The sequence below is a fragment of the Cheilinus undulatus genome, linkage group 4, assembly GCF_018320785.1.
Source record: "Cheilinus undulatus linkage group 4, ASM1832078v1, whole genome shotgun sequence".
Lineage (NCBI taxonomy): Eukaryota > Metazoa > Chordata > Actinopteri > Labriformes > Labridae > Cheilinus > Cheilinus undulatus.
In genome coordinates, this window is record NC_054868.1 from 28,288,331 (window position 1) to 28,360,419 (window position 72,089).

A 72,089-nucleotide genomic window follows, 5' to 3' on the forward strand; every position below is an offset into this window, starting at 1 on the left:
AAATCTTTAAATCAGTTGTAGTCCGATCAAAACCACTAAATATTCAGTTATGTTTAATGCCAGTTTGATTACATGATATCACTATTTTCACTTTATCTCACAGTGTGCTAGGCCTGAGTCTTGTTGCCAATATGGCTTATTTCAAACAAGATTTAACAAAATCAACACAAATTCAAAGTTCTCATTTGTAATAACTCCATCTGACAGCTTTACTTTATTTGGTCTATGATAGATAAAAAAAACAACCTCTACTAGTGTGAGCTCACTTTTCCTCTACTTGATTTTATCTGTTAACTGAACCCCTTTTTTGGGAATATACTCATGCAGAACCCAGGCTGAATATTTCTTCAAATGTATGAAGGTAGCAAACTTAGTCAGACAACTCGTGTTTATTATGGTTTAAAATGTTTATTGTAGCAGCAGAACATAGTTTGTGCTTGGCATCTATAGTTTCACAGATGTATTTTACACGCAGACTTTGAGGAGAGATGACCTGAAACCCCCAAGACAGAGCTTACAGGTGGATGCTTGGATGGTGGCAAGGTTAAAAGCAAGAGAGCAGTACTGATGCAGACAGAACATCACACAACAGTCTTCATCTTTAACGGCTGTGAACATTTCATTCTTTACTTTCTGGATGTATTGATTGCAGAATATGTGGTGGAGTCTGAACTCTGGCTTCTCTTCTTCGTTGGTCTCTGTGATGTCTGCCGGATTTCCAGAGCAGCATAACACACACCTTCATCCTAAGAATTGGCAATCATAAGTTTATTATTTATCATCATAATAAACCTGTTCTGCAGTAAAATGAGACACTGAAATGCGCTCAAGTTCTATAATTGAAAAAGTAATGAATTTAAACTGTTCTATCCCGATGAAGGTGAACAAAACACACTGAAGAAATTTCTCATGGTGTCTGCAACAGTTGCTACAGAAAAGAACGCATAATGATAGGATAATAATAACAGGTAATAATAACATTTAGGCTACTGTGACTCAGTAATGGTCAATTAAATTGTGATGTTAAGCTAGGATAATGAAACCATAGGCCTAATAAAACATTCCTACTAGAGATGTAAAGGTATTGTTAATATCACAGTATCACGGTAACAGAAGCATCCCAATACCATCATGGAACTGTAACCTTTTCAAAATGATAGGTCAAAAAGTGTGAGTTTTTTTAGTTGAGCAGAACGAACAGGGTTGGGAACTACTGTTACCATTGGCACCCACATACCCATCATTCTTTGCACTCCACTCTGTGGCTTGATCTGATTAGCGCTGACATGGTGGATGCCATGAATGGTGGGGGAGAACCGAGTGACTAAGTGTTTAAGATTCTAGAGGCTTCACTGACTTTTAAATCTGATATGTGGAAGTTTTTTGGTGTCCCAGTGTCAAGAAATGAGAAAGGAGAAAAGGTGACAGGCAGAAAAAAAATAATAAATCAGACATTGCCAGACTGCAGTGACACACTTGGCAAATTATCACCCCAAAAAGATTTACAAAGAAAGAGCAGAATCCGAGCAGGCCAGAAGACTCTTAAAGAAGTGTTCACACAGTCCTACTTCTCCACATCAGCACCAGAGCTCAGCAGATCACAAAGCGTATTGGCAAATATATCACCAAAGACCTGCAGCTATTTTCAGTGGTGGACAATGTGGACAGTGTTTGGTGTGGGGCATTTACATTGGATAAGTGAAGTCTGTAATGTACCAAGTTTAGCTCATACTGTATTTCTGAGGGAAAACAAAGAGAAGCTGCATCACAGCAGCAATGAAAACTCGGGTTGATTTCAAACGGTAATGCAATGTGGTGAACATTGAGTGCTGCAGGTGATGTTGTCCTAATGAGTTCTTTACATACTCTTAACCAGAGTTTCTAATTGACAACATGTACAAAGGGTTTTTTTATAGATATATTTTTCAAACTATTTTTAGTTCTGTAGCAAAAAGTCCATGAGAAATAGACTTGGGAACAATTGCCCATAGCCCCTCCATTAGGCATCGTGGTTACATGAGTTACCTGTGCATATCTGCAGCTGATCGAACAGAGAAGATGAGAGAAAAAGTGGAGCACTCCTACCGTTAATGTATGAGAGAAACATGTCTCATGTTAAATATGAACATCTCCTATCATTTTCAAAAGTTTTAATGCAGATGATGCTCTGGATGTTATTCTGTTATATTAATTTGGGATCTTTACTCATGGACAACCCTCCTTTTAATAACCTGTATGGTTATTAAAAGTGTTTGTTTTGTCAAAACTCTGTTAATAAAGTCCTAAGCGGCCATTATGAATTTTTTCTAATCAGAAAGAAAAAGTGAATGGACTGTAAAAAAGCATAATTAGTGAACTAAAAAGAGAAGCCGATTGGCACAGGATTAGTTTTCCCCGCTGCCCTCTGTGTGCGCTAAAATGTAGTTGGTAATTTGTCCTGGAATTCTAAGTCCCCAAATGACAGACATGGTTGATTTGCACAGGATTAAAAACACAGATATTCTGTGCGATTATTACAAATTACCTGAGGCCCCTATGTAATTCTAATTCCATGTGAAAAGGGCTTAAGACATTTTTTTCAAATAGTAATTGTTGCTTAAATAAATGCTAACATCACTTTTTTCCAAGTCATCATTTGTTTTGTTGTTGTTGTTGTTATTTTTATACTGCAGTATTATTGTACTGTTTTAATACTGTTACATCACTAATTTCGATCCCTGTAAAACCAAAAATAACGTAGGAACTAGAAAAGCTCTCAGAGAGTGCAGACCTCTGCCATTAGCCCTATCTCTCAATAGTACAGAATCCTTGGTCCATGAAAATCTGTCCATAACTTTTTGAGTTATGTTACTAACAAACAAACAAACTAACTAACAAACCCTGCCGATCACATAACCTCCTTGGCGGAGGTAATTAAACAATTATTGTTTGCAATATATGACATTTTGATAAGAGAATTAAAAATGAAAAAGTATGACATTTGAGAAAACTTCATTACCTCATCCTCTCTTCTTTTCTCTTCCCTGTCTGGTCTTTTCCCATTCGTTTTAGGTTCCCCGGCTTAAGACATGGATAAAGCATCAGTACAACACAAAAACCACTATTATAACAATAAGCACTGGATAAATGTTGAGCACAAAAAGGGGGAACTGAACCAGAGGACTCTTGTCACCAAAGAATTGTGTCAAACTAAAGGAAAAAGGAGTGAGTAGGTAAGTATCAAATAGACAGGTACCTGTTTTTTTACAGAGGTGATAGACCAGAACAGACGATAAAAACGAGGAGAGAGCAGCGAGAGCTGGGCAGATGGAGAACAGCAACATCCAGCAAACACTGCAGTCCTGTGTGACAGGGCTGTATGGCTCAGTGGATTCTAGGCAAAAGAAAAAGTTATGACAAACTATTACTCTATACAAATTTGTTGCTCTGATGGCAGATAGGTAACATTTGCTGTATTCATGATGGTCAAAAGAGACAGAGACAGTTCAGAATACTTGCCACAATGGACCCTTGTTGTCATGTTGCTGTATCTGTAAACCGTTGTTGCTTTGATTTTTTCATCTTCTTGCACCTTTTTCTCTTTTGTTCCACAGTAGTAGAGACCTTCATCAGAATCAGTGATATTCTCAATCAGCAGGTCGTAGGATCCAGAGGACTGGTTCTTCACAAAGTGGAAGCGAGGGAGAGGACTGAGATAATCCCAGGCATCAATGCTTTGTGTCCGTTTATCAGGCACTAGTTCCAGGACAAGAGGAGGCTGGTTCTCATGAGAACAGTTCCTGTACCACATTATATATACTCCAGTTGGTATTTTGCAGTCACAATAAAGAGTGATGTTATCTCCTGGTTTGACTGTCACCTCCAATGTTGACCCAGAAATCCCACCATGATTCAAAGAAACAACTCCTGGAAAACAAACAGCCACAAAATAGACAAAAATGTCACTGTATTTCATAAATGCAAAAATAAAAAATAAAATCAGCTATTAAGGACATTACATGTTGGCAGGTAAACACACCTTGGAGAATGACCAGAAAAACACTCAGTCCGCCCATGTTTGATGATGATCTGATGTTGAAAGACAAAGTAACAGGTTATATAACCGGATGTCTTAACCCTCATAGAGTTTTCCATTAAAAGAAATGCAAGATATGATTGGCTAGATGAATGGAACATTTTCTCCTGTGGTTGGTTTCTATTGGTGTGCTGAAAAATGAAGTTAACACGGTTCAATTCATGTGTTGCTCAAATAATCGCAAATGCAAAAGAATATTCAAGTGCACATGGTAGAGAATGACGTCTCATGACAGACATCTCTCATGAATTTGCTATTTTGAAAGATAGAAGAGGACTGCAACAGTTTGTGTTCGAAACAGAAAAAAGTTAAAGAGGAGCTCTGCATATTAAGACAGGCTGACAACTATTAGACATCAGTACCCACAGTGCATTGCACAACAGTCAATATTCCTTATTTTGCAGGGCTTCCTTTAACACTGATGGCACTTTACATTATAACCTCCACCATCAACGTGTGAATGGGTGTGACCTGCAATGTTCAAAGTGCTTTGAGTCATACAACAAGTGCAATACAAGTTCAGGTACACTAGCCCTTCCATTTATTTTGTTGCTGATGCAAGGCACTTGGTCATTAGTGGATAATTTCTGTGTTTTTTTCTAACAATGTAAACTCCCCTCTAAAAGTATTGGAGCAGTGAGGCCAATTCCTTTATTTTTGCTGTAGACTGAAAATATTTGGGTTTGACATTGAAAGATGAATATGAGACACGAGATCAACATTTCAGCTTTTATTTCCAGGTATTTACATCTAGATCTAAAACACAACTTAGAAGATAAAATTATTTGTAATGGAACACCAAATTTTTAGGTGAACAAAGTATTGGAACAGATAGACTTAAAACAGATTAAAGTGAACAAGACTTAATTTTTAGTTTCAAATCATTTGCTTGCTATAACTGCATCAAGCCTGTGACCCACTGACATCACCAAACTTTTGCCTTCTTCTTTTGTGATGCTTTTCCAGACTTTCATCAATGCCTCTTTAAGTTGTTTGTTTTGTTTCAGTGTCCTCTTTAGCAGGTAAAAGGCATGCTCTGTAGCGTTTAGGTATGGAAATTGACTTGGCCAGTCTAAAACCTTCCTGATGACCTCCTTTGTGTCAGTATTGTCAAGAGAGATGCAAAATAGATTCAGAGATACAAATGTTAAAGACAAATATGAAGACCAAGACAATGGTGAAGAAGACAGAGAAACCAACACCCACTGACTGCCATACAGAGAATATGCTGACATTAACACAAGCCAAAACCAAAGACAAGACAAAACTAAGAACGGATGTAAAGATATCATTCTAAAGGATGAATTCATAGTAAGCTAGGATGGTGCATGGCTAGCATGGTTTAGTTTCTGGTGCACATCACAAACTCACTTTCCAGTCCTTGTCCCCTTAGAGACTTCTTAGAAACCATGATGAAATTAAGACCTCCATGTTATATTGTAAACCATGACTAAAAAAGCTAACCATTCTAGAAAACTCTAAGTGGTTAACATGATAACAAGAACATTTACTGTAAATAGGACCTCAAAGGTGTCAATTGTGATTTAATCAGAATTCTACATCTCTCTGCTAATGTGTCACTCACTGATTTGTTTCCCTGATAAGAAGTCAACACTGTGTGTTTGTGTACCAGCGCCTTTATCTCCTTTAATCTGCAGTCTGCGTCTTTGGTCTGCGACACGCGATCGGTAGTGAGGGTCTGTTTGTCAGTGTGGGTTTCCCCTTCAAGCTCACTGATCGCATAGACTACAGGATGGTGTGAACTTTGATGCTGACATCTTTGAATATATGTGCTGGAGCGGTCTGTGAATGATATACTAAAGAAAAACTTTAACTTTTTTTCAGATTATTTAAAGTATGTTACAAACAGCTTAAATGAAACTAGTACAGGATTTAAAACAAGTATTAGGTTATCAAAAATACAAAGTTTGGAAAAATTGAAATAACTAGGCCTGTTTTTGGATTTCATAATATAAAAAGCATATAATGCTTTTAATTAGTCCAGTATCCATAGACAGATGTTGTGTTGGAGTTTTAGGTCAGACATCTTGTGAAACAGTCTGCTGGGAAGGATAGTGTTAAAGGCAGAACTGTAGTCCACAAACAACAACCTTGCGTACAATCCCAGCTTTTCCAGATGGTCTAGGACAGAGTGGAGGGCAGTGGAGATGCCCTCATCTGTTGATTTATTTGATGTATGCATATTGGTGGAGGTCCAGAGTAGTTAGAAGAGCAGACTTGATATGTTTAAGCACTAGCCTCTCCAGGAACTTCATGATTATAGGTGTTAAAGCCACTGGCCTGTAGTCATTCAGGCTTGTTATTACAGTCTGTTTGGGTAGTGGAACAATTGTGGATGTTTTAAGGCAGGTGGGCACGGAGCACTGGGACAGAGATTTGTTGAATTTGTCTGTGAAGACCTCAGCCAGCTCTTCAGCACAGTCTCTGTGGCAGCGGACCGAGCGGGTCTCTTCAGACAACATCCAGGCCCGCTGCCTTCCTAATGTTGATATGACTGAGTGTGTGTTGTACCTCAGCAGTCTGCAGAATGAGTCCCTTGTTATTGAACGGCTCCAGCATGAGCCATCTTTATGGTGTTCCTCTCAGACTGAAGAAGTGGTTGAGCTCCTCATCCAATGCAGCGCTGTTGTTGGTGGGTGGAATGATGCTATTGTTTTGGTTTGTGATGTGCCGAATCCCTTGACACACATGTCTTGTGTCTAAGTTGTTAGAGTGGCCCTCGATCCTTAGGCTGCCTTGGGGTCTCTGATGTCCCTCTTCAGATCTGACCTGCTAACACTATACTTTTGTGTGTTACCAGGCTTTTGAGCAAGAATCGTACCTCTTTGGTCATCCATAGCAGGTTGTTGGGAAAGAGCCAGATTTGTTAATTGGTGGTGACAGTGTCCATGCAACTTTTTATGTAAAACAGCATAATGTAAGTATAAGTGTTGGTGCCATCATCTTTGAAAATGGACCAGTAAGTGCTGTCAAAACAATCCTGGAGCTGTTTTGATGCTCCCTCTGGCCACATTCTAGTCACTCTGGTAACTGGTTTTACTGATTTGATAAGTTGTCTATAAGCGGGGTATAAAAACAGAGAGATATTATCTGACTGGCCCAGATGCGGGAGAGTTACTGCATTAAAACCATGCTTGACGTTGCTGTAGACATGATTGAGGGTGTTTCCTCCACTTGTGGGACACTGGACATGCTGATAAAGTTTAGGAAGCACAGTCTTCAGGTTTGCTTGATTAAAGTCACCAGAAATGACAAACTCCACATTTGGATGGGCACTCTGTTGCTTGCTAATGGCAGCAAGCCGCTCAAGGCTGTAGCAGAATTAGTTTGAGGGGGTATAAAGTTCCTTCACTGACACAAACACTAGTGTGACTGCTGTAGAATCAAAGTCCAACAAGTCCACCCACCTCTGATCACACTTCCTTGGGAAATCTGTTGAATCATTTCAAGCTATATTTCATCAACCATCAAAGAAGGAGATTCCTTTATTTTATTCCAAGGATGTGTCCTTTGTGCTTGCAGTTCCAAAGTTAAAGCACACCAGTGGAGGCCTCTGCTGTGGCATCTCTTGCTTCCCATGTGTGCCTTTCAGACATATCAGACAAGCTTAATGACGTCCCACTAAGGGGGAAAGGGACACCTATCTCCTAATAGAACTCTTCAGCATCAGCTCAACAGCTGCTTAAAACCATACAATGCTTGTTAACACACCCTCTATATCCAGTAAACGTTTACTCTGATTTAGTCTCCATCCAGCCACTACAAAGGTCTAACTGAAAAAATGCTGCAGGGATTTCCCCTGTGGCAGGTTCTCCCATCTCTGCTGCTCTGTTAGTAAAACCACTGAGACCAAACAGAATCAGGGCAGTCTTAACATCTTTGATCTCACAGTGGTACAGCTTCCTGGGGTCCTTTGAGCATTATGAAGTTCAGTTTTTTTTTAATAGTCCTCCATGATTTCAACACTTCCTACAGAAGCTGCTGCAAGCTTCTTCTACTTATGCTTTACTTCTATGTGCCAGTGCCAGTTGAAACAGTGTGCCTTTGGCTGAATTTGAGTCTAAGAGGATTGTTAATTAAATGTATTCATGTATTCACAAAACTTTAGGCATATTATATACAGTATTTACCTAGATATTGGAACATTTAGGGGAGAATAATAGGGACAATCAAAACAAAACTAGAAAAAAATTTCATTACATTCCTTTAAATTTTGTCTGAATGATGAACACACATAGGCAGAAATGATTCAACAACAAAGGCAGCTTTCAACAAATATACCTTAAAGGCTTCCTACAGCTATTTCTGGCCAAACAAAGCTTCTTGCTTCTGATCACTTGTGATTAGAGCCTGATCAGCTAGGTACAGGAGTAAACACAGGTCAGTGCGTTAATGTTTTTTTTAATCCATGTTAGATGTGTTTCCAGCTAGTGAAAAAGCCTTATGGCCAAATCAGCTTTTGGACTCAAGCAGGGCTTGCATCGTCGTTTGGGCGGCAGAAGAAGAGCTGTGTGCCTTTCATTGGATACCAGTGGGCCTTCTGCAGCACTCTAGCCTTGATGACATCAAAGGATGGAAGAAAACTCTTTGTACTCAACCAACCAATTGCTGGCTGTGCCAAACTTTCAGGTGAAGCTGGAAGCACAAAGCACACAGTGGAAGGAGTTTGCTGCTGTGGAAAGGCGATGGAAAGATGATTGAAGACTCAGAAGAGGGGTTTGTGAGAACTTCTCTGCCTTCTGCAGTTTCTCCACAGGTCTCCTCCTATCAGGGAGGGGAATGTGTCCTTTTCACAACTCCGTGTGAAGTGCTGTAAGGGCTACTGGGAAGATGAGTTCCTCAGGCACTTTGTTTGAAATTTCACTCAAAACAACAAAAACAGGCTCCTGCAATGCTTGACCAACATGATTATATTAACATTTAAAATTGATATCTGTAAAACAGAGCTGACAACAAAATAGCTGAGATGCTAACCAGAAATCTGTTGCAGTCTAACACACATTTGATATATGGGCCATTCTACCAAATTGGTTCAAATTGCTGTCCCACAATGAAAATCATATTTTAAAAAACAATGAAGTGTTCAGACCTTGCATACATACTAAAATCATGTTATGATCTATTTTATCACAAGACATTAATTGAGATACCATTAAATTGAATCTATAAAAAAATTCTCTTTTGTATGTCACTTTTTATTGGGAGGTGGCTGTCCCAACCTCTAACTCCTAAATTTCAAATCATGAAAATAACATTTAAATGATTTATGAAAGTTTCCTAAATATTTTATTTTAATAGATCTTTTTGATTTCTTTTGAAGGGAAATTTTTTGATTGATTTTGTAGATTTTTTTTTAAATTAAAATTTGTTATGTAAAAAATCCTGTCCCAAGTTTTCATGTCACTACCGAAACACAAAGAGTTTCAGCCTGTAGGCAGGGCTTTTAGCCACACCCCCAGAAATTTCACCAAGAAGAGACATTACCTTCCTGTTCATCCATGGTCACATGGTGAGTAGTTAATTTACAACATTTTTAAGTACATGCCTTTCAAAGTCTAAAAATCGGTGTGTTGTTTTAAGAACTGTCACTACCAAACACATAATTTCTGCAATTAAATAAGCACTTTTGATTTTAATGCTTAATGTTGTGTTTTCTATCTCTGTACACATGTTCAAAACTGTGTTTGGTAGCCACATTGTGCCAAGCATTGTTGAGTTATGCTAAAAACTAGCATAAAATATCACTACCGAAACAGTCACTACCAAAACATATGAAAAGGTTTTGGTTGTGACATGATGGTTTCAGTAGTGACAATATGATGTTCATATTATATAGATTAAAGTAAGTCTTACATAATATAATACATAGATACAAATGTCATAAATACATAATTCTGATTTAAATTTTATTTTATTTTATATTTAGGGAGAGATAAAACACCAAAATGGCAAAAAGTCGAGCAGAGAGACTGAGAGAGTATAGGCAAAGAGTTAAGAATGACTCAGTGAAATACCAAGTATATTTAGTAAAGGAAAGAGAACAAAATAAGAGACGAAAGGAAGAAATTTCCTTTCCTTTCTTTTTTATGCTTGTTAAGCAGAGAGTCTGCCTTGAAAGACTAAAGTTTAACTTCCAAAACTTTATTTTTGTTATATTTTTGTTACAAAATAATAATAATAATTTTGCATATCATTGTTTACAAATTAGGAACTCATCGTTTTGAAAAAATAAGCTTTTCTTTCCTTTTTTATGCTTTTAAAGCATATACTAGTGCATCTCAAAAAATTAGAATATCATGAAAAAGTTCAGTATTTTTGTCCCTTTCTGACATGATTTCATTTTCCACTTGGCACCTGCCCACACTACCAGTGGTACCAAAAGCTGGTCCAGTGACCATGGTGTTACTGTGCTTGATTGGCCAGCAAACTCACCTGACCTGAACCCCATAGAGAATCTATGAGGAATTGTCAAGAGGAAGATGAGAGACACCAGACCGAACAATGAAGATGACCTGAAGGCCGCTATCAAAGCAACCTGGGCTTCCATTACACCTGATCAGTGCCACAGGCTGATCGCCTCCATGCCACACCGCATTGATGCAAGAATTCATGCAGAAGGAGGCCCAACCAAGTATTGAAGGCATAGAAATCAACATACTTTTCAGAAGCCTGACATTTCTGTATAAAACATCCTTTTTTTAATATTCTTATGTAATATTCTAATTTTTTGAGACACTGAATTTTGGGTTTTCTTATCTGTAAGCCATAATCATCAACATTTCAAGAAATAAAGGCTTGAAATACTTCACTCTGTGTGTAATGAGTCTATATAATATATGGGTTTCACTTTCAGAAACAAGTGACAAAAAATATTGAACTTTTTCATGATATTCTAATTTTTTGAGATGCACTAGTAGTCTGCCCTGAGAGACTACTGTTTAAGTTGCAAAACTTTATTTTAATGATTGCACCTTACTGTTTATACTTAAAAATGTCATGCAGCGATGCCCTGCAGTGTGGAAAGCATGGTTTTGTTAAATGGTTGTCACACAAAAAAATTATTTCATTGATAATTAGACATTATTGTTTGTCATTCCAATAAAAATTTCATATGGAGGATAAACCATTGTTATTTAATGATGAATTAATATGTTTCATTGGTTATAACACATGTCAAAAGTTAAAATATAGCAAAAAGAGTTAAGTGATTACAATGCCACTCTCAAACAAAGTACGACTGTAACTACAGCAACAGTATGGTCACTACCAAAACAGTGCAGTCACTACCGAAAAAAAAACAGCTTTTTTAACAAAAATAAAATGTATTGAATCATCAACCCACATTTTGTGATAATGATTGGTTAAGTGTATGTGTACTTTAAGCAATGATGAATTATGGAGTCAATATGATCAACTTTATACATTTTACAAGGAAAGATAGTGTTTAAATTTTGGTACATTTAGAAAAAATAAATATTAAATTCTGTTAAAAAATTATTTAAATTGATTTTGATGCAGAAACCATATATACTAATTTTTAAAAATACTCTGTACAGTAGGGAACAGAAAAAATATGAACAGGTTAATATAATTATTTTATTCCAATGTAATTTTGTGTTTCAGTAGTGACAAATTTTAGGAAAGGAAAGATATTTTGGAAAAGTTAGAAAATACAATGTGAAAGTTGACTGTTCAATTACTATATATGTGACCCTTAGATCTGATAAAAGTTTTTCCCAAATAACATACAAATTTCACAAAAATTCCAACTCTGAATTTGAAAAACTTCGGTAGAATGGCCCATATAAAGAAAATCATTTTCACTTAGAAAGTATGTAGCAAAAGGAAAGGGTGGCTTTCTCTTTAATATTTTTGTCTTTGTGTTAGTAGTTGGGATGTCTGGTGTAGATTAATTGTTAGCCTGAAAGTCCTCCTACAGAACTTGCAATGCTTTACTAGCAATACAAAATAGCATACATTGTTGTTATTTAGCCTGGCTGTCATAGTTTTGAAAGTTAACTAAAACATGCTGGCATAATAATTGAGCTCAATCAACATTTTGACCTGTCAACACATAAAAAGTCAGGGCCATTATTAATCTATTAGATATTCATCAATATTTACATCTCCATTATATATTGCAGTGCCAGTAAGTCATTGAGTACAATGGTAATGTTGTAGTAAAAGACATATTATAGCCATAAATGATGTAGGCCATGGTCATCATTTAAACAAATGCCATATGAGTCAGAGCTGATGCTTAAGTCTGAAAGGGCAAAATATTCATGAAGAGAAATGTCAATGTAAGTTGTTAGACTAGCAGAAATTGTCCCTGTTACTCACCCAGTTGGGTCTGAAGCTTCTGAGCATAAAACAACTGAGTAAGTGATCTGTATTTCCAAGAGATGACACAGAAGAGCAGACAGTAGCAGCAAACACACAAGCACAGTCTTGAGGTATTTTCATGAAAATGAAACTAACTGAAGTAAAGGTATTTACTTAGCACACAAAATACTAGAAAAAAGAAAAGGGTTCATGGATAAAACAGTAAAAAAAAAGAGGTCATAACAGTTTTCCCAACAGATTGTAGAAAATGTGTTTATGTATGGCACCAAAAAATCTGGGTTAAATTGGTTCATCCAGATATATGGTTTGTTCTTACAATAATAATCTCTGTTTTAAATTTAGAGAATTCCTTGAGAGAGCCATAGTGTGAGTTTAAATCCAGGAAATGGGTGTATGAAACCATACTTCACATCCTACGTGCAACAAAAGCTGACCTCATTTGATCTGACAAAGATAGGATGTGGTCACTTACATGATGTAGATTCAGAAACAAACTGCATGCCTAGCAGAGCTGGCTGCAGAGCTGCTCAATGTCCAACAGTGGTTTTACTTGACTGTTTTCACCACATTTCAGCATCATCTTGCCAAACAGTTGACCACTGTAGTCAAAAAGTGGGTTGTAATGTCACATCTGTGAACAGCTTGTCCTACTGAGACCGCTGCTCTGCAGCAGAGTGTGAACCGTCACAGGGTCTGTTCGTCACTGTGGGTTTCCTGTAAGCTTAAGTGATAATTCTTGAAATTGGGTGGCGGGGTGTACAGGCAGGTTGCTAACCTGAGATTAAAAACAGGAAATTGTATGATAACAGACTGCTTTTTTAAAAACACAATCATCATTGCCACTATGTTTCCGATCATTGTCAGTCAAAACTGGAATGGAAGGTTAAAATGCAATCAGAAACATCAAATGGGGTCTCTGTGGTGGTAAATACATTCATTTTAATCCGTTTTTTTTTTCTTTTTTTTTTTTTTGAGTTTTTACAAACCTTTCATTAAGGACTCCAAAACCCTCTTCCTGTTTACAACCCTTAAAGCAGAAATCTTCCTGACTTGTGTGGTCACTTATGTCCCTCATAGCAGGAAGATTTCCTGCAGTTTGATTGTCTGGCAATGGAGGTGTGGGGAGTGGAAAAACAAAAGGGGGCTTGCAAGGAAAACTCAGTGAAAACTACTTCTGTTTGTATTAACACCTGAAACTCCACCATGAAAAGTCAGAAAATCTTCAGGGGTTTTCCTGAAAGTTGTATTAGTGCTTAATTGTTTAACTTAAAGAAACCAATCACAGGTATGTGTTGACTCTTGCTGCCAATCAGTCATGTTTAAGTTGTGGGAGCCAATGGTAGGGCAGGTAGCATTGCCATAGCCATTACCTGGTTAGATTACTCAAACTGAGCTTGTATCTATTGACAGGGGTTAGTAAAAGAGGAGAATGGGCTTCAAATCAAGCTGGTTTAAAATGTATGAGTTTACCTTGTTAGCCAAAAGAAGAAAACATTAAGATTCCTGGTTGAAGTGTCAGACAGCTGCTATCTAGCTAGGGAAATGTATTGTTATGTGTTAAGTTACATTAATCAGCCTTAAGATGGAATATGGTGTTTTACTCAAACAGTTCCAGAAACATTATTTTGTCACAGCTGAATATTTTGTAAACCCACATATACTTTTGTTGTTACGTCTTTGACTCGGTTTTCAGTTTTTGTTCTCAAGGTTTATTTTTTGGATTTGTTTGTATTGTGCAGTTGTACAGCATAGTGCTGTACATATAGCTTTATACATTTCAGGTCACTAGGATAACTGATCTTTCATGTCATTCAGCACATTCATATGGAAATTTCAAATAATGGATTTTTTATATTAAATTTTATACTTGAACGTTATACTTTTCCTGTAGTTAATGCCCTCTACAGTTTACCTTGGTGTTAAGATTTGAATTTTCATTTTTTAGCACCTCATGCATTTAATTGAGTAAAGCGTGATCTCAAGCAGGCCATAGAGTCAAGTATAGCCATGTCACTGAGATCAGCTGATCCTAAGCAAACCCTCTTCTGCTGACTGCCAGCTAGGCTTCCAACTGACTTCATGCACTCAAGCCACCTTATTTAAGTGGCTCTAGCCTTCCTACTCTTTTCTGCTCTCTCTGCATGCTGCTGTTGCAACCCTCCTCCACCCCAGCTCCTCCATTATGCTGCATCCAACTTAATCAGTGTAGTTCTGTTGTGAGACAAGGCTCTGTACTTATGGAGAAGTTGATCACATTTGTCTGCTGCTGGGCCATCTTCTCTCTGACGTGTATGACCCTGGAGGGGAGTTGAAAGCAAAATGTTTGCGCCCAGGCAAATCGCATATTCCGGTGTCTTTATGAGATTTTTAAATCCTGGCTTTTCAACAACACTGGGGTTGTGTCTTTAGCAACATGATGTGTTACTGCCGTCATTATCTCTGAATCATCTTGTGGCATATGTTAACGGTAACCGCGTTTAGTTCGACCTCTTCCTTTTTAAAGCTGAACAACTGTCAGATGACAGATCCAGCGCTGTTTCGCGTTGTCTGTCTCTAAATGCAGCTAACTCACCACTAACTTGCCTTGCTGCTCTGTTTACCTCCTTCTCAGGGACAATGGGAGAAGCGAAACTCTCGTGAGAAATGCATGCTGACGGCTCAAAACTTCCACATAATTTATACTCGATGTTTGTGATATAGTCATTTTATGCATGGCAAAAGCCGAGATACATCAAGTATACTTGATATATCGCCCAGCCCTAGTTAACACTGTTTGGAGTTGTAAATTTACAAGAATATGATGGTAGATTTAACTATTTCATTCATTACTTTTATTCAGCATGCTGACGTCAGAGACCCACCAGCCAACCAACCAATGTGAACTATCAAGACACGCAACCCACATAGCTGATAACAAGGTTTGAAAGACATCTCAGAGGGTGTCTGGAGAAACATTCTGTCTGTCTCATATGGGCTAGTCATAACAGCAAATAATATAATGTAGTGGCATTCACATCTCTGAAGAGTGAACATGACACTGCAATTTGAACTATCAGTGGAGCCAGCTGGTAAAAAACAAACCCATACTGAAGCTTTTCAAGACAGTGTTAATTTCGTCAACTAAAACTATATCTAAAAACATCTGTCGACAGCCTTATTTTTCATGACAAAAACTAGAGTAAGACTAACAAAAATAGATCTGTGATGACTAAAACTGACAAAAACCAAGTCTAGTGTTTGTCAAGATGACTAAAACTAGGCTAAACTGTAATGAAGGTTTCATCTGACATTCCAAATCTGTGATATTTAACCACTCTGGGTGAATATCTCAAAAAACAATGCATCTGTATCTCTTCTGCCTCCAAGCTGAAGAAACGAGGAACCTCAGGTTTCGCAGGGTGCATAGAACACTCTACCATGATTTGGTACCAGATTCAGGCAAGAAAATAAATGATTGGACTAAAAGTTTAGACTTAAATGTGAGGACTTTTTATGGACTAAAACTAGACTAAAATGTTTTAAGGTTTCTTCGACTAAAACTAAGCTAAAACTAAAAAGGACTGAAATGACTAAAATGTGACAAAAACTAAAATGCATTTCATTGAAAGACTAAAAATTAAAAATATCTGCCAAAATGAACACTGAGTCAAGAGAAGAAAAACTTTTACACACCAAAAACTCTTTGAGTGCCGTTATTTGCTCTTTTCGTCATAAAGAAATGTTTTCCAGTTCTGATAAAAACAGACACTATTGCTACATCCAAGCTAATGGCTACACTTCTCTCCCCTTTATTCTACCTTCCAGTACAACTAAACCCCTACTGCTACTGTTTTGTGTTCTTCAAAGGTCTACCTGTCTTCAAACCAGATGCATTTATTTCAGATTCAAGCCAGACTGGAGCTTTGCCTGATGACAGACATGGAATCTGGCTAATTGGCTTTGTAAGGCTAGAAAAATGTAGCATGAAAATGGAATTAAGTCCACACCTCATAACTCTTATCCTTTAATTTATACAGAAATATTTTTTATTCATTTTTGAGAAAGATGTGAACATGTTGACTGTAAAATTATACATTGCCTTTTTAATTAGCTTTTAAATTCTCCTAGAAGGCGATTACATTTCAAAGAGTGGCTTAGGCTGTTATTCTAATGATAAAGCTATTTGCCACCCTCTTATTAGGAAGCAGTGAATAACAGAATGAAGCGAAATAAGTTTACACTATCAATATTGTGTTCATTATAAAATGTGATTTTGTTAATCCCTAAAGCTTATTACATCCTTGAAGTATTGATGGCAGAGTAGGTGCTGAAGTCACAACTCTGTGTTTTCTTCCTCTTTGGTCTCTGTGATGGTTTAGGGATTTCCAGAGCAGCATAACACACATCTTCATCCTAACAATTGAAATGTGATGAGAAAAACACTGAGCATGTCCAGTGGAAAAAGGTTTATTACGTCTACAATTACATTTTAAAGTGATTAAAGGTCCTGATTTTAATTACCTGTCCGTTTCCATCTGTCTGGATTACCTCATCATCCTGATGTTTAGCTGCAGAAAATGAGATGGTCAAACACCATTATTTCAAGAGATTTAAAGTTATCAAATTTATCAAATACTTTTAAAAGTAGGTCAAATTATCAAAGCAGTAGAAGGAAAAAATCATGTTACCTTTTTTCAGAAATAAACAGTATGTCAGCAGAAATGAGAGGAGGGATGAGAACACGGCAAAAGCTGGACACAGAGAGAGCAGCAGTATCCAGCACAGATCGCAGCCCACACAAGCCTCATGGTGACCAGATACCTGGGCAGTGGAGTCTGGGTAAACCACAAAGTAGTATCAGTAACTGCTGTGACAGAGGTATTACTCAAATGTTTTATTTTCCATGTCCAGCTGAGTTGTTTTAATGCCTCAAATAAATGGTCTGGTATGGCTCAATACTCGGGTCAGATTTATTTTGGTAATACTTTATTTGAAGGGGTGTGCATAAGACTGACATTACATAGTCATAACCATGACATTAAACCTGTCATTCACATGAGGGAGGCTTTATGAATGTTTATGTATGTTGTCACTTAATGTCATTCAGACAGTTACGTCACCTTTGCAAAGTTGACATTGTTTGGGAAGTCATTATTGTGACAAGTTGGCATTTACCAAGACAAAATAACCTACACATGTCTTTGTAATGACAACTTGCCAACAACATGTCATAGCAGACCTGACCATCAGACTTCAAGAAACTATTAAATGTTTCTATTAACATTACATTAACCTGTCATATGTAATTGATCTTGACGTCAGCTGTCATTGGACCATTACAACAGTGAAATAAATTACTCTCCTTGACCTCAAGTAAAGTGAGACCCTTTCAACAATTCATTACGATATTATTAAGTGTTATGACCCAGTCAAATGATTTTAGAACAGTGTCATTAACAGCTTTCTTGCGTCAAATGAGACACTTTAGATTCCTTGATATGAGTCCAAAGTGACCACTGACTCCTTTAGCCCTGAATAGTTTCTTTAAGTTTGATGATCACGTCTGTTATGACATTTCAACACTGACATAAAGACATTGATAGGCTAGTTAATGTTAAGTTTTCATGATAATGACTTCCCAAACTATGTCAACTTTGCATTAAAGGCAACATAATTGACCAAAAAACACTTGATGACAACATTTATAAATGTTCATGTGAATGGCAGGTTTAATGTCATGATTATGACAGTGCCGTTATGCAGACCCTTTAAAATAAAGTGTTAACACTTTTTTTTTAATTGTAAGACCCCATGAAACTACCGATGTTAAGTAACTTACGGCAGGGGTGTAGCTAGGGATTTTGGGCCCCTGGAAAGAAAATTCACAGGGCCTGGTTAGCCGGCCAGCCAAGCAAAAAGTCTTGTGTAATTTTACAAAAAGCTAACGTTTTAATGTAGTTTTTAACCAAAAAACCCTATATCAATGAGCAATATTTTTACATGGATGGATTAAAATCATTTGTGTTTATAATGTGTTTATTAGCCTCTTACCAAAGTACGACACCATATACCATGTTAGCTTTCTAACCCCCGTGTTAGGCAAGTGTATTTCTTCATCCCTTTTGGTTCTTTATGAACCTCTCCTCCTATTCACAGCTCTGAGAACAAAACCTTCATTTTCCCTACTTTCTCCTCCTTCATCATCCTCATCTTGCCCTCTATCCCTACTTTCTTCTCCTTCAGGCTCGCTCTGCTGTGCAGCGCTAGGGTTGGACTAAACCATTTGGACTTTTTTGAGGGGAGAAACAGGGCCCCCAAAAGTTTGTTTCACTTTTTTGATCTTAATTTCAGTCTGTTAACCAAATAATTTAGTGGCTTTGATTCAATAATGATGATAATTACTAAAAAAAATAAAAACAAATAACACACTTTTCATTCCAGGCTTTTCAAGGGCCCCATCCTACTCAGGGCCGGGGTATTCAGTACCCCCTCCCGTGCCACACCCCTGACTTATGGAGTAACAATAACAAAAAAGTTGCATTAATGCACTGGCATAGATTGGATTGATAGCAATCTAATGTCTATAATTTGTCACATAAGTTTAAAGGACTACTCTCAAGAGTACATAAATGGAAATGATTCTGGGAAATTACAAGTTGTAAGAAAATATCTATATTAGAAACCTTTCCAACCTTTCATCTGAACTGCATGCTAATATGTCTTATTTGTGCACTGTTTCAGTGACTGACCTTTTGTTCTTTCAAAGTCTGTTAGGTGATGTCTGATAAAAGTATTCAGTTTCTACAAAGACTAAATGGAAGGTGTAAAATTCAAAAGCATAACTTACTGAGTTTGACCCTTGTCACATTTCCATAGGTGTAAACATGTCCTTGAGTAATTTTCTGTTTTTCTTCTACCTCTGTCTGCTCAGTTCCACAGTAGTAAAGGCCCTCTTCAGACTCCGTGATGTTCGTGATCAGCAGGTCGTAGGACTTAGAGGACCCATTTTTTAATAAGTGGTAATGAGGAAGAGGGTTCTGTAGCTTCTCAAGAGCTGATCCTCTTGAGTACATCTCTGGATAAAATGTAAATCTTGTTCCCAGAGAAAGAGAGGGCTGATTCTCATGGGAGCAGTTCCTGTACCAAACTATGTAAACTCCGGTCGACGTTTTGCAGTCACAGTAGAGAGTGATGTTGTCTCCTGGTCTGATGGTCTTCTCCAGCACTGATCCAGAAATCTGCTCAAGGCTGCCGGTAAAAACACCTAGAAAAAACATGAGTTGGTGAATATGTGGGGAAAATGGATTTTAAAGGACAGTGGAAAAAAAAGAATTAATTCTTTTGAAAAATTACCGAAGACAACAGCTAGGAAGAATCTCCATCTCTCCATGTGTGAAATCAACAAGGTGTTGAGAAACAGTGAAGCAGTTTGTTCCATCTTTGACCTGCATAAGCATTTCCCTTCCAAGTAACCACACATGACTGGTTAGTCAAATGGAACATTTTCTTTTGTGGATGTTTTGTCAGCAGTTTGGTGGTGTGTGATTTTTTTTTTATGATGAAAACATAAGAGAGGACAAAAACAAGAACAGCCAACAAGGCTACAAATATGAGCTAAGAAAAAGTGGACTTTTTACTGACAAATCCACTGAACAGCTGTAATATTTAAGACTCTAAATAATTATTATGGATACTCCTGTTTCAGCAGTCATTTGTCCTGCTTAAAGGAGCAAAACATTGTTGACTTTGAGCTGATTTTAAACCAAAATTTAGAAGGAATTTTAATGTATATATTCACTAATATCACAGAAAAGTTATTTTTAGCAATTTTACTTTTTTCTCCTTATTCTGAAGGATTAGACCATCCTCTGTCAAGAAAGTGTATTACAGCTGTTTGCTATGGAGCCCAACAGCATGGTTCCTGAAGTAAAGTCCGATTTTTGAATGACATCACCATGAAAAAGCTCATATTTCATACGGTGCATGGCCCAGCAAGAAGTGATGCTTTGTTATTAAATCTATATGGTGAGAATGGGAATTTAAGTGGCATTAACAAATAAAATTAATAAAATATTTCATTTCTGTGACTCTGAGAGAATAGTATAAAAATGTGAAGAAAGAAAGTATGTTATGATTACAAAAACCTCATTTAGTGGTCTCATTGTGTACTACTTCATATCTCCACCAGGGGTCAGTGTGCACAAATGTACCAAATCTGAGGTGTGTCAGAAAAAAGCTGAACACTGCAAGTATCGCCCATAAACTATGACCCCAAAAGCCTCACACCGTGGATGGGGCCCTGCAGTCCAATGGCCCTGCCTTTGCCTGTCAGATTTCTTTTTTGTTGTTGTTTTTTCAAATTTATTTTTTTCATAAACGCTATTGAAACAATATGGGATGCATGCCATGATACAGTGTGGCTTTTCAGAGTTTTACTGAGTATTGCTAAAATAACATTTAAAATACTTAAAAAGAGAGAGAGGGAGAAAAGAGCTCAAATGTGATGAGCAATGTGGCCCAATCAGTGCCATTTAATTCTCTGTGTCTGTCAGGACTTTTTCTTAAAGTATGAATTAAATAGTACAAACCCCAATCCCCCCAAAGTTGGGATGTTGTGTAAAATGATAAAATATTGTAAAGTGATTTGCAAATTGGTTTGAATCTATGTTCAATTGAATACAGTCCAAAGACAAGACAAAGTCATAAAGTTTAAATTCATAAACTCTTTTTTATTGTTTGCTTGCCTGAGGCTGAAGACATGAATTACTGAAGAATGGAAATCTGAATTATTTCTTCATTCTTTCTCACTGGTGCAGAGTTTCTGTTGTCATACTTAGTGCTTCAAAATGTGCCAGCCTTCTCCCTCTTCTCTTTTTCTGCATCTTCTTCTTTTCTCTTCCTGCATTTTCCTCTTCTCTTTTTCTGTATCTTGCACTTTTTTCTGCACCTCTCTTTTCTCTCTTTCATCACCTCCCTATTCTAGCCCCCTGTGTCTCCCCCTTTTATTTTCTGCATCTCCCTCTGCTCTTTTAACTGCATCCCCTATTTTCTCTTACTGCATCTCCCTTTTCTGTTTGTTCTTTACCTTTTCCGAATCTTCCTTTTAATTTCTGTATCTCATGCATCCCCCTCTCCTTTTTCTGCATCTCCCTCCTCTCTCTCTGTGCATCTCCCACCTCCCTCTTCCTGGTTCTCCCTCTTCTCTGCATCTCCATCTCTCATGCATCCCTCTTTTCACTTCTTCTGCTTCTCCCCGCGCTCTCTTTATACATGTCACATTTCCTGTTTTACTGCATCTTTGAATTTTGCGAATGTGAATTTTGTGTCCCTTCATTACCAAAGACAATCTATATTTTAAGGCAGCAACAAGGTAAAGATCATTCTACAACTTTATCAAATATTCATTTAATGCAGATACATTCACCTAGCCCAAGCTGAGGGAGACTTCAGGCATCGAAAGCAAGACACATTTTTAAAGTCCTTGCTGGCTGGAGGTTTGAAAAAACTTAAGCCCTTCTGGACTCAGAGGGTTTGGTTCCCTTCAGGAGATTCTTTTGATGTTTTGAATCTGCTGAAGGTTTGAGAGGGACCATATTTTTCGTACTGGTGTTAATGATAAGTTCATCAGCTCAGTGGTGTATGAATCTGTTTCATGAATTTAAACTGCTATAGGGAAAGCTTTCTTAACAAAGATCTATTCAGACAGAGAGATTTTCATTTGATTGTTGAAGGATCTGTAGTCCTGGGGTTAGTGTCTGTGACTTACAAGTCCCATGTTTCTGATGTGCTGAGAGGAAAAACTGATGAGGAAAAAACCCTTTTGTTCAGAAGAGCCTCTTTTTCTTAATTTTGATGAAGAATGATGGTTATCTTTATTAGAGCCTGGTTCGTCACACAATGCAAGAGAGACTCCTGTACATGTCTGTGTAGTTCTATCTCTGACGGAAAATCTCCTCTCATCCTGCTTCCTTTTATCAGCCGAATGTACAACTCACTGCAGAACTTTTCCTTGTACAATGCAAATAGGGGCTTTTGGGCCTTTGGGCTGAGAATAGCTTTATTAGAATCTAACCATGTGGAAGCTGTAACAGGTTTTAGAGAAAATGCTAAACTCATTGTCTTTGGTCTCAATTTAAGCAAGCGAATTGCATAATAAACTAATAACTCAGTGATATAATTATAATTCTGATTCTCTTTAAAAATCTGAACATTTGATAAAATCATGGTCAATATAATTTAGTGACTGACCTAATCCAACAGAGGTCCAGCCAGTTGGTGCTAGTAGTCTCACAATTAGTCAAATGAGGATCACCTGAGTGCAGTAAATGTGTCTGAAATGACTGTAATACACCTGTATCTGGAAGATCCTGTCACGGATTTATCAATATTCCTGGCTACCATTACATCATGAAGAAAAAGGAACACACCAAGCAACTCAAAGATAGGGTTATTGAAAAATATATGTCAGGGATGGACACTAAAACATTTCCAAGGCACTAAACATCCCCTGGAGCTCAGTTCAATCGTCCATCAAGAAATAGAATAAATGGCACATGTGTATGGCTAGATCAGGCCATCCTCACAAACTGAGTGACCGTGCAAGACGGAGACTAGTGAGAGTGATCCACCTATGACTACTCTGAAGGCATTATAAGCTTCAGCATCTAAGATAAGGGTAAAACATCCAAGGGGGTGAGTGCTCTTTACAGGCGGAGTCATAATTACAAATTGTGGAAAGTATAATGCTGAAGAAATTTTCAGACAGTGAGCCAGTTTTGATGAACATCTCTAAAAGATAGAGGAAAGGATTAAAAGAAAACGACTCTAAAATGCATGTTTTCTGATTGGGGGTTGGTTTGACCCTCTCTACCTTCTCTATCCTTTCTACTCTCTCTAGGCTGAGTTTAAAAAATGTGTTTTTTTTTTTTCAGTTGTTCCTCTTTCCCTTCCTCTGACTGTACCTCTCTCCCTGCGCTGAATACAAATCCTGAACCCTCAAACTGTACGGCGGCAGTCTTAACGATTACACCACTGAGCTACCTGCCAGTGCTTGCCCTTTTGGGGTTCATGTCCTTTCCATTGCCTTATAGAAATTCAAAATGACCACTTTTGCTCCATCCAGAGGAAGCCAGATCACTCCAGTTCCACACAGGAGGAATGTGTCCTCCAGGTCACCTCTCACTATCAGACTGAACTGCTTCTGTCGGAGAAGTCATTTTTAACAAGCATTTGAGTTAAACTAAGATCTGATCACCAGTGGCTGCTGCTTCTCTGTCGTATCTTGCTATTAGTTATGCTCATGGGTCACTTCTACCTATGCCACATTATGTCTTAAAAATCCTCCATAAATTCTCTTGCACTTTCTGTTTCCACTCTTTATTCTTGTCTTTTATGCAGGCCTGATGCTTCAGCCTCTTTGACAGTTTACAGTAACTGGAAGAGGGCGGTGTTAATTTACCCACTGTATCATGGAAGAAAAAGCTGTCAGCCATTATTTCAATGAAAATGAAGGGAGAAAGACATGCTTGATACATGTTTATTTGTGACTCAACCAATGTAATGTACATTTATACTAAAACAAAAACCTTATGATAATTAATTCCAGGGTAAGATGGCCCATGTCTGATCCAACCTGACCCATTAATTTCCTCAGCTAGATCAAGAACGTCTTGCCCCTTGTGACTTGATTTGGTTTGTGTGTACTTGTTTGATTCTTCTTGACAAATACAGTGGAGTGTTAACAATGAGTGCACTGACCTGCAGCCTCAGTGCGTCACCAGCATGATGAACTACCTGTTTTGGCAGTGTGGGTTTCCTGCAACTGCCTTCATGCAAAGGTGTGACATTATGCGTTTTAAGTTACCTTTACTGTTATGCTGATTCTCCTTGTGACTTCTTGTAATCACAGGGTCAGACCCATGAATAAGTTGTAAGAAAATTCATCAGTCTTTGTCTTTTGTGCCCAGTTTTAATATTTGTTAATTCTTTTTAAATAAAATAGAGGCTCAAAATTCTAATCTCTGCAACAGAATAAGCTTCAACACTGCAGATATTTGTGTCAAATTGTTCTGGAGAGGTAGCAGCATTGGGGTTAGCTTGAGATAAAAACAGGAAATTGCCTGAGAACAGTCTCGATAGTGAACCTCAGAAGCTTTATCAAATGCACTAGATTAAAAAGAAAACCCTGAAGCTGTAGTACAATCAACCATCTCTTAATCCAGAGATTCTTCTTTAATTTCTTAACATTCTTTAATTTTTACTCAGCCATTTAAGTGGTGCATAAAAATATGATGCACAATGTGCTTTTTTCTGTGTACATAGAATATAATATTTGAACATCAAACAATGACTAGACTACCCACACTTAGAAAAGAAAACAGCAAAAGTAAAATAACAAGGTAATAAGTCATGGCAGAAGCTGGATTGTTAGTTCCTCAACGTGTTGATGGCAGAATAGGTGCTGAAGTCAGAATTCTTGGGTTTCTTCTTCTTTGGTCTCTGTGATGTCTGATGGATCTCAAGAGCAGCGTAACACACATCGTCATCCTAAAATTAGACATTTGTGATTCAGAAACATTCAGATGAAAAGTAATGCTATGGTTCACTGTATTTCATACATACAGATACCTGGATCTGTCCTGTTTGATCTCTGGCGTGAGGTCTTTGTTGATCACCTGGAGGTTCTTCAGCTGCAGAAATAAATACAGCATCAGGACAACCCAGTGAAACTCATGCAATGGAAGATAGTTACAGTTGTTTGTACATTTTTTTTGGATATGTCTGATATAAACATTTAATTTACCCTTCTTTTTACAGAGGTTATACACCACAAGTGAGGAGAGGAGGGAGGAGAGGACAGACAGAGCTGGACACAGAGAGACGAGTAGAATCCAGCACGCGTCACAGTCTGGTGTAGACTCACAGAGAGAAGTCTCATTACGTTCTGCATTAAAAAAGAAATTCTCTTTGTTAAAACATTAAATATGTAGCAATGAAAAATGATTTAAACAAAACTTTTCATGTATGTGGTGATAAGTTTAAACAGTGATCCAAAACCACAAGCAAAACAAAAAAACTGAATAAGTGCGCTGCTTATGTAGTTTTTATATGTTGATATTTTTTGGTGCTGAGGCCCAGCGTCCTTAGATGCCATTGAGAAGACATTTTCTGCTTTATTCTTTTTGAGCATCAACTGCAGCTTTTAGTCTGTGCACTCTTTAATCTTGCTGTGTCAGATTTAAAATGATAAACTCTCCCAAAACTGACCAGGCAAAAAACATTTGTACACACTAGGGCTGGCTTTTAAGGATGATCTAAGATACATTAATGACTCAGGAAAAAAATGATTTTGATTAGTTGTTAATGCATAATTATTAAAGAAGTGCATTTATTTTGCCTATTAGGGTTAGACAAAGTGTATTCCTTTGAAGTGGAGTGATAATGAAAGATCTAGTTAAATAAAGGGGTTAAGGAAATGTCTTGCTATCTAATAATTTAAATGATAAGAAGTATGGTTGAGAAGTTTTATGAGCTGTAATCTTACATTTTTGTTTTCAGTTGTTTTGGGTCACGGACATGTGCTTGGAGAAAAAGGTGGTAAAAGTATATAGTATTCAGAGACAAACAAACTTACTTTTTTACTGTAATTTCCATTTACACTGTAGGAGAGCCACCTTACACACTTGAAGTGTGTCTAAAGTGCTGTGCAACGCACTGCAGCCATGCAAGAGCTGATTATGTAAGAATGACCCATAATGTAAAATAAATAAATAAAAAATAATAATCATAATTATATGATAAAAATAACGACAACAACAATAACAATAATAATAACAACAAATAAAGAAATAAAAAAATAATACTCATACTCATAATTTTATGATTATGTAATTTTCATTTCCTGATTTAGACTAAGTAGCTCATTTTAGAAATGATTTTAGGTTACATGGTTTGATGGTCTATCAGATAACTTTTTCATCTAGTACAGGGGTGTCAAACTGGGTACCAAATCCAGCCCATGGTACGGTTATACCCAGCCCATAAGATCATATCATATTTTCATTATAACTGGCCCTCCCGTGTGGGGTCTGCAGATTTCCTCAAGTAAAAAAATGTTAATGTAACCAAGTTATCAAAATATGCACAAAAAGTTGTTAACATTATGTGCTGAGCATTTTGTTACATTATCAACCAGTTTTTACATTATGAGTTTTTATTCCATTTTCTGTAACATTATGTGTCATTGTTACATCACCAGCTCTGACAAGCCCAGAGCAATTTGAGCTGAGAAGGCAGAAATCACGGGGGGAGTGCAAGTTCACTCAGGAATAGTATGTTAACAATGGATTATTTTGCCTTTAAGGGGTTGGTCTGCTGTTCATTGTGACATGACTCCATGATTTTATTTCTTCTATCATAGGTGAGTACCTACCTTTCCAAGTTAAAAGGTAAAGGTTTGCAACAAAGGATTAGTTTATGTAAAATTCTAGTTTTTTTTTTTTTTTTTTTTTTACCTCAACAGTTAACTACCCTTCGTCAATGACACCGTTGTAGCTTTGTAAACCCACTGACCAACCAGTGACTTGTTGCTTGTGCCACAGAATGAGAAGTGATGTTGATATAGTGTTGATTTACTATCAGTTGTCTTAGCACTGTGTTGTACTTGAAGCTGACCGGACACTTAACATGTTTTTTAAGGCTGTTTGGTTTGATCTGCTCTTTATGGATTGACGCAGTTTGGCAGCGGCCAATGCCAAAAAAATAGACTCCCTGGTATCATCCCAGAAACGCCGCTCCGCTCTGCTCCACTGGAAATTCACAGCAGGTCTAGTTTCGGTGAAAACCTCACCAAACTGTGTCAATCTACACAGAGCAAGTCAATCCAAACAACCATAAAAATGTGTAAAGTATCTTATCAGCTTCAAAATACAGTAAAATTCAAAGACTCCATTCGGTAAATCATCACTATATCAACATTAAGTCTCACTGGTCAGTCAGTGGGTCACAGAGCTACAATGGCACCATGGACAAAGAAAAGTTAACTTCTATGGTTGAAAACCACAAAAAAATACATGACACTAAACATCCTCAAACATAAACTTCCAAATGTAATCACCCATGGTAGAAGCAGGTATCATGTAGAAATGAATGAAAAATCACAAAGTTAACTTTCAAGTTGAAAAACCACAGAAATTTACATGAAACCACACTCCCTTTGTAGCAAACATTAACATTTTAACTTCTAAATGTTCCACCAATGGCAGAAGCAATAAAATCATGGAATCATATTGAAGCAACCCCAAAAAGGCAGAATAATCTGCTGTTGACATGCTACTCCTGCAAAGGTTTCCTGTGATCCACAAGGGGGGCCACAAGCCCTCGTCTCAAGCTGCCCAGGGCGACAGTATGTTCAGTGATCCAGACTTGCAAAGCAGCTGTGCCCTATAGTGCAGGGCAGCTTGTGGATGAGGAAATTATGGGTTAGTTTTCCTGTAAAAATGCGTGAATGGTGGTAATTTTCACAAGAATTCAACTCAATGATCTTTATTTTTTTTTCTTGAGATTACAAAACTGGTTTTCACAAGATAATAAGTTAATTACTTGAGAAATTACCAAATATTTGCTATCTTCTGGAAAAATGAGTAAAAAGAAAATGTATGCATGCTCTTGGGTGCTTTTCAGAGATGTCTGCTTCATCATCTCTCTTTGTTCAATCATGTTTTCCTCCATCAAAGATCCAAAAATTTTTTTCATTATTTAAATTTGTATGGTTGAAAATTGGGTCACAAAAGAAATGATTTCAGACAAGTTGGTGGACCATTTAATTCTTTATTATATCCTGATTGTGTTTAAAGTTGTAAATGTAATGAATTCGCTCCTTCTTTCACGAACATGTAGGTATGTTAATCACTGTTTCTGATTTAAGTCACTTGCTTGGTGTAAATGAACAAAATTTTCAAAAAAATGTCATCAAAAACAGCATTAATGTGCATACCTCAGTTTGGTTGTTCCACTCCTGTTTTAAAGGCAAGTTTACTTTTGCATGAACATTATTTGTCTGCGTGGTTAAATTCACTAATACCACAGTAAAAACATCGTAGACATACTTACTGAACACGATCCTTGTTGTGAAATTACCATAGCTGTAAATGCTTCTTCTGTAAATCTTATCTTGGTCCTCCACCTTTGGTTCTGTAGTTCCACAGTAGTAGAGGCCTTCATCTGCCTCAATGAGATTCTGGATCAACAGGTCATAGGATTCAGAGGACTGGTTCTTCACAAAGTCAAAACGAGGAGGGAGAGTTTGTCCTGAACTTCTCTGACGTGTTCTAAGAACAAGTGAAGGCTGGTTGTCGTGAGAGCAGTTTCTGTACCATATGATGTAGACTCCAAATGATACTTTGCAGTCACAATAGAGAGTGATGTTGTCTCCTTGATGAACTGTCACCTCCATCACTGATCCACAAACACAGATGTGACTGGAGGAAACCAATGCTGGAACACAAACACATTCATAACCGGAGGTTAATATGTGCAAATACATCATTATCTAAACACACCAACAATCAAAATGTATATGAATAAATATTCTTATAATATCAAAAATCATTCCAATGCAATCATTAAAACTTATCTTCAGAAGAATTACCTGAGACAATGACCAGAAAAAAGTGCCATCCCTCCATGACTGCTGATGTCAGAGATGTAAAAGACAAGGAAACAATTCTGACAAACATCACACTCGCACAGACTTTGCCATGAAAGGAAGCATAAGCAGTGATTGGCCAGTCTTAGCTGTAATGCAATTTGATATTGTGGACTTTGATGTCGCCCCCTTTCAGTCAGAAATCAGGAAGTTGAAATACCTATCTGATAGACTTTTGTATGCTGCTTTGTAAGTCTGGACTGGATTTTATACAAAGAGAGATTTTGATCCATTAGTTAGAAAAGCAGACAGTAGCAGTAAGGTACAGATATGTGATAGATGCATGTTTCAAAGAGTTGAACAGCAAATTTAACTATGGTATTATGCAATGTTTGATGAAGATTGTCATATTATGTTAACTGTTTTTCTGTGGTTGTTTACAGTTGAAATTGTGGCGTTAGGAAGCACTTATAGTTTAGCAAGTTTGGGTGTGGGTGCCAAATATGAGTGTGGCCGTCACAGTAGCTGTACTGACTGCAACTGCAGTTAAATATGAAAAGAAAAGTTGTCTCTTATTCAAATTTTGTGCCCAGAAATGAAATCAACCTGGTTTTTATTTAAACTGTTTATTAGGGCTCATAGAAACTCAGAGAGTATATGCCTAATTACACACAAAATTGATACATTAATACAAACGAGTATGTCTAAAACCATATATAATCTCACATTTTATGTTGCGGTTCTGTGTAGCTCCTTAGTCTTAAAACAATATGACCACATTAAAGCATAAAAAAACTTGTGATAAACTGCTCTGCTGCTGCGGTATGAACACAAATGTTATTTACAGCAAATAGCACCTTTTCTCAGCCCATCTTGTTTCTAGGTCAGCCCTTGACCACCATGTGAAAAATTGCAAAACTTTCCACTCCAGAGTGACAAGAACAGACACACAGTCATGATTTCCCCCCTTTGAGCCAAGTGCGTGAAACAGAGATTTTTGGAGAAGATTGGGCAATTTTAAGTCCATGTGTGAAATTCGCCTTAATCTAATCTATCTACTGTAGTCAAATACTGCAAGTAATTAATCTATCCACTGTAACTCAAATACTGCAAGAAGGCTCTCTGTGGTAAAATGTCTCACCTCATATGTACATTGCACTAATCAACTATCCTAAATGATCTTATCTCCCTCATGTGAATTTGCCTATATCTTTGTATGTTTTATTCTCTGATCATGTCAAGTCAGCATCCATGCACCCTTTACCAATCTGTACTATCAATGCTCACAGACTTGTAAGAATTGAAAATAATACCAACAAGAGCTTGTACATATTTAAATCTTATTTTCTATATTTGTCTGTTTATTTATTTTTGTATTTAATATTTAATTCCTGTAGATTGAGAACATAGCTAACCGGAGTTAAATTATTTGTTGTGTAAGTGTACTTGGCAAGTAAAGCTGACTCCGATTCTGAGAAATGACGTATTGATAAATGCAACACTGATGCCAACAAACAAACAAGTAAACAAGTAAAGCATTAAAATTGAGATGATGCCAAAAAAAAAAGAGTCATTCCTGTTGTTTTCATGATAATTAAAGATGCTGCCTGACACTTTACAAAGGAAAAAGTGCCCCAAAGTTGAGGATTCTGCTTGTGGCTCAACTCTTGCCCTGGGAATAAATGCAGACATACGGTCAAAATATCAAACATGCCAGGACATCCATCTGACCGGTCAGGAGCTGCTGTGAACTTTTGTATGTCAGTGTTATAGTTTGATAATTGTTTATGCATGAATCTTATTTTTTAGTACAATAATTTGCTCTTTAGTTTGCATCCATTGTCATTTGCTTGAAATGTCAAGAGAAGTATTTTCTCTTGAGTATTAGCAAATAAATAATTTTTAACTTGGCATCTTTCATTCATGTCTTAGTTGTGGGACACAGAAGGAAAAATCTTTTCTTCAAAACCTATGTTATAAACCTAACCCCTAGACGGGTGCACAGCCTGCAGTTTTAACATGTAATATTGCATTATCCCCATGACAATATTTCTGCCATGATGCCACTGTGATAAGATGACACATAAATCCTTCTCACAGAATAAAACTTTTTACAAAAATCTTTTTACATAAGTCTGGTTTGGCCCAGCATGGTAGGGTGGCCTTTCTGGGCTTTAAAAGTTAGCATGGATGGGGCTGGCTCTGAAGTATTGGAGCTCACTGTCCAGCCTCTCTGAGGTGTCATGGGACTAACTGGATAAAATGCCAGTGAAGGGAGGTCCCAAGGTTCCCACTTGACAACCCCGGGACAGACATGGAACCACAGTTACAATTTTTAATGGGCCTACGTGGTTTTGGATAGGACTATCAATATCAGAAGTTTAAACTATTTCCCCTTCTTATGAGCTTATACAGTGCTTAACAAATTTATTAGACCACCACCCAAAGTAAGGTTCATGCCACAGCTGCCCTAAATTAACAGCATTGGTAATTACCAAAATCATTTTTTATGTTTCTGCAATGGTTAGTACAACAATATGTAGAAGCTCTTTAACTGAAATGATATTTTTAATACTAAAATATAATTATTATTGTTGCCCATGAATTTTCAAATTTACTGATTTACAAAAAAACTGGAAAAATAGTAAAGCACATTATTATTTCTTGATTAATATGTCAAATTATAGTTATTTACTTGCATTCCTGAACAGAAAAATAAGTTTTAGTGGTTGAATGTTATGCTTGATTCATTTCTGACTTCTCAGAGAAACCCAGTGACCTGGCTCAAATTTGGGTATAAAAAGGTGAATTCAGTTTGAAATTCCTCATTCCTGTTTAAAAATGGTAAAACGTGGAGAGCTCACTGAAAATGAAAGAGTCCGCATTAAAGCACTTCATGGTGCTGGATGGTCTCTGAGACAAATATGACAGGTGGTCTAATAAATTTGTTAAGCACTGTATGTTAAATACTTACACGTGTGGACAACTAATGAGTCATATACTAATTTTTTAGACCCTTACATTTTTTACATGCCTAAGACCAATCGGCAACCTCCGGTCCTGAAAAATGAAGCCAATGAAGAAGTGCAAAAAATTGCAATACTGCGAGTGTCCACTTGAGGCAGGCTGCAGGAACACCAGAAGTCCCATCTGGACACCTGTTAAACAGCTGGTTTTTACACTAGGAATAAACTGGTTCACAGCCTGGTTCAAAAAACCAAACGTTTCTCATTAGCTAATGTCTTCATGTGCTCTCACTGTATATGGGGTACCACAATGGTTTAGATTATATTTAGGAAAAACCTCACTGCGGACTGATTGGCGCATCTCCTGTGATTGACAGATAGTTTGACAGGCAGAGGCTACGTTTCTGTCGACCAGAATGCTAGCTAGCTAGCTGACAGGAAGTTGTGCTTAGTGGGCGGGCTGGTAGGTTGATCCTAAGTTCGGTTGAGACCGTGATTTCAATATGGTGGCTGCCGTGGATTGGCTTCAAGAGCTGTTTGAGTCCACCTATATTGTAAGCAGATGACTGATGTCACACAGGTCCAGTTCTTTCTACAGTCTAAGCTTAAGACCCATAGCTACATCACTACTCTGAGCAAAGTTCTTTAGACTCTATGTGAGAAAATTCTCTCCTGTTGATCATGAAGATGAATGATCATGTGTTTATTGATAGCAGAAAGACAGAAAGCGAGAAAGACAGAGAGTCAGTTCAGGCATCTTTGTTTTTTTATTTATTTATTTATTTTTGTTTTAAAGATTCATTTTGGGCATTTTTGTGCCTTCATTTGATTTGATAGATGAGGACAGTGGATAGAGTCAGAAACAGGGACGAGAGTGGGGGAGAGACATGCGTTAATGGGCCTCAGGCCGGATTTGAACCTGAGCCGTCCGCATACATGCGGCGCGCCTTACAACACCAGGCCACCTGCGCCACAATTCAGGCATCTTTTTCAGTCATTGTCAAAAATGTTGTATTTCTTGGGTCTCAAACACACTCATCGTTTCAAAAATTGCCTTAATAATTTAGAAGTTGAAGATTCCTGTTTCCATTTTGTCATCTGATTTTTGAAATTTTGTGTGCAGATGCATCTAGTTGAGATCTGCAAAAACCCATTGGGACGGTACCTAACCAACAGGAAATATGCATTTTTTAAGTTTATTTCTAAATTTTCATGTTATACATCAGGTATACATATGACAGACAAAGAGAACAAGAACAGTAGAGAACAGAAAACATACACCCCTTCCCCCACCCCAGGCTCCAAAAAGGACAAACAAACAAACAAACAAACAAACAAACAAACAAACAAACAAACAAACAAAACAAAACAAAAACAAACAAACAAAAAACAAAACAACCCTGATTTCTCATACTTGTTCTTTGAATACTAACACATAACTAAATCAAAATCATTGGAACATAGTACCTTCTACAAAGTTTATAAAAGGGCTCCAGGTCAAAGCAAAGTTTTTGCGTTTCCTCATCTATTTTATATCTGAGCTTTACTAAAAGCAAAAAGAAAAGAACCTCTCGCACCCACTGCACAAACGATGGGGGTTTGTTGGACTTCCAGTTGAAAAGAACATGTCTACGAGAAATCAATGATGCAAACGCCAACACATTTTCCTGCAAGTTTGTAAGGCTACGGAAATATGCCATTTTTAATAAATTTCCCAAAACTGGGTTATTTTGTGTCATTTCCAGGGGTGACATACTTGGAAGAACTCCTAATGCTTTCATCCGATCAAGTGGCATTTTGGTGTACAGGTAGAAGAGACCTTTATGATAAAAGTTATCAACAACTTCTCAATTAGTTAAAGGGTGTGGCCATGCTAAGCCCCCAAATTAGCAGTTTTTTAAATACTTTTTTACATTTTTTTTTATTAGCCTGCTGTGCATTGTCCAATCTGACACAAACTTTCTACATATAATGAAGGTCCATATCTGCACAAATACATGTGGTCATTTTTGTACAGATCATGGCAACTCTTTGTGGCCACAGGAAAAGTCAGTTTTTTGGAAAGCTGAAAAATCCATGTCAAATTTGTGTCAGGAAGGGCTAAAGATCGCAATTCAATTCTGCGACGCAAATTGCAACTTTTTGTCTCAGGGTATGGCCTCAGCAGAGCGACAGACAAAAAAGTCGCCATGATGTCCTTCGCCATGCATGGCAGGAGAACACTTAAAGAGAATTGCCATCTTGCAGAAAACATCCCACAGGAAACCAGATATGATTGATATATGAATTTGAGTATGCATGAATAAATGGCTCAGTGACACCCCCCTACATAAGAGGAAAAGTTATTTAAAAGTTAGTTAACTTTCCAATGCTCAAAGGGTGTGGCTTTCCAGGGCACACAGTGTGGCTGTGACTCTTAACTAAAGCAAACAAACAAACAAACAAACAAAAAAAGAAAACAGGATAATTCTTATACCAGGGTTGTCAGCCATCAAAATGTCTGCACAGTCCTGTCTCTGTTGTTTTCAGATTAACAATTCACACATAAAGAATGGAGAGGAATTTATCAAACCTTAACTGAGCAAGTACACGGCCAATTCCCATTTGCCCATCCCAAAATGCTTTATTTGAAGACAGTTAAAGACTTGTTTTCTTTTTAAACCAATAAAAAACAAAACAATTTACCAATGGGTAGCCAGTGTTGGGGTAGTTATTCAAACAAATAATGCACAATTTTGTTACTTTTGAATAAGGATTTCATTGAAATGCTTAATTATCCACAGCCAAAAGTAATCATTTACAGTGATCAGTTAGGACACTGCAGCCCTCCATTGGGTTATAAGGCTGAGAGGCTATCAGGTTCTTGGTTACCTCTCTTCCTAAGGTCCGTCTCCCCAGATTGCTCAGTTTGGCTTAGGGACCAGCTCTAAGAACAGCCCTGGTTGTGCCAAATTTCTATTTGAGAATCATGGAGGTCAATGTACTTTGGGAACCTTCATTGCAGCAGACATTGTTTGTAGCCTCCCCCACATCTGTGCCTTGCAACAATCCTGTCTGAGCTCTGCAGGCAGTTCCTTTGACCTCATAGCTTTAGCTCTGATGTACATGGTCAGCTGTGAGGCCTTCTATAGAGGTGTTTGCCTTTCCAAATCATGTCCAATTACTTCAATTTACCATGGTTGGACTCAAATCAAGGTGTAGAAACATCTCGGAAAAGATCCAGAGAAAGGGGAGGAGCCTGAGCTAAATTTCAAGTGTTATTGCAAAAGGTTTGAATATTCATGTCCATGTGATATTTCATGGTTTATTTTATTCTGTTTTTACTTTGTCATGACGGGGTTCTGAGTGTAGATTAATTAGAATAAGAATGATTTTAAATGATTGTAGCTTCAGGCTACATAAGAAAATTGAACAAAGTGGGGGAGGGGGGTAATGCTCTATGTTGTCTTAATCTCAGACAATATAGGTTTATGTTAAACACATTGACTCTTGTTTTCTTTAAGTATAGCTATATAACAGGGGTATTTGACCTGAACACCACATAAGGGATTATAAATCTTGCAATAAATGTAGTTACTTAAAAAATGGCACAACATACAGTGCATCCAGAAAGTATTCACAGGGCCTCACTTTTTCCACATTTTGTTATGTTACAGCCTCAATACAAAATAGAATAAATTCATTTTTTCCCTCAAAATTCTACACACAACACCCCATAATGACAATGTGAAAAAAGATTTTTTTAATTTTTGCAAATATATTAAAAATAAAAAAACTAAGACATCACATGTACATAAGTATTCACAGCCTTTGCCACAAAGCTCAAAACTGAGCCCAGTTGCATCCTGTTTCCACTGATCATCCTTGAGATGTTCCTACTGCTTAATTGGAGTCCACCTGTGGTAAATTCAGTTGATTGGACATGATTCGGAAAGGCACACACCTGTCTATAAAAGGTCCCACTGGTGACAGTGCATGTCAGAGCACAAACCGAGCATGAAGTCAAAGGATCTGTCTGTAGACCTCCGAGGCAGGATTGTCTCAAGGCACAAATCTGGGGAAGGTACAGAAAAAATTCTGCTGCTTTGAAGGTCTCATTGAGCACAGTGGTCTTCATCATTCGTATATCGAAGAAGTTTGGGGCCACCAAGACTCTTCCTAGAGCTGGCCACCTGTCTAAACTGAGCGATCGGGGGAGAAGGGCCTTAGTCAGGGAGGTGACCAAGAACCCAATGGTCACTCTGTCAGAGCTCCAGCTGTCCTCTGTGGAGAGAGGAGAACCTTCCAGAAGGTCCACCATCTCTGCAGCAATCCACCAATCAGGCCTGTATGGTAGAGTGGCCAGACAGAAGCCACTCCTTAGTAAAAGGCACATGGCAGCCCACCTGGTGTTTGCCAAAAGGCACCTGAAGGACTCAGACTATGAGGAAGAAAATTCTCTGGTCTGATGAGACAAAGATTGAACTCTTTGGTGTGAATGCCAGGCATCATGTTTGGAGGAAACCAGGCACCGCTCATCACCTGGCCAATACCATCCCTACAGTGAAGCATGGTGGTGGCAGCATCATGCTCTGGGGATGTTTTTCAGCGGCAGGAACTGGGAAACTAGTAAGAATTGAGGGAAAGATGAATGCAGCAAAGTACAGAGACGTCCTGGATGAAAACCTGCTCCAGAGCACTTTTGACCTCAGACTGGGGTGACGGTTCATCTTTCAGCAGGACAACGACCCTAAGCACACAGCCAAGATATCAAAGGAGTGGCTTCAGGACAACTCTGTGAATGTCCTTGAGTAGCCCAGCCAGAGCCCAGACTTGAATCCGATCGAACATCTCTGGAGAGGTCTGAAAAAGGCTGTGCACCGATGCTCCCCATCCAACCTGATGGAGCTTGAGAGGTGCTGCAAAGAGGAATGGGCGAAACTGCCCAAAGATAGGTGTGCCAAGCTTGTGGCATCACACTCAAAAAGACTTGAGGCTGTTATTGCTGCCACAGGTGCATCAACAAAGTATTGAGTAAAGGCTGTGAATACATGTGATGTCTTTGTTTTTTATTTTTAATAAATTTGCAAAAATTTCAAAAAACTTTTTTCACATTGTCATTATGGTTTGTTGTGTGTAGAATTTTGAGGAAGAAAATGAATTCATTCCATTTTGGAATGAGACTGTAACACAAAATGTGGAAAAAGTGAAGCATTGTGAATACTTTCCGGATGCACTGTATATTTATGATCCCTACTTCATATGCAAAGGTCATTGATTTCCCCTCATAAAACATCTTTGATTGCCCTTCATTTATAGCCACAGCCCTGCTATTGTATCAAACAGAGTCTACACTGATCCACTGATCTACATCAGTGGCTTTGATTCAAATACATCCCCTGACCAAACAGTGAGTCCTCACAAAACTGGGACACACAGATGACGCTACTGGCCCAACTCCAAAGACAAATTCCTTTAATGAAGCTGTGTGTTAACATAATAGACAGCTGGGTATATGGATTCACAAAGTCAGGGTACTGCAGTTCAACCTCTAATGCAGTCACACTAAAATTATTTCATAAACATTTTTAGAGATCTGAAAAGCACATCTGCCAAGTCCACAGCAGTTAACCTGACAGCTTATTTACCATCTTGGCAGTCTAGATTGCTTACACCTGGTCCCCTTGCAGTAAAAGCATCAAAAAGGCAAAAATAAAGTTAACTGTCCATGAAAGAGTGTTGTGTTTAAATGCTGAAACATTTGAAAGAATACATCATCTTTAAACAAAATAATGGTGCAGTTAAGCCGAAATAAAGCAGGGGAGTCACTGAACAATCAGTGACTGACTGTTCTACTCCTCTATCTCTGTTTCCTTAGACCATCTCATGCCAGCAGATTAAACAAGACAGAAATGTGTTTCCCCATCACATTTGTTTTCAAAATCATGCTGGTCTCTCACAGTTTGTATTTTATCTTACTAGGCATTCATGTGAAATTGTGTCAGAATTTTGGCTTGATTTTCATGGCCAAAATCCTAGCCTTGACCCATCTCCTTGACCTTTGACTAACAAATTCTGGCCAGTTCATCCTTCAATCTGAGTTAATATGTGTGCTAAATTTGAGAGAATCGCCTCCAGTAGTTTTCAAGGGGCTGAGCTCACAAGAATGAGACAGACTACATAGAAACATACAGATGGAAGGATGGGAAACTGGAAAACATTATGCCTCAAGCCACAATTTTCACAGCCGTGGAAGTGAAAAACGTGACTTGACCTGCATATCAAGGAGAGGGGTAAATAGAAACAGTGTACAACAGAGTGATGCCTACAGACTTATTAGATGAAGCTGATTAAAATGAACTTCAGTTGGAACAAAAATTAACACAACTAAACTGCAAGCCACGTTCAGATGACAGCTTTTCAAAACTGCTTATTTGGTGACTGTGCATGCGTTTGCTCCGACTGTGTATTTCTGCAAGTGCATGTGCATTTATTTTCACCGTACTGCTCTGCGTACTGGTGCAGATGTTATCCAGAGGATTTTCAGCTTTGCTGTTTTCAGCTTCACTGCAGCATTGAGGGAGGGGCAAAGGGCCTGCAGAAACCACAAATGTTTCCATCCACTTCGAAAACGTCAACTGCTTGGTCACCCACTGCAGCCCTGTGTTTGTCTGTGCAAATATGTGTGCTTGTGTGTTTTGCATTTACTTATGTGGCTACAACTGCACAGGAAGCTGTACACAGGCCTGCAGGGCAGTGTGAACATTTAGATATTTGTTTGACACGTGCAAATCATTGCTGACGGAATTTCCATTGTTGTAACATTGGCTGTTTTATTGCAGACTTTGTTTTTCAGACCTCTGTTATGTGAGAATTTTCTCTCATAGTTGTGATCACTTTTCATAGAGAATTGGACAAAATGGCAGAACAATTACAGATTACAGTTTGAACTCAGACTAGAAAAAAAAGTAGATTACTAAATGCACATAATTTCTTCATTGGGCCGTTCATTAAAAATGTAGATGAAACAAAGCACTTCTGAATTCAATAATTAGAAAAGACCCAGTGGGTTTGTCTTTAAAAGCATGAAGGGTCACTTGTGTCTTTAATTCCATTTCTTTGCAAAGATACTGGAGTCATCCACATGAGAGCTCTTTTATTGTGTTAATCTGCGTACAAAGCCCCACCAATGTCAGCCAGAGAGGTCTGACATTGGTGAGGAGTACATATAAGTAGAGGTATTAAGGAAGGTGATAAGGGGTGCAATTATAAATAAAGAAGTGGTAGAGGTGGATCTGTCTGAATGGTAATTTGGAGAAGGTCAACAACACTTAAAACCCTAAAAAGAAGATCAGCTAACTTAACGCCTGCATAAAAAGGCTGATCATCATTACAAGGAGGCAGACTTCCTTGAATAACTTCCTCCTCTTAAGATATCGATTATTTGCCTTTCTATAAGTTTGCATTTATGAATGAGAGCTGCATTCCTGTCTTTGTCTGTCTCTTTCATCTCCTTCTATGTGTGCGTGTTTGTGTGTGATGTGCATTTGTTTGTACACCTTGCCTGTGCATAAAATACCACAGTGGATGTTTATATCCCCAATGACACACACAAGGTCAGCACTATCCTATACTAAAGCAGTTGCTAATGCAACTTCAACTGCCAGCTTTCAGGCCTGTGTTTCCTAACAGTGTCACTAGATGGCAGTATGGCTGTTTATGAGGCCACTGAGGACAAACTACTTGTTCAGTGCATCTATATTACAGACTCATGGTGCTAATCCTTATTCAGTGCTGCTCGGTGTTATTTCCAAGCCTTTTTGTGCTTGAGTGTTGACAGTTTGAAAGCCATTAGTGTTTAGGGATAGTGCAAAATAACTCTCTGATACTAAGTGACTGTTTTATAGAAAAACGCTTGATTAAAGCTTTAATGTTGGCTTTATTAATTTGCACCATCTCTTTTTTTCTTGTGGTAAAATTTAAGTTCTATTAGCTAATCAAATCATATTCAAATACAAATGTTCACCTCTCTAATAATATTTTTTGTAAAGGAACCCTACATGATAAGACGAGTTAATCTCAATGGATTTATATTTGTATCTCTTATATATATATACTAAACAAAAAAACTCACTAGAGATCTGCATTTTGAGGAAATTTGAAATCATGAACTCACCAGGAGGATGCCATGTTTTAGACTACTGGGAGAGAGAGAGAGAGAGAGCCTACCTGAGTGAGCCATGTCCTGGCACTTGTACAGCTTTAAGTACTGCCATTCACACCTGGTCTAATCCTCATCATATCCCAGTGTCTCAGCCATCACCTGAACCTTTCCTTTTTTATCTGCAAAAAAAGACTGAGCCCCATTCACCATATATGGCCTTCAAAAACAGGAAATAATGCTGACATAGCGCCAACACAAGCAGTGCTGCTTGTGCCTTCAAACAGAGAGAAAGATTACGTCATGGACAGGTTAATTACCAAGGGTGGACATTCTAATTTGCACACCTGAGCATTGCATTTCAATCTAAAAGCACCAATACCTGCAGTTTAAAGCCTTTACAAAGCTATCATCATCCAAATTACTGGATTCTGTCAGATGTGTTCACTCTAGGGGCTCTGAAGGGGGACAAAAAAATCAGCATAATTGTTTTTTCCACTGAAATTCAAACAGACCTTTTCAACAACAGAATTGTTGAATTGGCATACAAGAAAATTCACAGACTGGATCAAGTCCATTAATGATTGTGGTTTCCTTTAGAATCCCAGACTGTGAGCCAACTCCCAAAAATACCTTGTCCCTGACATGAGATCCCCTCAGTGGAGCATACTGCTTTTATGGTTACCAATGCTCCAATCCCTCTAAGATGAATATAAATGACAGCTTCTAAATGGTCTTTTTCAACAGGAGCAAAGAATCAAAGAAGGACAAGTGATCATTACACAGAAATAAAGGCTATGTAGAGGCTCAGATCAGTAGATAAGCCAACAAAAAGATCACACTTTATCAAACGATCCTGCTGTTAGTTTGCTGAATTAATTTGCTGCACATGGAGCCAACCGAACCTCAACCCTAATTTTATCACATAAAAAGGATTAATTCGTACAGAAACATGTCCTTGATTTTTGTGTTGTCATAAAGAACCAGCACAGACAATGGTTCTACTGTACAAGCTGTACCTGCAATCATAACCATGAGCTGGCTGTATATCATGCACACCTGCTCAAGTCATCACTTCCCCTTAAGTCACAAAATGTTTCTACATGTTGGCTCACTCCTAAACAAAGAAACATGTTACAATTGGCCTTAAAACTGACCATAAATTTGAAGTTGTTTCAGCACCTATGTGTCAGAAAAGTAGCTTTTTCATAACAGAAAGGATGGTGGCATTAGTATAAGCAGTGGTGGAGTTAGCAATTTTGGGGCCCTGGGTGAACACAGACATGGGGCTCCAGCATCCCATAAAGGAGAAGACTGTGAATGATATACCTAAATTAAATGTATACCTTTCATGAACCCCTGTGACTACAAACAAAACACAGACCATTCCTTTATTTGATATATATTTATTAATATAAATATAGATATATATAAATACATACTGTTTATATATATGAAAAAAGTCACCTCTGAGTGTCCTTTGAGTCTGAGGGATAACCAGGAGAGACTGATCAGAGGACCCTGGTGGTGGTGGAATGTAGAGGATGATAAGGTCTGATAAATAAGAAGGAGGAAAACCATGGAGTGATTTAAAAACAAGTAATACAATTCTCAAACTGATTCTAAAATGGACATGGAGCCAGTGGAGGGAAGAGAGCATGGGGGTGATGTGTTCATTGCTTTTTGGTACCTGTTAAAAATGTGCCAGCAGCATTCTGGACATACTGTAGATGTTTTAAGGATGCCTGACTGACTCCCATGTAGAGTGAGTTGCAATTGTCTAGTCATGATGTTGTAAAAGCATGAATCACTTTCTCAGTGTCCTTACAATTTAAAAAATGCCACCACTACCAAGTTGATTTGTTTTTAGAAGGTAAAATAAGAATCAAAAATCACACCAAGGTTCTTAGCAGAAGGTTTGACAGGCTGACAGGGGGCCGAGACAATTCAGAATTTGGATGGTGAGGGCAGAGAGGCCAAAGAGGAGTATTTGAGTTTTTTGTTGATTAAGTTTTAAAAAGTTTTGATCCATCCAGTCATAAATTTGCTTAATGTGAGCTACGTTAGCTATGTAGCAACGTTGGCTTTAGCTACATTTTCTTAGGCTCGTATTGCTAAAGCTAATGTAGCTACATTGGCTTATGTTGTTGCATTAATTAAATAGCTAGCATAGCTATGATAGCTTGAGCTCAAGCTAATGAAGCTAAAGCGAGCCACTGTTTGTGGAACTACTTCTAAAATGGGTTTATACATAATTTAATCTCAGATTAGACTTCTGACTTTTTTTAAAAGGTTGCACAGTCTTTAATGTTTTTACTGTGGTTATTTCATGGATGTAACTGCCAGAGTTTGAATTTAGAAAAAGAAATCTAAAAACAGAAATATGTTGTACAGCTGCAGAGCTTCCATTCAGAAAGAGACATTTCTGATGAGAGAGTGGTCGTCAGAGATGAAGAAAGACCGTCCTGAAACGTGCTGCAGAATCATGTAGGTGCGTTTGTTTTGTTCCTTAGAGTCTATCAGACACAGACAGGGTGAACTGCCCCTGTCAGATCTAAGATAGAGACAACCGAAGACCAAAGAGATAATCAGTATATATTATAGGGCTTTTAATTGATGACTTTTGAGTTGGAGTGCACTTGGGACTAAATGAAGTTGCTAGTATTGTGCGTTGGACCTTTACCTTCATCTAGATACCTGGATTTTTGGGATTTGTACACAGTTTTCAGACCACTATTTAACAGAGAAGGCAGGGAGCACACACTGTAAGTTCGTATTTTTGGTGTTTTCTCTCACACTAGAGTGGTAGTTTCTATCCTGGACATTATTCTTGACAGTCCTCTCTTTCTAACAGTGTATAAATGACCAAGTTTAAGTCATATTTAATGCTTTAATGAGAATGTTAAGCCTTTGAATTTCCAAATGGCCAGAACACAGGCCTGGTGCTGGAGAAAGTGTTATGCTAATTATGTGATCAAAGGGCCCCTTGCATGGGGAATTGCCTACCTTTACCTAATGGTTAAATCCACCTCTGATAATGAGTAAATCTCACTGTATAGAAGTACTGCTAGAACTATTTTAAAAATATGCAAGTGAAGCCTTTGGTTGTAAATATCCAGACATAAACAGGCTCGTCCTTTCCAATTAAAGTCAGACAGAAATAGATGTTTTTACTTTACTCTTATAACTGCATATCGCCAGGGATATCGCCCTTTATTTACTCCCTCATTGCTGAACAGTGAAAAAAACAAGCATTTGCAGGTCAAATATCTAATGAATACAAGACTAGATTAGGGAGTGAAAAGGCTTACAAGTAAATATCCCAAAATGATAAATATATGCTCATCCCCCTGTTTATTTAAATACTCACAGACAGTGTGTAGCCTGTTGCTATGATAAAATTATTATATTGCAAGGTGAACATGGCACCTGGGAATAAAGTCAAATCAGTTAATATTGTAGTCAAGGTATTCATCAAAACCTTTGGATCTGAGACAAGGTGCAGACATTGGGTACATTCATGCATCACACATGTCAGAAAAATTACAAAAAAATAAAAAATAAAAAAATAAAAATAAAAATAAAGATATCCAGTTTTGCAACTTCTTTTTTCAAATAACACATGTGAACAAGAAATACAGCCAACATATTGTAGGAAAGGTCTGTTTGTATCGCACACAGCACACAAATCATGCAAATTCAAACCATACTTTAACCTGCACCAGAGGTGTTTTCAGAGCATACAACACAGCCAAACATGTTCATGCAGCAAAAGTATCCATGTGAAAATTTCTGAATTGTAATGTTGAACTACTCAGAACAAATCTTTGCCTTGAATGTGAGCTGTGTGCCCCAGTTAAATTAGGCTACTCCAAATCTGGCTGCCTTAGGCAACATAATGCAGTCATTTCCATTTATTAACCAAGCTGGTGTGAATGCCTGTTTAAAAATTTCAAAGCAATGCATCTCACAATGCTCCTGCATCTGAAATTTAGTTAGATGGCTGAAAAAATGATTCTTTGTGAGCAGCTGGCACGCTCAAACCTCAACACTGGTCTGCAGAATTACACCAAGGAACTATAGGGTCTTAAGGCCAAGAAGCATTTCACAATAAAAGCAACCAGGGTAGAGAGGCAAGTGAATCAATAAGCTCTATAAAGTGCAGGAGATAGTAGGCTTTTATTCTGGTTGTCACTCATTCGTACCTTGAAAGTAGGGAGGTGAACTCAGGAAAGAAAAATGGGGGACGTAAGAGTTTTCAATGTTTTTCAAATTAACAGCCATCCTAAATGACAATTAAATATGCAAATTTTCAGGCATCAGTTATATGAAGGAAAACAGTCCATATAGACAGCTTAAGGGGTTTGCCTTAAGGCAATGCTGGAATCCCAGAATAATCATTAGAATTCACCCTATGACAACTTATCTTATGTCTTTAAACAGATAGCAGACAGCCTGTTCTTACCAACTCTGTGTTCCCTTCACAAGTTGCTAGTTTGACTGGAAAGAAAGGCATCGCAATGAACAGCAGAATAGACCTGGATGTCTTTTTATTCATGAAATTCACTGGGAGCCCTAAAATGTAAGCCTTAGGATGTTTTATCACTAGATGGTGTTGGACAAGAGCTTGATTGAAGCTACAATATGTAGAATTTATGCATTTAAATATCTATGTATATCTATGTTATTTATATAAACTATATTGCCAAAAGTATTCACTCACCCATCCAAATAAATGAAATCAGGTGTTCACTTCCATAGCCACAGGTGTATAAAATCAAGCACCTAGGCATTTCTACAAACATTTGTGAAAGAATGGGTCTCTCTCAGGAGCTCAGTGAATTCTAGCGTGGTACTCTGATAGGATGCCACCTGTACAACAAGTCCAGTCATGAAATTTCCTCGCTCCTAAACATCCCACTCAACTGTCAGTGGTATTATAACAAAGTAGAAGTGATTGGGAAAGACAGCAACTCAGCCACAAAGTGGTAGGCCACGTAAAATGACAGAGCAGGGTCAGTGGATGCTGAGGCGCAGAGTGCGCAGAGGTCGCCAACTTTCTGCAGAGTCAATCACTACAGACCTCCAAACTTCATGTGGCCTTCAGATTAGCTCAAGAACAGTGAATAGAGAGCTTCATGGAATGGGTTTCCATGGCCGAGCAGCTGCATCCAAGCCATCACCACATCACCAAGTGCAATGCAAAGCGTCGGATGCAGTGGTGTAAAGCAGCCACCACTGGACTCTGGAGCAGTGGAGATGTGCTCTCTGGAGTGGCGAATTGCACTTGTCCATCTAGCAATCTGATGGATGATACAAGACTCCCTGCTTCTTGATTTTGACATAATTAATAACTTTTCTGTCTGAAATATCTGATATGAAATCTAATTTTGTAATGTCTACATTTTAAAAGAAGTGTTTTCTGTTTGGCATCAGAGGTTAGAGTAATTGTGACCTATCACCTCTCCTATTTACCCTGTATAGAGATACAGTCAGCATAAAGAGGAACACCCTCAAAATGTCACATCCGGTTTGCGCCGAGGGGGAAAACAAACCGCTTTCCACAATGCCGAGGAACTGTTGTGTACCCTTTTGCACAAAAAATAAGTTAAAAAATCCAAACCTGAAGTTTTATATTTTATTAAATTGAAGCACAGAGCCGAGGAGAAGAATGGCTTCAAGCGATCTGGCGGGAGGATGAGTTTGGTCGCCTGTCGGATCCAAAATCCAAACATGTGGATGTCTGTAGTCAGCACTTCATTACAGGTATGAAAATGTTATGTTCCCCTTATCTAAACAGTGTTAGATTGTTTCATGGTTAACATGAATGTTCAATTACTAGTTTTAAGAAAAGTTAACTAACTGTACGATATGCAGGCTACCTTGCCTCGTAACAAAAACTAACGAGTATACAGTGTAATTAGTGTGTGATGAAGCACAACTCCGACAAAGCCACTTGTAAAAAAGTTATATGCCTCCAGGGACTGACAGTTTTTGAGGCTGTTGTGTGTGTTAATCCCTGCGTGATATACCAAGTCGTCAATAACCAATATGCAGCTCATGATGGCTATTGTGCAATAAAAACCATTGTGTGGTGCACAAATTCACTAAAATGTGCTAATTTCCTTGCCAGACATTGAAATTATGTGAGGTTTCATTCATCAGTAAATGTGATTTTGCCTCTTACCGGGTAATTCAAACAGGTAGCAGAAGATGTCAGGGAATGAAACATCAGGCCATTGAGTAGGATCATTCATCCACTCTTTAATAAGATGCGGACAAGAATAGGATCTTATTAGAGTAATTTTTAATGTATCTATCTCTGTCAATTGGCTGTAAGGAATTAATGTATGACATTTTAGCAGTTTAGAATTTAAAATCTGTGGGCTGACAGTGCGGGGGGGGAGAGGGAAAGGATTGTTTTCCCCCTCGAAATGCCCCGCCCCCATCTATGACACAACCATGACGCGTTGCCGACTGTATGTATCGGTGCTGTCATGCTGTTTGTACTCTTTCTTGGATAACTTTTATGCAAAGTTTTTTCCACCCCATTAAAAAGATGTTTTCAGAATATCCTCACCTCTACCTTTTGTCTGTGATTTTTAGTAAGAAAATTTTTTCCTCTCACAAATCTTCTCTCAGCAACACTGTCTAACCCACAGGCGGTCAACATATGTCATACTTGGTCTTTTCATCTTCAGTGAATCTGAAGTAAATCTTTGTGGGCAAATCTGTTAACAAAGTACTTATGTCTTCACTGATCTTCTGGCGGCCTCATCTTGGCTGAATCAAACAACTTTGCAGCTTTTCTTTGCCTTACACTTGCATTTTTTGTTATCAAGGCCTGCAAACAATATTTCTGTTGTAGCTTTGAAAAGTCTTTTTACTGTCTGTTTCTTGAAGAAAGGGTTCTTTGTCCTTGCAAGATGCATGCATTGTTAATGTACGCCTCAGTTAAACACTTTGAGGTAGAGGCTTTTCTTCGGATAGGTCATGTTGCTCACAAATTGAAGCAGATTCTGCCTGAGTTTTATAAACCTGAGGTTACCATTCAACAATGGCATTTGAAATTACTACACAAATCCACAGTGTTATTTTTTCCAACCCAAAATGTTGAATAAATAAGGAAAAGGAATTCATCTCTCCAATTTAAATGATATAGTTTTCATTTTTAAAGACATTAATTTATCCTGCTTTGCTTTTTATACACTTTGCTGTTTGAAACAAACTGTGTTGAGTGGCCTAAATCGGGGTCCTTTAAATTAAATGGGATAATACGCTATAGAATATTTTAATTAAATCTACAAAACCCTGAAATGATGGTCATAAGATTATCTTGTTAGATTTTCCTGTTGTATGAGGTGTGTTGAGATTGATTTTCCCCTCTCTGACCTGCTTGGAAGATAATTAACCATGTTAAATTTTCGTGAGGGGAACATGAATGTAATATTTATGTACTGCACCAGATTATGAGTACAGCATGCAATATTTTGGATTCAGAGTCAAAGATTTATCCAGTTAGAAGTTGTGTGTAGGCTCTAGCAGAAGAGGGCTTGGTATATAATGTTGAAGAACAAAATTTTTCATGTCCGCCATACGTGGATATTTATGTAAAAATCTAGCTTGGTTGAAAATAATATCAGTATTTGTAAAACAGCAAACAAAAAAATGCAGTGATGTCATTATGTGTTGTGTTATCTTAATTCGCAGGTTCTACACTAAAACCTAACATTTTAAGAGGTTATTAAAGTAAAACATTGGCCCTATTCCTACACAATTGGTTGTATTCATGAGTAATGGTAGACAGTTTTGGTTGTTGCATTGTTATGCAACTTTAGCTTAAAAAATATGTAGAGGCATCAAACCAGAGTCTGAAAGTTTCTGTCTTCTAAGTAGCTCTGATTCAGTGCATAACAGATACTAAAAGTACCACAGGAAAACAGTATGAGTGGAAACCAACAAAGCCAGCAATCAGCCTGAAAACCCAGAACCAATCAGATGTCCCCTAAAGATGACTGAACTTTTATAACAGTTCATAAAAATACATTTGCATGCAAGTGCATATCATATCCAGGGTTTTCGGGGTGGGAGTAATCGGCGAATGCAGAGGAAGGGACCTGGTGGGGGTAGCAGGGGTGGTCAAAACACTGCAAATAGTGACGGAGGTAGCGGCAGACCTGGTAGAAGCCGTGGGAGAAAATGCACAGCCAATGGAGGCAGCAGGGGTGTTCACGGCTGATGTCGGAATATGCAAATTAGATGAGTGAATTTACTCCTACCACAAAATTTGGGTCATACAGAAGATTTTTCTCATTTACAGTATGCCTTTATCTCTGACCACTTTCAAGCTACAGCCTTTTGAAATCTTGATATCAAAATTGAATATTTTCTTGAAAAAACTGTGGCGCCTAAAGGTTTAAAGCAAAAGATGCTGTTTCTTAACAACTCAATTATTGATTCTCAAATTTCAGGCTGAACTGTTAACAGTGGTGTGGCATAGAAACTCCTCCTGCAGTGCGTGTGAAACTGCTTTGTGTCACCTTTAAATGACGTCACAAGACACGGGATAGAGATGGCTACTACTGAGAGGATGAGAAGAAGCCATCTCATTGTTACAGGACTCTACAGCAGACCTCTACCCAAGGACTTGAATGAAACTGGTCATCAGTTTTGAGTTACAGCCAAACCAAACAAAAACCGAACTTAAAGGAAGCTTGGGCTCACTGACCACTGCAACACCTTCTAGAGCGAAAGAGGCCGGAGACCAAACTGACCGGTGTGCAGGTGAGCTTACCCAGCTTGTGCCCACTGTTACAGTCTACTAGCCCATAGGGCCAGTAGATTGTAACCTTGTCTATTTACCTGGCCTTAGCCCATAACAGTGATAAATGGTATATTTGATTTTGATACTGGGCTTTTAAATGTGGCAGAAATCTAAACCTATAACTGACCAAGCCTTGTAATAGGGACTACATAGACCAACACCAGAGGTTATACTAACTTGAGCCAAAGCTAAACATCAAGAACTGGCCAGACTCAGGATGCTCCCAGGTGAATGATAACAAATCAGGTTAAATACAAATTTTCATTGCATTTGGTTGACTAGTCAAAAGTTAAAAACAGTCAACTGAGCTCTACTTGTTGATAGGAACAGTACAACTTCACTTCGTGATTTCCAGAGAGACCAAACCTCCATTTGGGTGAAAATAAACCCCATGTCTGAATGTGTGTTTGATTACCGTTTTGACTTGAGTGGTGAAGGCTTTCACTTCGCTTGATGGAGTCTTTTGACAGAGATTTACCATGACCTGGATAAATGAGAACCTACACAGACAATATGGGGCAGAGATTTTAAACTCCAATAGAATTCACCTTCGCAGGAATAAACAAACAACCAGAGTTGAATGTGACGGTGGTCAACATTATTCCAGAGGGAAAATAAAGAAAAGGGCCGAAGCTGTTCAGCCGCTGTTCTCAAAATGATGTCCCATCAAGGTCAATTTGTCGAGCTTTCTCATCTTCCCTCAAGTGCACGGCAAGCCTCATCTCGTGAATACACATTTGAACAACAGGGAATCAGTTCGTCAGTAACACACATTCAGTACTCATGGCTCACTTGCTTTGCAGTGCAGACAAAAAGACAGGACAGTTTCGATGTAGCAGCATCACTGTGGACCTGCACACACAAGACAAATTACCTCAAATCATTCTCTGGGTGACTCTTGCTTTGCTCCTTGCAAACGGAGCCAATTTTCACCAAAAACACATACAATTTCAGAGAGCCATGGAACCATGGTGTTACAATACATGCGAGCATCCACCCACACACACATATAAACACTTACTCACTCATACGGCTTACTCTCAGCATGCCAGATCTAGGGTCATAGCCACTCAGGGTGAATGAGTGCCAAACCGACTTGAGCAGATGAAGACATGAGGGATCCAAAACTCTCTCTCTCTCTCTGTCTGTCTTGTGTGTGCCCCCTCATCTCTGTTTGTCTCAGCGCAGCCTAAACTGACGCTGTTTTTCACCCATTAGCCTTATTAATCTTTTTAATCAGCAGAGTGTTCACACTCGTTAGCATCAGGGTTAGCCGCACGCCGACCCAGCGGGGATTAACATTCTGCAGGTTAGTCATGATGTCAACCACAGCCTCAGAACGTGTCCCATTTAGCAGCCAATAGGTGAGTTGTTCTCAATTACTGACCAATACAAGATAATCACACTTAGTGACATTTCAGAAAGCAGCTCTGCTCGGATCGTGCTCACAGCTTACACACAATGCAATCAGTCACACACGCACACACAAAGTGGAGCATGTTAAATGAAGCGAGGGAGACAAGGAGGGATGAGTTAAATGAAGGAGAGAAGGGAAGCTTTCCCCTCCACCTCAAACTAATCTGTTGTGATTGTATCCATAGTCAGGTCTGTCTGTGGCCAGATGGTCCTCTCCACGCACACTACATGCACTAAATGCACAAAGATGCCCAGAAGCCTCAATTCTCCCAGGGAAGTAATCAGAAATACATAAAATTTGCTAAAACTCTTAAGGGTCCTATATTACTTTTTCACTAACAGCAAATTGGTGGAAATAAAAAAGAAAGAAAATAGTTAAAAAGGCAATAAGATATTCAATTATAAAGGGGCAAAATTAGAGATGAGAGAAGAGAAAGCAGAAAGTGGCTAGCATAAAGACAGGGTAGAGGGAAAATAAAGCACAAAATAAGACTCCTTTTTTTTTTATCTCCTCTTGTGTTGTTGCAGCATGTGACTGTTTCAACCCGCTGGCGAAAGGGTTTGTGTTCAATCACACTTTCCTCTGAGACGGAAATTAGAGTGCTCTCTTTGAGGCCTCACAGCACACACATTCATAGTCATGCACAAAGAAAGCCTTGGACTTGCACACACTCCTGCCCTCAGCCAACAGATTCACACGCATCCACACACACATGCGCTTGTCTTGAATAACCAGATAATGCTTGCCTGCCTAGCCGGCTGGCTGGCTGCATGCTCAGGGGCAAGTCTGACATGAATCCCGTCTGATGCCTGTTTTTGCACTCGATAATTCAATTAGGAGGGAGGTCGGCCCCTGCACTGCAGCACACACCGGTCAGTAGTTGTGCCAAAACCCCAGGCCATGGGGTAATAGTGAGAGGAGGGATATATTACATGATGTTACCTGCATGCGCTGACAAGAAGAGACAAGGCGTGACCTATGGGGCATCTTATCCAGCTCGATGGCAATATGACCAAGCAAACTCTGCAGGATGGCTCCTTAGATGCAATAAACCATAAACACGCACATTCAAACACGGAAAACATTTTATAAGCAGAAAATATGGCTATGCTGGGTGAAAACTGTTTGCATACAAGAATTTACAGCACGCATATGAATACATATAAATGCCTTCAGCCTGAATCTAAAGCAGCGGCAACAAAATTTTGGAAATATACAGGAAACAAGAAGGGAAACCAGATGTTCTTTCTTCCTTTTTTAGCTGGGAATATTAACATTTCAGCTGATTGATTAAATTGACTTATTCACTGTGAGTGGATAAATCATCTCCAATGCTTTAGCAAGATCACAAACTATCTGCTCACGCTGTACAGTCTGATTAACCCTCTGTGGGAAAGAGTAGTGAAACTTTCAAGAAAGTCGAAGTCTGATATCATAAGAATCATATCTTCTCATACGTCAAGCAAAAACACTCTCGTTCACACGCTCACAGGCTCAGTATCCCAACAAGCACAAGCTAACTAGCTGCTAACTCATCAAATATTTAAGGGCACTTGTATGTCCAAAGCTATTTTCTTTCCATTCATATCCTCCCTGATAAGAGGTGCACTGCATACCTGTCGTTGCCATGGTTATAGATGGCGTCTGTAGCTTTAAAACAGTGCAATCATTTTGCCACTCTGAAAGTGGTGACATCTTTTAACAACAAAACTGATTTTACATAAATTGGAACAGGGCCACCCATAAGGGGGTAGTAAGGAGAGAGCTTCCTGAGGCCCAGCCAAACTGGGGGCTCAGCTTGGCCAACCTGTGGACTTGGTAAGGGAGAGGGAGGACTGTCTGTGTCCATCCACTTGGAAACACTACTGTAAAATACAACCACGTCTGTCGTGAACCCCTTTGACCCAAGACAGTCAAGGTGATAACACGGAGAGATTGATGGGTAATAATCAGAGCAACGTTTGCAAATAACTAGATCAGAAATTCAACTTTTTTGGAACTGAGATTTTTTTTTGTATCACATTTAATGCAATAAACATTTCTGGCAATAGATAATCCACTCAAAGGCACTTTTTATTGTTTATCCGATTGTATACAAAAGGTTTATAAGGAAATTATTGATCACTTTGCTTCTGAGATTGTCCCATCTTAATACAGGACCTCTGGAGCTCAGTCAGAATGTCCAGTGTCCTCTGTGCTTTTGGGAACCTTCAGTGCTGCAGAAATTTTTCGTAACCTTTCCCAGATCTGTGCCTGTCAAAAATCCTGTCTCTGAGCTCTGTAGGTAGCTCCTTTGACCTCATGACTTGGTTTTTGCTCTGATATGCATTGTAAACTGTGAGGCCTTCTATAGAGAGGTGTGTTCCTTTCCAAATCATGCCCAGTCACTTAAACTTAGCACAGCTGGACTCTAACCAAGGTGTTGAAACATCTTAGCAAAGATCCAGAGAAATGGGGGGGAACCTGAGCTAAATTTAACGTGCTGTTTCAAAGGGTCTGAATGCATTAGTCAATATGATATTTCTTTTTTTTTCATTAATTTGGAAAGATTTCCCAAATTTCCCACCTCTTTCCTGGCTAGGTTTAATGTGGGCGGGGCCAATATGTGGGCTCATGATGTCATGAGCCCACAGTGGGGAATGACCCTGTCCCTCTAACACTACAGTAAAAAAAAAAAAAAAACACACAGCAGTTAATCTCAGTCCAGTCTGTTGTTAGCTGATGTCACTGCCTTTATTTAAACTTAACAGTCAGTTAAATGCTGTTTTTTTGTTCATTGTGAGGTAAATTTACCAAATCTATCAGCTACAGTGGTCTATAGATCATTCAAAGCATCATAACAGAGATTTAAGCCAGAAAACTGACTTTGTCTCGTCTCTGGCACAGAGGCAGGCAGCTGCACTCTGATTATAAGGTCAAGGGGCAGGATAATGGTGTGACTACTTTCCTCAGTTGAGATTGTAACATTTTTTAAACCTGACAGGATTATATTTCTCCTGAGTGGGCGTGGTTTCAGCTCATTCAACAGACACGCCCACACCATCACTGAGCAGATTTTATTGCCTCATTTTTCATGATTTTGAAGACTAATTTTATAGAACTTGGAGATGTTTTATTTGACTGAAATTTTACCTGGAGGTTCATAACACAGTGACCTGCCATACAACAAACCTAAATACAGATTTATTTTCACTTTACAGGGTCTTTAAAACAATTTTAGCATCAGGCTGCTACATAAATTCTTCTTTCTGAGTACACTGTATCTATGCTCAAACTAGCAAAAACTATCCCTTATACAGTGCCTTTGGAAAGTGTACACAAGTGTTCACAGCCTTTGCTCAATACTGGGTTGAAGCATCTTTGGCAGAATGATGCTAAAAACTTGCCACACCTATTTTTGTGCAGTCTGCTGCAGAACCTCTCAAGCTCCATCAGGTTGGATGGGGAGCGTCGGTGCACAGCCATTTTCACATCTCTCCAGAGGTGTTCAATTGGGTTCAGGTTTGTGCTCTGGCTGGGCCACTATAGGACATTCACAGAGATGTCACAAAGCCACTGCTTTTTTATCTTGGCTGTGCACTCAGGGTCCTTGTTCTGTTGGAAGATGAAACGTTGCCCCAGTCCGAGGTAAAGAACGCTCTGGAGCAGGTTATCATCAAGGATGTCTCTGTACATTGCTGTGTTCATCCTTCCCTACTACTCTCCAAGTTCCTGCTGCCAAACAAACATCCCCACAGCATGATGCTGCCACCGACATGCTTCTCTGTAGGGATGGTATTGGCTAAGTGATAAGCTGTGCCTGGATTCCTCCAGACATGACGCTTGGCATTCAGGCCACAGAGTCCAATCCTTCTTTCATCAGGCCAGAGAACTTTGTTTCTCATAGTCTGAGAATCCTTCAAGTGCCTTTTGGCAAACTCCAGGTGGGTTGTCATGTGTCTTTTACTGAGGAGTGACTTCCATCTGGCAACTTTACCATACAGGCCTGATTCGTGGAGAGCTGCAGAAATGGATGTCCTTCTGGAAGGTTCTCCTCTCTCCATAGAGCAATGCTGGAGCAATCCTGTCTCAGAGGCCTACAGACAGTTCTTCATGGCTTTGTTTGTGCTCTGATATGCTGTCAGCTGAGAGGCCTTCGACAGAAAAGTGAGTGTTTTTCCAAATTGTGTCAAATCAACTGAATTTACCACGGATGGATCCAACCAAGTGGTAGAAGCATCTGAAAGATGATCAGTGAAAACAGGATGCACCTGAGCGCAGTTTTGAGTGTCATGACAAAGGCTGTGACTACTTATGTGCATGTGATATTTCTGTTTTTTTATTTTTAATACATTTGCAAAAATTTCAAACAAACTTTTTTTTCACTTTGTCATTGTGATGCATTGTGTGTAGAATGTTGAAGTAAAAATGAATTCAATCCATTTTGGAATAAGGCTGTAACATAAAATGTGGAAAAAGTGAACTTTCTGGATGCACTGCAATGAAATACTACACGTGTGTACACAGAAGACAAGCTACAGCTCAGACATAATAAAAACACAAGCACAAGCAGATCACATATGGTCATCTCCACTTACAGAGATAACCACTGAAAAGTCACTCACCCATAAAAATCTTGTCGCCCCACCACCACTGTCACACACATCCACACACACTCTTGCATACACACATTTAATGCCTTGCCTTTCTTGCCCTCCTTCTGCTTGACTGCACCACTAATGTCATTCTTGACATGACACCAATGTTTTTCCCTTCTTCTACATGTTGAGCAGCAGTGAACATTGTGTCCGCCTAACTAGGGCAAGCAGAAGGCCTGAGTAGATGTTTATGTTCAGAGGATTTAATGCGTGTATGTGCGTGTGCATATGTACTAGTGCGTTGTTCCTGGTATCTTTAAAAAGGGAGCACTATTGTTGGAGGGGAGATTGCGCCTCTAAAAGCAAAATTCACTCAGGAAGCATTTGTTCCTGGAGGAGATGAGTAAGGAGATGAGTTGTTTTTTCCTAGCCTGTCACACACACTCTGGCACACACACAAAGAAGAACGGACTACGTGCTTAAACACACTTGCATTCTAAGGCAGCGAGAGGGAGGATGAGTTGATGGAGGGTTGCAGGTAGAGGCTGATATTAGGGGTGTCTTATTTTTAGAGGGGGATAGAAAAGAAGCAAGGAGCTTAGGCTGCACCCTTTTCACAGATGAAACCTACACAAGAGGCATGAAAAATAAATGAATGCAAAGCCCTCCTTCCTGAATGGTGGAGAGATCCTGGTCGAGAAAGACAACAGAGGGGTAATGACTGTAGATAGAGGTTATTTATCCTTCCTCTGAGTGCCTCCACTGTGACCCCCTCAGGGCACTTTGCCTTCAAGCACGACTGAAGCCATGCACTCACATACACACATATAAGCACTCACATACAGTTCACAGGTTCAACAGGACCCCTTTTAACATGTGAACCGATCACATATGGTGCTCTTTACAAGGTCAGGCACGCACTGTGTAAGCCAGTAGCCATTATTTTAGCGGAGAATTCCCGCTGAGAGAGGAGGAAAACCAAGTTGTGAACATAGCAGGACATGCAGATCATGTAAAGACAGAGAGATAACACAGAAACAAACCATGGAAGAGCGAGAGAGAGAGAGAGAGAGGTCCAGGGGTAGTGCAATCTCTAAACACCATACAGTCAGAAAGTTATTCAAAGCCCTAACAACTCCCACTAGAATCATTTCTCATAGTTGTGTGAAAGGCTTTGAACTTAGTGAGAAGAGCTCATTTTTATAAAATCTGGAATCTTCCTGTAAAATGCTCCTCACTGTGAGGGCAGACATCCAGATAGATTTCTCGCCCATGTTTGTTGACAAAGCTTCTGGGACAGTAAGCAGAAGAGAATCTTTGGAGCTCCTGCCGTAGCTACCTCTACATTTTTCTGTAATCTGAACCCATAAATAAGGAGAGTGCAAGTTTATGAATAAAAACAAGATTCCACGGTGACTGAGCATTCACATGGCCAAAAAAAAGTGTATTTCCAAGTCCCAGGACACTATGATAAATAGGATCTAATGTGCAGACACACTGAGTGGCTGTGCATACCCAAAAGGAACACGTAATTGTCATGATTCAGGTTTTGATTTGTGTTTCTGAGTTTCTCTAGTGTTTTCCTGTGTTTTTCTGTGTATTTCATGTTTCTAGTGTGTTCAGTCAATGACCTTTTGCGTTTCATTATTTCTTGCATAGTTCTTGTGTGTTTTATAAATCCTTTTCCCTCCCTGTGTTTGAGTTTCCCTCCTTGTGTTCTTTATATTCCCTTTGGTTGTAGTTTGTTGTCTTTGTATCCTCCAGTGTAAGCAGTGTTTCCCTAGTTAGTTTTTAGTGTACTATTTGATGTCTTTCAGTCCTTGTGTGTTTCTTGCTACTGTCTTGTGAAATGTTCCATGTTTCCTGTTTTATTTTGTAGCCGCCTTCCCTTTTGTGTGTTTCCAGTTTTTCTTCCTGCCTCAGTTTCCCTCCACTGTGATTACCCTCACTAGTTTCACCTGGGTCTCATTTACCACACCTGTCTCTCCTTGTGTAATCACTCCCTGTGTATTTGATCTGTGTTCCTCCCTGTCTTTTGTCAGATCGCTGAATGTCATCCCTCGTGTTTCTCCTTGTGCTTCTCCTCCTGCCTCCAGTGTTTTTTTTGCTTTTGATGGACTTTGTTAAAGTAAGTTTTGTTTAGTAGATTTTCCTTGTGGATCCTAAGTTGTTTTTTCTCCGTGTTGGACTTTAGTTTGTTTCATTAAATCATTTTGAGTTTTCTGCATTTGGATCCTTCTCCACAGTAATTACTCTGCTCACCTGCTTTTCTGATCACAAACACATTTTTCATTAATTGAGATGAATTGTCCTAACCTTTGACCTTAACTTCTAAGGTTTAATGATCTTTAGAGTCATGTAAATGGTCCTTTACCTCTGAAGTATTGATAAAATTACCTTGAAGGGAGGATAGCTCTTCTGATTTCTAAAGGATGCTAGAAAAGGCTTGAGATATTCATAAAGCCTCGACAAAAAGGAAATAATTGTTCAAGTGTGGATTTGCTCTGGTCTTAGAAAAGCAGCACACATAATTCTAAGGCGATTGGAATAGATTAGTTTGATCATTTGAATGAGAAAGGCAAACCTCAGAGTCATACACAGGTATTGAGATTTCTTGTACAAAACTGCTGCTTTCTTTGTAAAAGAGAAATAGATCACTGCATCATCAATTTAAAAATGAATTTTACAGTCAGTTAAATTCAGTCAGCTTTAACAACAGCCCTGAAAGCTTAATCTCAGTTTAATGTCTTCAAAATCAGTTTGATGTCTATTATTGTTCTATAACTACAAATGGAAAGAGTACAAAAAGTAAATAGAAATGACAAATCTTTACTACTTATGGTATACCCATATTGTTATCGACAGGCTATGTACCCCAAAGTTTAAAAGGACAAAGAACCATATATAGTCACTCCAGTAGATCCAGTAGATCTATTTTTCTGCGCACCCCGTGCAGCTATGGACCATATTAGGCAGGATAATGATAAATGGAGAGCCATATTTACCTTGTTGTAGCACATATACACATAGAATATGTTTGCAATGTGTTTCTTGATAACCCTGAGGGAGGTCACAAGCACAAATGCGCCTGTTTGATAAAGTTGTTCTCCACAGATTTACTATTAGTGAAACATTCTGTCTCCACACTGGTTGAATATGTCACAAGAAAGTTAAACACATTAAGTGCTTTTCAGGTTTGTGCTTTTCAAATAAAAGGCCCGGTTTAGCATCTCTGTAGAGAAACTCCTTTCACTTGTACAGAATGCTTTTGTTTTGAATAGTTCCTGACACACTCCCTCTATACACTGGATCAAGTAGCTTGTAGGGGGGTTTATTCTGGTAAAACTTGTGAGGAAGGACAGGGCTGTGATAGCAGGGAGATGCGGCTGACATGCAGCAAACTCGCGCCCTGTGTGAAAGCCACACTGGCAGGAGCCAGAGCAGACATGCGCGACACATGCAAGCAGCAAAACATGCTCCCAGTCTGAAATGGGCTTAAGGGTATTTTCTTGAAAAATTATAGGATAATAGTACTCTATGTGTAGTTACATGTTGCCACAGGTTTGTAAAAAAAAAAAAAAAGAAAGAGCCATCCAATGATAAATGTAACCAATTCATAGTAATTTTCAGAGAATTATAATCAAAATAGGAGGGATTTTGGTCATTTTTATAACATTATAAAACTTTTATTATACTTATGTGATTTATATCAGTTGTATCTTACAGTGAGTCTTATTTATTTTTTGAGACTGTTAATATCTGTGATTTTTTTGTTAGGTTTTCTGATGGAATTATAAGGAAAAATTTATGGTTCAAATAGTGAACTATATGTGATTTTAGCCATTTTTACAACTGAAATGACATAAATCAGTCTCATTACTGCTAAAATTCACCTTGTAATTCAAGATTTTCTTTTTGGTTTTTAGGTTTTCTGTTAGAATTACAGGATAAAACTTGTAGTTCCTTCCATCCATCCATCCATCCATCCATCCATCCATCTTTGGTAGCAGGTTGAGCAAGTAAACCCAGACGTCCTTCTCCCTAGTAAGACTTTCCAACTCCTGCTGGAGGATCCTGAGGCATTCCCAGACCAGAAAGGATATATAATCCCTCCAGCACATTCTGGGTCTCCCCCGAGGTCGGCTCATGTGTCACCCTTAATTATACAGTGTTGTGAAGCTGATCATGTACGTATTGCCTCTCAAAGGGGTCAGAATCTAAAGTCAACCCTCACCAGCTCTTGTGTCTCTGAGTCTGTCAGGAGACCCTGTAGCCATGTCAGATGAGGTCTGACCTGTCTCTGTTTCATGTCCTATGTTTTCTGGATAGCAGCATGTTAATCTTTGAAGTGTCGTTATGTACCTCAAAAATAATTATGTGGACAAAATAAATATTGTGTGAATATTAATGTGCAAGGAAAACCCATTTGACTCCTTATTAGTTTATTTTTCCAAAAATACAAATTTGACATGGATATACTTTATGGTTGTATTATTTTCTTTAACCATAAACATGCAAGGAACCATATATGGTCAATTTGCTGACCTCGATTTTGACCATGATAAAATAAAATATCATGTCACAGAAAAGTGACAAAGTGGAAAAAAAAGACATGTGGTGTTTGCCAATAATATTCTAGGGCTTGAATTTTGAATTTCAAAGTATTTCATTGTGTGCCCTATGAAGGGTTAACATAGACACTTGAGCAAACTTAAGCCCTGCCTTTACTTTACTCTATTTTATTTTGACAGGGAGAATGTACTGCTACTTAGCTGTACCAGAGTTAGCTATTAGCTAATTTAAATCTGTCATTCCTGGGCAGGAGACAGAGAGCTCACAAAAATATATTTGAGGACTTTCCCCCCCACAGCACTAAAACTGTGGTTCTATTATTGGCTTCTGTCCATGCTTGTCATGCTACATATTTGCGCTGTGTTTGGCAGAAATGACCATTACATCTAATTACATGTTATGTGCCTCTGGTCTGTCCACAGTCTTCCAAAGAATCAGAAAAATCCATTCCCTCCCACTTCTCTTTCTTTACCTTTCAGAAAATGTGTGCTGAAACAAGCCTTCCTCAGATTTTTCCCCTCATGATGTCATGTGGGGAGTTAGCATCGCCCCCAGGTTCGGTTGGCCCTTCCCACGGGAGGATCAGGAGAGCCACATCCATTAAGCAACATCCAACAGAGGGGTGTAGTCAGGGGCGGGGTCAGACAGCTCATTAACATTTAAAGCCATAGACACAGAAACATCTCATTCTGTGCAGGGCTAAAACAGAAGGTCTGTCAGACATAAAAAAAAACTTCAAAGGCATGTTTAGGGACATCTCAGACCAATAGAAACTTATTCTAAAATGGTAAAATATGTCCCCTTTCAGTTGGTTCAGTAAGACGCATCAGTCTCAGTTTAAACATGTTGATAAGTTTGTAATTTAAACCAAAGTTACCTATGGAGTCCCACAAGGTTCTGTGCTTTGACTGACGGTTTTTTTTTTTTTTTTTTTTTTTTTTTTTCTTAAATATGCTCCCTCTGGGTTGAATTATGAAGAATCACTCCTCAAATTTTCACTGCTATGTAGATGACTTAATTCTGATTTAATTCTGTTAAATATTTTTTGCAGTGTTAAATTTTGACATGTTTGTGCATGTTGCATTTTCCCAATTGTATACATTTTAATACTCATTTTTAAAAAAGGATAGGAGAGGTTCAGAGTTTATATCAGGTCTGGAAGAGCCTGATGCAGATGCTTTGTACATACAGCAAGACAGCAAAATTTATGTCACTCTGGAATCGGGGACAGAGAGTGGAGATGGAGAGTATGTAAGTTTAGTTGGTGAGGAGACTCAGACCAGGGTCCTTTGGACAGAGGCTTTATCCAAAGCAAAGGAAGCCTTTTATTCCTGGCTTGCAAAAGACAAGATGAGTCTGCTATGTGATCTGTAAAAAAAAACAACCAAGAGCTTTTCAGAAAAAGTTTTCAAGCATGAGAAGACTAAGGTACATGTAGCAACAACACACATTTTGTAAAAGGCAAAGGACACATCCACAAACATGGGAATTAATAACAAATCCAACCATGTGCAAAAAACTGCAGGAGCTTTCCACACAGCACAAGGAGGCCAGGCGCCACGGATCAGTGTATGGCTGTTAGAATGAAATAGACTGCCAGGAACTGAATGGTGTGGACATAGGGAGAGTTCTCCACAGTGGGGCATTTTCCTGATCCAACAACATATTTCTGTTGAAATGAATAGAAAACTGCTCGGGAGGGTTAGGGTTTGGGCTCTGAAAATTGGGCTCAGACTAGATGAGTCAAAAGGGTTAAATAAAAAAAAAAGCCCATTAATTGTGTGCATAAGTCTTCAGCTGCCAGAGATGATCTTGTCGAGTTAGATGATCTCTAAGTGCACTGTGCACAAACTGGTGCTTTCTCTACAGCTTTCTGGCCTGAATGGAACATTTCTGTCTGTCATGCAGGGCCCAAGAACCTAGTGGCAGCCACACTTCAGACACCAGTGTTTCCCACTATAGCACTTTAGCACTTTACTTGGTTGGCAGGGATGGCAGAGGGAGTCTTCTCACCCACCTAATTTTTTTTTCTTTCTTGTTTTCTTATTTGCTATTTAACCTGTATTCATCAGCTGTACATTGTTTAAAGATACTCAAACAACCTCACTCCCCTTGTGAAATGTTTCACTGGATATTCCAGGACTATAACAGGTGATTAATGCTAATGGTTTGTAAGATAGCGCATGGTAACCACCATCCTTCAGTTCAGGAGTATAGGGCAAGCAGTTGTAGAATTTTTTTTTTAAATAATAGTGTGAAAAGCTGTTTATTTATTTTTTCCACATGACATTGCTCCCCAGATGGTGCTTTTATGTGTAAGTGGACACCTTTCTTGAGTATTGATGGTGATTATATATAGATTTTTTTTTTTAAAATTAAGAAGATAAAGGCCAGAAAATGTACTTGGGTGGCTGTAGATGTATCTGAAAAGCCCAGTATCATCTATACTAGTATGTGGGCACCCCTGGACAACTTTCTCTAACATCATAGTATGGCACTTGTGCAGTGTTGTAGAACTAGAGTCCAGGACTCGGACTCGAGTCCTGATTTGGAGGACTCGTGACTCGACTTGGACTCCAGTGCTGATGACTCAGACTTGAGCTTTAACTGCTCCAGGACTCAAGGATGAAGAGGAGGACTCAAGCCTTTTTTGCTGAAGACTATTTTATTCTATAATATTTGTTGTTTTGTGTTAGAAAACCCCTCATAACTAATCAGTGATCACACATTGCCCGGTGTGCGTTTACCTGCATGCTCGCTCACATGTGTCTAACCTGTCTGCTGTCTGTGAAACAACCAGAGGAGAGACAAGCAGGAGGAGCGGGAGAGCCTGGGTGACAGAGAGAGGAGCTGATAGGTTGATAGGAAACTTAAACCTGTGGCTCTTCTCTGTATACCCGCGGTAGTCTACAAGAAACTAAACTAAAATGCAGCCAGCCTACCTTTGATCTCCAGAAAATCTCCATCAGCTGCTCAGACTTGTCATATTAGCTGCTGTACAGTAAGCCATCTCAGTCTTAGGCATAGTGATAAAAACTCTGAAACTTTGTGGTCAGTCCTATTAGTAAAAAAAAAAAAAAAAAAACGTCAATCCATCGATGAAATCTGCATTAAAATCAGTGAGATAATGCTGATTAGTGAGGTAAACGAGGTGACATTGGTAAAATTATGATGTGTTGAATGACAACTCAGACTTTGGAGTATTGAAGGGAGGAGGAAGTTAAGACCTTTTTATGATGTGTTCAAATGTCCCACGGAGAAAATTGGAATTTTAGTTATTAGGGAAAAATCTAAATAAATCCAGCCATTTTAAAGGAGGAATATTTAGTATAAAATAGAGGCAAAGCATGAGTGCAGTTAAGAAATATGTCTCATTTTTCCACCCTAAATACATAAATAATCCTGTTAATCTAACTAATATAGATGAAGAGTGTAACTGCTCCTCTAGCCCTTTAGAATAAAAAGTTGAAGAAATTCATTCATTAATGAAAGACATCAATAAAGCCCACCTGTAAAGCTGGAATAGCTTAAAAATAATAGATCATTTAATTAAATTTGGCTTTAGGTTTTAGGTACTGGGGACTCGTCTAGGACTCGAACACGAGTAATGGGGACTCGACTTGAACTCGGACTCAGGTAAAGAGGACTCGACTTGGACTCGACTCAGATTTTTCTTTGGGGACTTGGGACTCGACTCGGACTCGAGGTTTGGTGACTCGACTACAACACTGTACTTGCCACACACTGGTTGGAATTTCCAGTCAGAAAGAAATGGATGCTATTAATTATTTAAAAATCCTGGATGAACTCTACAGAAGACATTCTCTAAGTATGGCAAAGAATTTCATAAAATTCTAGCTTACTTACAAAATTAAAAAATAATGAAAATTAAAATAAGATTAAGAAATTTCAAAAGGCTAAAAACAGGATACAACAAGTGGGGGCTGAAGGTGTGTACTCACAGTATTGGCCATATGACACAGCAGCATGGTTGGAGAAGATAAAGTCTAAATGCGTCGCTACCATGAGAAGTGCCATTTTGGCATATTGGGAGTGACAGAAAAAGGGGAATCAATCCCAAATGAACTGAAGCACTTTGTGGCCACAGAAGTCACCAGCCAAGAATGTGAAAGGGGCTTTTCCCAGATTTACTTAATCTGCACAGCTAACAGGTCCTCTCTCCTCACATCCACCATCTCCTTGCTCCTTTTTTCTGCCTCATTGGACCACCACCGACCCAGTTCAACCCCATTCCATATGTGAGGACGTGGTTTGCCAAAGGACACAGAACTGCTCATAACCCTCAGAGTAAAGAGAGATGGAGGGAAAGGGAAACACAGGGATCCATGGCTGTTGGGCATTTTTTTAGCTGAATAAAAAAGTAAGCACATTTTTATTGGTATTGTCTGCTGTGCTGCTGTGTAGTGCTGATAATTCATTAGAAAAGCGATAAGTGTGATTGTTGTTTGCAAGTGGTTTAAAGCCTTTTGTGTCTAAATAATTTGGTATATAATTATTTTAAGCCCCGCAGTGTACAAGTGGGATTTCGTGTTATGAAAGGTGTAAGTGTTGACGTTTGTGCTGAAAACAGCTAGAGGAGCTTGTGTTGATGTGGTGCTGTCCATGGTGCTGAAACAGAGCAGCTTGACAGCTGTGACTCAGAGAAGAGAGCACGGGAGAAAGATGTATACATGTCAACAGGTGATTCCATGTGATTCTCACCATCTGATTGTTAGTGGTTATATTATGGTAATGCTCACTTTTTGCACAAAGCACAGTTCTTTCTGAGACATTTTTGTCTCCCTCTGACTGCTGGAACAATACTCAGTCTGTGTTCCAGGTTTTAACAAACTAAGCACTGCTGTTGGGGGTCCTGGCACACTCAGCTAATATGTCTGTGCAGTAATATTATCCTATTACATGAGTTTTTATGTTTCATTTAATTTCCTGAACACTATCTTCAGGAAGATGGATACACAACACAAGCAAGCTAAGAAGCTTGCTTGTGTTGTGTATCCATCTATGGCCCAACAGCCAAATGTAGCCCTTAACTGGCACACAACAAATTCTATAACTGAAATGAAATATGTCTCACATTAGAGCCTGAATCTTGTGCTTGACTAAATTGTATTTACAAGGTGATGCTGCTGTGTTGGTTCTGCAAACAAACATTTTGATGAAAAGAATTTGTTGATGTACCTTTATTATGACTAAAGATTTACAAACCTTTAATCAGCTGTTAGGGACTGTTTCTGACATTGTGGTACTACTGTGCTTTAACATAGTCACCTTGTGTTTTCATATGATCTATTTGATTTGATTTGATAATAGATGTTTGTGCTTTTATCACCCTGATTTTGTTTACTGATGCTAGGCTATTTGCCACCAACTAAGTTTTTTGTATGGCATGCAACGAAAATAAAGTATTTTATCTTATCTTATCTCACCTCATCTTATCTTATCTACCATCATACAAGCTCCTTCCTGCTAATACCTCAATACTTTTACTCTATTTCTATATGGCTTAGTAGCCATGTAAGAAAACAACATTAAGATAAATGTATGGTCATGACAGCTCTAACCTCATCTTATTAATTGGTGAGCTATAAAAAATGATTGATTTATTGACTGTACGTTTGTTAGCTGTAGCTGCAGGTCAGCTATTGCTAATTAAAGCTTCAGGCTCACAGCTCATGATTTGTGGCCAAGATCTTGTGTGTTGCTGTGTATGATTAAAAAAAGGGTCAATGTTGATCCAGGGAGATCACCATGTCTTAAAAAGGGGATGATACCTTTTTTTGTAGCGGGATCAACTTTGGACAGAGAAACTGTTGTGTTTAGTCCAGCTCATGAAAAAGCCAGCTAAATGCATATGAACACAAGACTACCCCAAATGGAGGCAGGGATAGCAGATATGATGTTGATAATGTAAGCCTGTATTGTATATTTATTAAAGATAAATATTCAAGAAATTGAACATAATGTATGAGTGGAGAATGTTTTTGTGGGGGGCTAGCTTTTATCCTGTAAGCAGCCAATGGAGCTAAGTTAGTTTTAGCAACATAAGCGTTAGCAATGTGAGCTTAAGAAAAAGTAGCTGACACTAACACAACATACATCGCTGAAATAGCTGTTTTGTGAGCTTAGCTTTAACTACATTAGCGCTGTAGCTCTGTAATCTTTAGCTAAGTTAACTTTAGGTATGTGCTTTTCGCACAAGTAGCTAAAGCTAACTTAACCATGTAGATAGCGCAGATATGTAGCTTATAAAGGTACTTTGTGAGCTTAGCATTAGCTATGATAGCTCTTTAAGCTACATACTTTATGGAGCTACATAAGATATGCTTGCTGTGTTAGAATGTTTTCATGGAGGACAAGCTTTGTTTCAAGGCCGTTTACTTGGCTTTAATAAACGTTTTGTAATCAGGTTTTGCAGGACAGTTTTTTAACTTTTAACTTTTGCTATCCTAACCGTTACCTTGACCGTTACCCTGACCCTTAACGAAAGTTCAATACAATTTTACTTTGAATATTTTAGTTTGTATTTCGGTTCTCAGATATACAGAATCTCAGGAGAATGGTCTGTGAGAATGGCAGTCAGATTGTCTTGGATCTGGTTGAGTTTCACCAAAGTCTCAGATGTGATTCAACTAAATGTAAAAACAAGAGCAGAAAAAATAGGATACAACCATTTGTGGCAAACACAAGAATTTCAAAACAACTTAAAAATCTAAGACCTTACGGTGTTACATTTAAAACTTTTTAAATCTGCTAATCAAAATTTGCTAAAGTGATTGATCAACTGTTAATACTTTTTAAGACCCTGCAGCCACCCTGAAACCGTATAACATCAGAATATGTTGTTATTTATGTTCAATGAAATCCACTCAAGTATTTAATGATTGGATTGTTTCCTCTTGCCTTGGTCATAACATTTATTTATTGGGTACGCATTTTTCTTTAATAGGTACTTCCTGGTAACTGAGAAAAGCCAGGACATAAACCACCTCATTTCTTTTTTAGTGTATTGCTGCACACACTCATGTGCTTGGAATTCTGTACTATGCAACACATATTCCTATCATTAAGTATACTTTCCTTTACTCATGATCCGTCTATTGTAAGCATATCAAAATGCTTGCACCACCGTTATGTTTTACTGTTCTCCACTGAGTGTGCTAGGATACTGTCTACATGTGTGTAAGGTAAGTACAGTATGGGTGTTTGTGTGTGTGTTATATGGCCTGCGTTAGCACTTTGATGTGATCTGATCACTTGTGATCTGTGCTTTTGGGGCCTCAGTGGCCTGTGGGAAGAAAAACACCATGGTGTCATCGTGTTTTAAATCTCTCTCTTCTGCTCTGCTAATTGGTAAGAGCCACAGGCCCTACTACAAGACAAACGCAGCGACATCAGGCCCACAGGGACTGTGGAAGAATGTGTGTATGTGAGATTGTAAGTGGGCGGCTGATTAGGTATTCAGGAGTGGATGTGTACAGCTGAATGTGTTCGCTGTTAGAATGATGATAAACTTTTTCTAATATGAAACGAATGAATGATTATTTTTAACGTAAGTTTACCGCTTGTCATGCCTCTGCTTGTGGGCTATTATCTGTCATACCCTTTTACTGGATGTAATTTGTGGTATTTCTTTCTTGTCTGTTTGTGCCAAGACTGAAACTGGAGCTTGTTCTTTTGTATAACCGCCCCAGACTTTCTCTGTCTACCCCTGCTCAACCTCATCCAGTCTACAAGCCTTGACAGCATGCTTGAGGTGGACAAGGTCAAACCTCTCCAGTGTGTCCAAACAACAATTCATACTTTAAACGGTCCCCTCTGCGAGTCCCCGCATTGTTCATTGGCAGCCATCTTGAGCCCAGAGTTGACTGTTTCTCTCTGACAAGTTCAATGGCAGCCCGGCTGTGGGTCACTCCTGAACACGTGGGGCCCAATCCTGTCAGGAACCTGATGGCTCTACACAGGGGCTGCTTATCTCGCAGACAGCCCAGCAGCTCTGCAGCAGGTGAAAGAGAGGTAGGGAGAAATGGGAAGGAAGGGAGCGAGAAAGCATGGGGGGGGGGGTAGAAAACCCTCCTAACCTAAACTGAAGATAAAGAGGAGGAGCTTAAAAAAAGGAGAGAGGAAAAGCAGGGCAAAGTTTGGAAGGGATAGTAGAGCTGGGGGGGATGAGGCAGTGGAGAAAAGGCAGGATTGAAGTGGGACAAAATGAGTGATGAAAGGAAAGATTTAAGAAGGAAATGGGGGATTTAAGAAGATGGGAGGAGGTGAAGTGGACAGTAAAGGAAATATGTAGGAAGGAATGAAAGGAGGAATAATGTGATGAGAGAGTGAAGAGGGATCAGAGAAAGAGGCGAAAGGTTGATGCAAATTCTTTGAGCCAAACTAGAAAAGGGTAACGCAGTGGTAATAGATAAACGTAGATGACTCTGAATAGAGAGGAAAAATCTCTGTAACATGGGAGATCTTAACAGGCTGCGCAGAGTAAGGGCCGATAAGAAAATGGAGAAAAGACATGCTGATAAACCTCCTCTGGGTGCTGTGAGTGAATGGAGGGGTGAAAGAGGAGCAGGAGGTCAGCTGAACAAGCAAGACAGATGTGAAGACAGGTTAGCCACTTAAGCATTCAGGCCTCTGAGATACAAGAGCGATAGGAGAGAGGGGTCAAAGGTAACTGTAATAGCAGAGGCTGATGCTCATTTCAATTTTCTTCTCTCCGTTTGTAGGCAAAATTGAATTTCTTTTGGTGAACGAGGGCAATGACACCAAGCTCACATCTGACCAGTACATGTGAAATGCACAAGTAAACTATATAAACACTTTTTTTTAACCCTGAAAGGCTGAGAGCAAAAGTACATGACAGACTTGGAGACATACTGTACAGCGAAGAGGAATCTAACAAAACAAGTCTCTGTAAGAAAAAAATACCACATGTACAGAGAAAAAAATTAAAGGGATAGCTGCAGATCTTAAAAAATAACCAATGGTTATTTGTACATAATGATATTTAATGAACCCTGGCATCAATTCATGCTGGACATAATAGTCATACCCCCAGCCAGGACTGACTGACGGCCAGCTAATCCTATTGCCTCCCAGCTCCCACAGCTAATCACAGCTCTTTCTCGCAACACAGCAGTATATTTAAACATGACACACATCTTACTAATCTCTGCTTGCACTTATGCTGATGCACCACACTGCTGCTGTTGGCAAAGCTTAACCTCCTCCACCCCAGCTTCCTCTTTTATTGCATAAAGCTTGTTGCACCCATATATTCAGATTCCTGCTACTATGGATTAATTGCTTTTGAACTAATTTTATTGTATTCAGTGTGCATTGTCATAAGCGTATCTATCCATATGGGGGTTTTTAGCTATGCACTGTCTGGAAAGTCAGAGCATGCTGCTTGACCAACCCAGGGAGCCTCTTTTGAGTAGAGTCTTCTCCACCAAGTCAAACTGCATATCCATTTTGCTTATATGTATGACGAGAGTGTTCCTGACTGAATTTCCAGCAAACAGACAAATAAAATTCAGATGTGTGTGTGTTTTATTTTGTAAGTCCCTTTAAATAACAGCAACTGTGAAGACACCCATTGGTCTCCTGTTGTTAATGTGGCCTGGAGTTCAACAGATGGATGCTGCCATGTTGGCCGGGCCAGACATGATCATTTTTGCAGGAGAGGGAGGAATTGGAACAGAGCGAGTGGGTTGGCAAACACCAACTTATTACAGCTAAACAGTCAGCACCTGTGGCGTATTCATTATCTGGTGATCAAGCCAGTTTACTCTTGTGTTTCCTGTGGAATTACATTTTATTTGTGGTGTCAGCTGACCACAGCTGTTTACCTATCAGATTAAAGAAGCCAAGTGAGCTTGTGATAACTGGCCATTGCAGCATGCTCCTTCACCCCACTCCAAGCAAGAGAGCGACCAATTACTGAACATACAGCTTAGCTCAAAATAACTTCTCATCAGGTCTTGTTACTACTGTCTGCTACAATCTCTCCAAGTAAATCACTCCAGACTCCTATGTACTGGCAGACCAGTAATGAGGAATAGCCAATGCGGTGAGGACAACAAACCTGCAAGAATACCAATAAAATGAGGACTCCAAAATATAATAAACATGCAGGAGTACAGGATTGTAATTTGGTCAGATTTCTTTATAAAGCACCTTTCAAGTAGAACAACACCCTGGCATATATGTCCTCTAATGGAATACACTAAAGCCTCATTGATGCTCTACGCACATACAAAAAATAGATCAGTGCATGTTAATACTTACGTATGTCTGTTATGTTGGAGTGGACATTTAAAAAGAGCTATTTTGGTGCTGCACCCTCCAGAATGAACGATCTATCCTCTGCTCAGCTGTGCTCTTGCAGTTGTCTATCTTTGTGCCCAGATGAGCAAACATTATTGATATGTTAGTATTTTCTAACAACTCACCCAATATTCAGCAATTTTTCCTCAAAAACTCAATTAAGTTCTGCCATATCTCAAATTATTGCTTTTCATTGTGTTTTGGTCGAACTGTTGGCTGTATTGCTTGTATTGCTCAACACTACACCCCCCAGCATGTGGTGTAGGAACACCACATGCTGGTGTAGGAACACCACATGCACATGTATCCTTGAGAGAACAGATGAAAACAAAATGATCAGAAAGGTAAAGGTCTGTCTGCACCCATATGCATTTCAAACATAGAGCATAAATGAGCTTTTATTTCGGTGGTAGTGCAACTGGTAGAAATCTTTGTAGCAAGGCGAATCATTAGGCCCAATGACCTTTTGTAGGTATGGCATGTTTGAAGATAATCCCTCAAAGAACCCTTCAGATACAAGCAAGGGATGAAGAGGAGGCCAAGTGTCCTTTAACTTTGACCTACAACCTTGAAAATTTCATCAACTCATCCTTAAGTCAGGGTGAATATATTTGCAAAATTTGTAGAAAATCCATTAAAGAATTGTTTAAGATATTGTGTTCAAAAGCAAAGGATGAAAATGAAAATAGGCATGTATTTACATTTTGCAGAAAGTCTTTCAAAACATCTGAAATATTGTGTTAGGAAGCAAGAAATGGACTCCTGACCAAGGACCTTCAGATTAAAACTTTTTTTCTCTGCTGTATCAGTTCATCCTTGAACCAAGATAGGCATTTTTGCAAACAGTCAAGAAAATCCCTAAATATATTCTTCAGATACCATGTTCAGTAAGAGATGAACAAAAAGCTAAATAACTTAAATAACTCAAAAATCAAATCAGTTTATGCTTAGGGTTAAATATAAATATAAATAAATATAATCCTACAAAGCCAATGGCTTGGCCAGATTCCATGAATCTTCTGTGTATCCAGAGCTGGGTCACGGTGGTAGCAGGCTGAGCAAGTCAACCCAGACATCCTTTTCGCCACCGACACTTTCCAACTCCTTCTGAGGGATCCCCTGGTGTTCCTAGACCAGACAGGAAATTTAATCCCTCCAGTGCGCTCTGGGTCTTTCTCCAAGGTTTCCTCCCAGCCAGACCTGCCAGGAAGACCTCAAAAGGGAGGCACCCTGTAGGCATCCTGATCAGATGTCCAAACCACCTAAACTGTCTCTATTTGAGGGAAAGAAGTAATGGCTCTTCTCCTAGTTCCCTCCAGAAGTCTGTACTCCTCACCCTATCTCTATAGCTGAGCCCAGCAACTCTCCAGAATTATGCCCATTGATGTCTTTAATGCCATTGAAGATTTAAAAGAAAGCTGTAGTCCTGGTCCAGATGGCTTGGAGGCGAAATATGTTAAACTTGCTGCTCATATATTGATGTATCCCCTGGCAGATTTATTTAACTTATCTTTATCCACCTGTTGTATCCCTCCAATATGGAAATGTGCCAGAGTCACTCCACTTTTTAAAAAATTACTTGTATTACTGCAAAAATCTTTGAGAAATTAAATTTTAACCAATTATCATTCTACATTAATCAATTTGATATTTTATCGCCCTCGCAGTCTGGCTCTACACCAAATTTCTCTACTACAACTACTCTTCTAAAATGTACTAATGATTTGTTTTCTGCTTTTGACTCTGGTCAGACTGTAGGAGCTATTTTTATTGATCTCACTAAAGCTCCAACCTGGTAGATCATTATCTCCTTCTGGATAAACTCCATCATATTGGTTTAGATCATAATGCTCTCTGTTAGTTCAATGCCTATCTTCATTGTAGATGCCAGTATGTCATTTTTAATGGTTCTCAGTCCAGTTGTACCTTGGTTAATACAGAGGTGCCAGAAGGCTCTACCTTAGGCCCACTTCTTTTCTCAGTTTTTATCAATGATCTCCCTAAAATATGTTCAAATTGTCACATCCATCTCTATGCTGATGATACTGTAATGTACTATGCTAATTCTGATATCACAGAAATCAAAAATTCCTTACAGTCTGATTTCAAACTCGTCCAAAACTGGTTCTCCAACAACAAGCTTGTTCTTAACAAAAAGAAATCCTGTAGTATGATTAGTA

General features: G+C 38.7%; 3 protein-coding genes and 1 long non-coding RNA gene across 5 annotated transcripts; 1 reads left to right on the forward strand and 3 right to left on the reverse strand.

Annotated features, from left to right (window-relative positions):
• Nucleotides 1-441: 441 nt before the first annotated feature.
• On the reverse strand, nucleotides 442-13,024 carry LOC121509061. 2 transcript variants are annotated; one of them, XM_041786274.1, is made up of 6 exons: nucleotides 12,915-13,024; nucleotides 4,019-4,068; nucleotides 3,499-3,906; nucleotides 3,236-3,373; nucleotides 2,999-3,060; nucleotides 442-746 (listed from the first exon to the last, which is right to left on the reverse strand). In XM_041786274.1, the coding sequence occupies exons 2-6, from the start codon at nucleotides 4,053-4,055 to the stop codon at nucleotides 627-629; spliced, it is 765 nt and encodes a 254-aa protein (XP_041642208.1). In that variant the 5' UTR covers nucleotides 4,056-4,068; nucleotides 12,915-13,024; the 3' UTR covers nucleotides 442-626. The 2 variants fall into 2 exon arrangements, with proteins under 2 accessions (XP_041642208.1, XP_041642209.1); XM_041786275.1 differs by lacking the exon at nucleotides 12,915-13,024 and adding an exon at nucleotides 12,440-12,546.
• Nucleotides 13,025-16,444: 3,420 nt separating this feature from the next.
• LOC121509075 lies at nucleotides 16,445-19,881 on the reverse strand. Its single transcript, XM_041786295.1, has 5 exons — nucleotides 19,775-19,881; nucleotides 19,269-19,685; nucleotides 17,110-17,256; nucleotides 16,943-16,989; nucleotides 16,445-16,834 (listed from the first exon to the last, which is right to left on the reverse strand). Exons 1-5 carry the CDS (start codon nucleotides 19,857-19,859, stop codon nucleotides 16,715-16,717), a joined length of 816 nt encoding a protein of 271 aa, XP_041642229.1. The 5' UTR covers nucleotides 19,860-19,881; the 3' UTR covers nucleotides 16,445-16,714.
• Nucleotides 19,882-24,040: 4,159 nt separating this feature from the next.
• On the reverse strand, nucleotides 24,041-29,122 carry LOC121508880. The gene is made up of 5 exons (XM_041786006.1): nucleotides 29,070-29,122; nucleotides 28,532-28,915; nucleotides 25,224-25,364; nucleotides 25,049-25,110; nucleotides 24,041-24,967 (listed from the first exon to the last, which is right to left on the reverse strand). Exons 1-5 carry the CDS (start codon nucleotides 29,104-29,106, stop codon nucleotides 24,848-24,850), a joined length of 744 nt encoding a protein of 247 aa, XP_041641940.1. The 5' UTR covers nucleotides 29,107-29,122; the 3' UTR covers nucleotides 24,041-24,847.
• A 27,886-nt stretch (nucleotides 29,123-57,008) lies between these two features.
• On the forward strand, nucleotides 57,009-59,398 carry LOC121508960. The gene is made up of 2 exons (XR_005991837.1): nucleotides 57,009-57,118; nucleotides 58,917-59,398. It is a non-coding gene; the product is annotated as an uncharacterized LOC121508960 (long non-coding RNA).
• Nucleotides 59,399-72,089: the final 12,691 nt, after the last annotated feature.

Excerpts from the sequence above, each read along its gene's own strand:
- LOC121509061 (XM_041786274.1), bottom strand. The coding sequence starts at position 4,055 with ATGGGCGGACTGAGTGTTTTTCTGGTCATTCTCCAAG. Across the intron at positions 3,907-4,018 it reads TTTTCTGGTCATTCTCCAAG|GAGTTGTTTCTTTGAATCAT; the intron begins GTGTGTTTACCT and ends TTTGTTTTCCAG. Across the intron at positions 3,061-3,235 it reads TCACCTCTGTAAAAAAACAG|CCGGGGAACCTAAAACGAAT; the intron begins GTACCTGTCTAT and ends CCATGTCTTAAG.
- LOC121509075 (XM_041786295.1), bottom strand. The coding sequence starts at position 19,859 with ATGGAACAAACTGCTTCACTGTTTCTCAACACCTTGTTGATTTCACAC. Across the intron at positions 19,686-19,774 it reads CTTCCTAGCTGTTGTCTTCG|GTGTTTTTACCGGCAGCCTT; the intron begins GTAATTTTTCAA and ends TGTTTTTTCTAG. Across the intron at positions 17,257-19,268 it reads TGTGACAAGGGTCAAACTCA|ACTCCACTGCCCAGGTATCT; the intron begins GTAAGTTATGCT and ends TGGTTTACCCAG.
- LOC121508880 (XM_041786006.1), bottom strand. The coding sequence starts at position 29,106 with ATGGAGGGATGGCACTTTTTTCTGGTCATTGTCTCAG. Across the intron at positions 28,916-29,069 it reads TTTTCTGGTCATTGTCTCAG|CATTGGTTTCCTCCAGTCAC; the intron begins GTAATTCTTCTG and ends TTTGTGTTCCAG. Across the intron at positions 25,365-28,531 it reads CACAACAAGGATCGTGTTCA|AACGTAATGAGACTTCTCTC; the intron begins GTAAGTATGTCT and ends TTTTTAATGCAG.